Source organism: Lemur catta, chromosome 6 (genome assembly GCF_020740605.2).
Source record: "Lemur catta isolate mLemCat1 chromosome 6, mLemCat1.pri, whole genome shotgun sequence".
NCBI lineage: Eukaryota > Metazoa > Chordata > Mammalia > Primates > Lemuridae > Lemur > Lemur catta.
Genome location: NC_059133.1, coordinates 56,137,224 through 56,207,540, shown reverse-complemented (window position 1 = coordinate 56,207,540; position 70,317 = coordinate 56,137,224). Strand labels below are relative to the sequence as shown.

Here is a 70,317-nt window from a genome sequence, read left to right as displayed (position 1 = left end):
GGAGAGAAACCTCAGACTCAGAGTTCCCCAGCTGGAGGGGACTTGAGTCTCCCCCCTCCCTTATGGAGAGAGCTGTGGAGGCCAGGGTCAGGAGGGGAGGAGAGTGTGTGCGGTGGGCCCTGCATGTGAGGAAGAGATACTGTCTGGTTTTGGAGGAGTTCCCTGGAGGGTGGGGGTGACTGGCACATCCCAGGCTGTGGTCCAAGGTGGGAGCAGTAGGCTCACCTTGGGCACTAGTACTGGGGCGGTGGGTGGGGAGGGAGAGATGGGCAGAACCCAGGTGGCCCCCGTAGGAGGGCAGCCACGAGGCAGGCCTGGGAGGTTGGAACGGGTAGGGCCTGCGTGGGGGCTCCCTGGTGGGAAGAGGGAGGCACATGTGTCTGGCTGCACTGAGGCGAAGGCCTGGGATGAGAGAGTGGGGTGGGAGCAGAGAGAGCACCCTGAGGACCGAGCTCCGGGCCCAGCTGAGGCTTTGCCTGTAAATCAGGAGGCAACGGGAGCCCCTAAGCTCCAGCAGGATGCAGATGGCTCCTTGCCCCTGGGGTTGCCAGCCAGGTCTCCCGTGCTGGCTTCCAGAAGCTGCAGCCTGTCCAGTCAGGGCTCAGTGGAGGGGTCGCTTGACCCCAGTGGTGGATTTTGAAGTGGGCGGAGGGATTACTTGGAAACGGGCATCCAGGAGTTGGCTGGCGAAGGAGAGGCTGAGGGTAACCTTTGGGCATGCTCTGACACTGGAACAGAGGGTTTGTGGTCACTTTATAACTGGCATTTAGGGGTGTGCCTGCAGCAGCCCCAGGAATGACAGCAACTGGCCGTCTGTCTCCTGCCCAGCAAACTCTCTGTGCTTTACAACAAGAGTGTCCTGTTCAAGGTCAGCAGAAAGAGATGCAAAGGAGAGACTGACCCCTGGGATGGGAGAGAGTCTCTCCGGCCCTCACCCATTGCCTTTTGGGGAAAGGGGGCAGCAGAGGGAGCCTACTGGGGGGCATGAAGGGGCCTGGGAGGAGGAGCAGAGACAGTGAGTCACTAGCTAAAGGCCATGCAAGGAGGCCAGGGGGACCTTGTATCTGAGCCCCATGGGATGGCTCTGTTGTTGGCTCTCAACAGCCTTCCTCTCTTCTTGTCCTTGGGCTCCGTGCCCAGGCCCCACTGTCAGTACCTGCTCCCTGAGCCAGCGCCTGGCAAACGCAGCCATGAGCTCATGGGGTGGGGTAAATTGGCAGGCCCCCGATCTCCCCTGGAGCAGCGGCAGGTGCATGTCGGAGCCCTGGGCCCGGCGCCTCCATAATCTCCCTCCTGGCCCCATCTGCTTGCAGGGAGGTGGCTCCTCCAACCAGCCGGTTCAGCCTCCTCCACCTTGGTCCCCAGACTCCAACAGAGGTGGAACATTGGCTCATGCCATGGCATGAAGGCTTGAGATTAGACTCCAAGAAGGATTTCCTACTCAAAAGATGGGATGATGGGATAAGGGGAGGGGGAGTTAAAATGAAGGACAAATATTAATAATAAGTGTATCACTCATCATTAAGGGCTTATTCTGTGTCCTGCTCTGCGTTAAGTGCTTTGCAGGCAGTTCTCATGTAATCTTCTCCGTGACCTGGGGAACACGGAAACTCAGGCCAAGCCTTCACGCCAGTAAGTGGAGGCTGCGGGATCTTGAGGGTCCAGTGAGGCTGGCCACCGAGAGCGTGCACCCATCCCTTCATCTGGTGACAGTGTTAATGAGACAGGCTTCTGGGGTCAAACAGGTGGGAAAGGTAAGCGCTGAGTTGATGCTGCAGAGGGTGCAAGCCAGCCACGCAGGGGCGGGTGGGCCTCCCTGACTGGTAGCTCCTGGGTCAGAAAGGAAGCAGGCACATCAGCTCTGCCCCAAGAGGGAGCAAGGGGTGAGACGGCGAGATGCCTGACCCCCAGGGCTGCATGTCATCGGCAGGTGAAGGTGTGTTTCCTGGAGAGGGAGAGCGGCTTCAAGGGCTCAGTCAGGCCGTGGGGGGATGGACGGCCCAAGTCGGGGTCTTTGTTCAGGACACGCACATGTGTCCACAGTCTCCAGGGAAGCACTTTCTGCCCCTGCTGGCCCTGGGCTCTCCAGCAGCGTCTGTTGTTGTACCACAGCCCCTGAGGGAGGACCGCCGCCTTGGCTGGTGGTCTGGAATGTACTTTATATTTGGGTGCAGTGCTGTCTGGATTGGGGACCATTCTTGTTCCCCAGATGTCCTTCAATATGACAGACCACTTATTCTAGTCCTGAAACCCCCACCGTTACTTCCAGGAAGTTTTCTCTGCCCCTTCTCCAAGGACCTCCACTGCCTTCTCCCTTCCCTGAGGGTGAACTGGGGTCCAGGATTTTAGCTAGTGGGGGCATATCCCATTGCTTCCCCCTGAGCCTGCACTTCCACCTTGGCTCATTCACCCCAAGTTCCACCCTCCACAGGCTTGAATCCACTGTGGCGAGTCTACACACGCTTACAGCGCAGATGTATGGGGAGGAGGGATGTGTGGACGATTCCTGGTGTGTAACTGGGGACCAGCCCTCAGGTGTTCTTGCCAGGTGTCATGATGGCTGCTGGCCCCTATCTGTCCTTGGTGCCCAAGCCTGTACCCCACGACAGGGGTCTGGGGTCACACTCTGTGTTTCAAGGTCCAGTGTCAATGCACACAGAGTGTATTGACCTTGGGTGTGGCCTTGGATGTGAGGGCCAGGTGGGACCCCAGAGACCGTCTAGGCTCATATATCCTTCATTTACAGACAAGACATCCCCCAGAGAGGGAAAGGCCTTCCCCGGGACCACACAGCAAGTTGGGGGGACACAGCTGGTCTCTTGACCCCATGTCACAGGTCTGTCCACCATGTCACATCCTCTCCCTAATTTTGATAAACCTCTCTCTCCCTTCCTGTCTTTTCTCCTGTCTCTGCACTTTTCTCATGCTTTCCCCTCCACGCAGACCCTGCCCACTTCTCAGGGCCTAGCCTGGCCCGCTCCACTCAGGAGCCTTGCTGATTTTTCTCTCTCAACTTCTGCTGCGCCATTAGCAGCTCATCCTGCTAATTCTCATTCCCTAATTGTCTGTAACACAAATTAATTACTTGATGCTCTAATGACCTGGGTTCTAACCAGGCTCAATTGCTTCCTAGCTGCGTGACCTTGGGCTAGTTACTTAACATTCTTAATCCTCTGTTTTCTCATCTGTAAAGTGGGGCTGGCTTTTGAGCCCGAGTGAACAGCAGAAGCCAAGGCTTGGGGTAAACTTGGGAAATGGCAATGTGGAAATCTCCGTGCATCGGGAGTGGGTGGGGCTGATGTAAGAAAGGCAGGTGGGGCCGGTTGGGGGAGCCCCAGCTGGGAAGGGATGCATTATTGGTAATGGGGAGCCCATGAGGGTTTTGGGGAAGGGAGGTAGCAAACCACCACCTAGAGTTTGGGGTGGCCATGAAATGGGGTGGAAAAGCCACGGGCATTGGAGTTGGCAGATCTGGATTTAAACTCCAGCTCTACCAGTGATTAGCTGTGTGACGCTGCACAAATGGCTAGATCTCTCTGAGCCTCCTTTTTCAATCTGTAAAATAAGGCTTATACCTACCCCATAGAATTATGGTGAGGATTAAGTGAGAAAGCATGTATAAATTGCTTAGCTTGGAGTCTTGCGCTTAGTGAGTGTTTAACAAGGAGTAGCCGTGATTGCTGTTGCTGTCATCCAGCAGCGCGTGTCTGCCTTCTGGCCTGGCTTTGTCCCTGGGTCTTTCTGGTCCTGGGTGTCAGGCTCATTGCTCGTTTCCCAACCTGGAAGCCTCCCAAGGGCAGGGCTCACATGCATCATCTTCCCGCCCTAGCTGTTTTAGGAAGAGATGGGAGCCGGGCAAGCTGTTGAGAAGAGGTGATGTCACTCTCTGGGGCCTCTGGGTGGCTCTGCAGAGGCCCCAGAGACCTGCAGGCAGGCAGGGTGAGAATAGGGTGTCTTGGGCCCTTTGGCAGCCCATTGGCCTTGTAGATTCTGAGGGGAGTAAGAAGCCCAGGGAGCTTGGTGTCAACACGATGTCTATCCAGCTTTCCCGGGGATAGTCCCCAGGCACTGCCGTGGGCCCACCCTGGCTGGTGAACCCACAAGGGGCAGGCCCAGCCCCTGGAGAGGGAGCATGGGAGTGCTGAGGGGAAACGGACTGCGAGCTACCCCCACCCCTGAGTGAGGGGGCCAGACACATACCATCAATAATTAGTCTAACAATTACTAGACAATATTTATAAAGTACCTACTAGGTGTCGAGTGGTGTGCTGGGTGCTGAGGATAACCATCTGGCAGAGGGGGACTGGGACCCTGTGTGCAGAGAGGGTATTTAGAGGGGGCTTCAGACAAGCATCCCCAGGGGTGCACGTAGCTGGGCCCTGCAGGTTGGCCGGGAGCCTGCCAGAGGTGTCCTGTGTGCAGTGGGAGAGTAGACCAGGGTGTCAGGGGTGCTGGGTGGAGGGGTGGGGACAGTGGCTGGAGACGAAGCCAGAAGTGTACTCAGGGGTCTAGAATGCCGCACTCTCAAGGGGAGCTGGGAGGTGTGGAGGGGGGTTTTAGGCAGGCAGGGATGTGGTCAGGTGCAGAGCTGCCATGCTGTGGGAATGGGAAGATCGGGCTGGCCTGCTTCCGGGTTTCGTGGGGGAGGGGAGTGATGAGGAGGGGTGCGCTCCTGGGGAGGGCAGGGGTGGGTGGGCTAGATGGCTGCAGAGAGGGCATGCTGGTCTGGAGCAGGTAGGCTGAGGTGGGCCTGCAGGGGGAGGCTGTGACTCCACTGGGCTGGGGTGTGGAGCGAGAGCAGGCCAGGGGCCCACCCTGGCCTTGGCCCCACCTGCTCCCCCCTCAGGCCTCCGAGGTGGGTCTGCTCCACAGGCCGCCAGACAAGACTGCCCTCTCGGAACCTCAGTGCTCTCATCTGAAGAATGGAGCGGGCAGTGCCTTTCTCCCTGTCCCCTTAGTGTCTGATTAGCAAAGTCACTGTGTCTCCATCTGAGCACTGAGTTCTGGGACGCAGAAACTGGGAAAGGCCGGGCCCACGGCCCACCAGGCCCCCACTGGCCACGACATGGCCTGAGGAGGGCTCTGGTGTGTTGACCAGCTCTTGGAGCACTTTGGAAGGGGGCTGGAGGGCTGGGGGTCCTGGGGGTGTGTCCACCACAGGACCAAGGCCTCTCTCTCTCCTCTGTGGCGTGAAGTGCTCTCTCAGACTCTTCCAGCTCATTAGGCCTTGAGCCACCCAACCCTGCGAGAGTGGGACCAGGTCCCCCAGGGCCTGGAGGACAAGGAAGATGGGGTCACAGCTTAGGCATAAAAGGGTAAGAACACTGGGACTCATCCAGTTCTGAAAGTTGCCAAATCTTTGCATTCTTATGTTCATCTTGTCACTTCCTAGAGCCCCGAATGGGAGGAAGCAGGTTCCACACGAGCAGGGCAGGAGAGATTTAGGCAACAAGAACGTCCAGCTCTGCCCCAAGGTGCCCAGCTTTCTCCACACCCTGGGGAGCCACTGGGCCAGTGGGGTACCAGAGGTGGACATTCCCCAGTGCCTCTCAGCTGCCCCCTGTCTGCCCTCCTAGGCACTTTTGCCTGCCACCTGGGTCTTGCCGGAAGCTGTCCTTGCTTGTGTGTCAGGCTGGTGGCAGGTCGGCTGCCACGGTGCTGCGGCAGAGTATGGCACCCCCACCCGACTGGGACTGCTGTGGGGGGCAGGGAGGGTGGTCCTGCCAGCCCCAGCAGAGGAGAAAATGAGCCCCCGGTCACCCTGGTGGGAGGCAGGGGTCCCTGCTCCCAGGCAAGGTACCCTAGTGGGCTCACCTGCACTGTCTCCATGCACGCTGCCTTCTGTGTGGGTAGGTTGAGCCCTGCCTGCTGGGTCTCAAGGTCCAGGGGCGCTTAGACCCTGTGTCTGGAGAAGAGGCAGGCACAGGGCAGCAGAGCCCTGGTGGGGTCTGTCCTGACGGGGTGATGGGCCAGCAGGACAGGGGAGGCTGGGAGGCCTGTGTGCAGTGTGTGCTGACAGCTGCCGGGGGGCTCTGCCCTTCACTGTGCCCCCTTCCCATGGCCACCCCACTGCCCTGTCCCTGTCTGGCCCCTTTTCCCTCCCCTACTTTCCCTTTTCTTCTTCCTTCTCATCTCTCTCCCCCCCTGGCATCTCCCCTCCATCCCCCTCCCCCCAGTCCTTCCATTGGTCTCCCCTGTTTCCTCCCAGTTAGCCCTCCTGTCCCTTTCCCGTCCCCTCCTGTCCCCTTCAGTCCTCTTCCACTCACTTGCCCCAACTCAGACTCTCCCCTCCCTGAGTTCAAGCTGCTCATCCTTCCCTCTTGGAGCCCCTGCCCATGTGGGCAGGAGTTCATCCCACAGCCTGCAGGAGTCCAGGGCAACCGGCATGTCCCTCTCCTCCCTCCACAAGCCTGGCTGGGTCCCGGCCCGTGCCACGTGCTGCTCAGGCCAGCAGGACGACTGTGCCTCAGGCTGGCTCCGGCCCTTCAGAGCCTGGGCTTGGGCTGCGGACCCGACAGTGGCCCCTAGAGGTGAGGCTGGGGATTGCAGCTTCCTGCAATAGGGTGTCATTCATGCATGCACACGTGTGTCAGGTGTGGGTGTGTGATTTTAGTGTGTATGTCCTGCATGACACCTGTGCCTGTGACGGTGTGACTGTGTGCATGTGTAGAATGGGATTCAGGCTCCTGCAGACTATGTATACCTGGGAGCATGCGCACTTGGGAGCACCTGGAGCACATAGGCACATGGTTTTGCGGGTACTCGGAGGAGCTGGAAGGCCCTGCCAAGTGTGAGCTAAGCTGTGCCTGGGACACCAGTGAGTATGGGAACAGCATGAAGACACACGGGTGTGCGTGTGGGTAAGGGGGCTGTGAGTGCTTGCATAGGGGTGCTCAGAGCACGCACCTGTGTGCCCAAGAGGGCCTGGCGGCCTGTGTGAATTAGGTTGATGTGCACACATGTGTTCTCACCACACGTGTGAGGGATATGAGACCCCTCAGGAGGATCCGTGGTGCACACAGGCATGTGTGAGCGGTGAGGTGGGCTGAGGGAAGCTGTCCGTGAGTACCTGTGGATTTGCATCCTCCTAGGCTGTGGGCAGGGCTGGGCTGAAAGGGGAAGTATTTAGGGATTTATAAGCTTTTAAGGAAATGCCTCAGCCCCCAGTCAGGCCCCAGACACAGCAAGTCCCCTGTGTCACTCAGGCATGACATCAGCGAGGCACCTGGAACCACAAGAATGAGAGGTGGTCACATTGCCCCCACCACCTCACCTGCCCACCCACTGCCAGGGCTGAGGCCAGGGACTTGCACCTGCTAGGTGCAGAGCAGGCTGCTAAACACATGCCCCTGTCCCAACCAGAGACCCTTCTCCAGCCACCAAGGCAGTGTCAGCCCCACCTCTTGGCTGAAATATGGTGGCAGGGAATAGGGACACCCGTCTGCAGCTTGTTGGGCCTGGGGTCCAGGTGCCCCCCTTCCCAGACAAGCCTGGCTCCTTCAGGCTGTTCTCTGGGACGGACTGGCCGAGAAGCAGAGGGGAGGAAGCCCTCGGTAAATGTTGATAGGAGGAATGAATGAACAAACAGTGGTTCCCAGGGGTGGTGCTGGCTGGCCCCAGGGAGTGCACCCAGGGTATGTGGATGGCTGTGCTTAGTGCTGGGAGATTGGCCTCTGAATTCACCTCTGGCTGATCCTCTCTGAAACTCACTTTTCCTCCTTTCTAGGAGAGGGTAGAAATCCTCCACAGGGTCATTATGCCAATGAAATGCAGCAGTGTGCCTGGTGCCTGGCACATGGAAGGTGCTCAGAAAATAACAGAGAGCTGACAGCAGCCCTGAGCCCCTTCCATAGCAACCCCTGGACCAGCCATGAGTCAGCCACGGCTGGGCAGCTGGGATCCTCAAGTTCCAACTCTAGAAACATGAGTCAGGCCTGGGTCGAGGAGGGAAGAGGTCACACAGGGGTCAGATGCTGGACCCAGGCAGGAGCAGACACGCGCCTGGTTGCCACCTTATCACGATTCCCATTGCGGGTAAGTGGATCTCAGGATCTGGGAAGGCAAGGCCCTGGGGCTGAGCTGAACACCCAGTTCTGTGGGCTGAGAGTGTTGTTGACATGGGCTCTACTATGTGTAGATGTTTTTCAGATAGAACAGCCCGAAAAGGGCACTGGCCAGCCCCAAAGGCCTCGCTTTCACAGCTGCTGGTGCCGCCGCTGATCCTGGGGAGCCTGTGTATTCGTTACATCTGGGCCGTCTGCAGGCAGGACCCAGATGCCCTTCCTACCAGGCTTTGGTGAACATCTGTGGAGTGGAAGTTCCTACTGGAACCCTTTTTCCTACACCCCTGACTCTGAGTGGCAGTCTGTCATTCCTCCATCGCTGCAAACTGTGACCGTTCAGGACAGCGGACAGTGCCGTGAACAGAGTAGGGTGGGGTGGGGTGGACGAGTGTCCTGCCACACTGTACATGTCCCCAGTGGGTGGCTTCTTAGCTTTAGGAGCCATTGTTTCTCTGGATCCAAGACCTTGTTGATTTCCTATGACACGTAACTATGACTTATCCATCTCTCAGTAACCAAGCATGCCACTCTAGAAATTCACAAACAATGACTCTTTAGGATGAGATGCCTCAGAGAGAGCCTTTGCAGGCTGAGCCAAGGAGGGGAGTGGGCACAGTAATGGGGCTTATCTCTTTGCCTCCCAGATATGCAGAAACAAGCAACCCAAACACTTGTGCACACACATCCTCACATGCAGAAACAAAGCATTCATTGAACACCTCCTGTGGACCCGCCCTTATTTGGCACTGGGAGGGAGTGGGGAAAAAAGTGACTTTGCACAGCCCTCGCCTTGCAGCAGCTCAGGGTTGCATGGAGAAGACATGTGTCAATAAACATTTATTTTATTTCCATTCTTGAAATTTGCAGGACTGTCCCAGGGAAAACATCAAGCCTGTTGAAATATGCAAAAAGGGAGGCAGCAGCTTTGCTGGAGGGAAAAACAAACCTCACACACCCTTAGTGACTGGCCACTGAAGCCGGTTCCTGAGGCAGCCCTCTCCTGGTTCCACCGGCCATTGCACCTGCCAGGCCTCTGCCCTCCCTGGGGGGGGCAATGCTGGGGAAATGGACTAGAGGGCCAAGGACGACAGGGTTTGGTGATGTAAATAAAATAAATACATATTTATTTTATGTATAATATGACAATACTAGAAATCTCTCCCCTTCCCTCCCTGGGCTCCTCCTTCTCTGAGCCTTCAAGGCCTGATAGGAAGGTCTTGGTCCTAGTGGCAGGGGTGGGTGGGGGGAGGGGCAGTGTGGGAAGAGTCCTGTTTGCTTCTTCTCCTTCCCCAAGCCCCAGAGGCCACAGGCTTTTGACCCACTCCTTGAGTGCTTAGTGCCAAGGTGGCTTGCTTAAGCCTTGGCCCGTAGCCGTCAGTCCAGCCCTCCTCTGGCCTAGGGTCTGAACCCGGGACAGAGAGGTGTTTGCCCAGCCCACGCCTGGCACTCTGTCCCAGACAGTCAGGACGAACAGGTTTGGCCGCTTGAACTGGCTGCAACCCTTGCCTTTTGTGAGATAAAGAAAGGAAGAGTCAGAACTTTTGGCCACAGCCAAAATAAACTTTTTGGATTACTTTTTTTCCTTTTGAAATCATTTCTAACTTACGAAAAAGTTGCAAGAATAATAGAAAAAAAATTTTTTTCTGTACCATTTGAGAGTAAGTTGCTGACCTGATGTCCCCTCACCACCAAATACTTTAACATGTATTTCCTATAAACAAGAACATTCTCTCTCTCACATAACCACGATACAGCCGTTAACGTGAGGAATTTACTATCAATATGTTACTGCCATCTAATCGTTCAAGTTTACCAGCCATCTCGGTGATGTTCTTCCGAGCAAAAGGACCCAGTTCAGAGTCACATGCTGTTGCTTCGGGCTTCTGTGTCTTGTTAGTCTTTAATCTGGAACAGTTCCTCAGTCTTGATTTCCATGACCTTGACGCTTTGGAGGATAATAAGCCAGTTATTTTGCAGAATGTGCCTCAATTTGGGTTTGTCTGATGTTTCTTCATGGTTAGATTCTGACTATGCATTTTTGGGGGGAAATGACAGAAGCGACGCTGTGTGCCTTCGGCGGCATCCGGCAGGCCGTGCACACTTTCAGTTTGTTCCATGACTGGTGATGTGAACTCTGATCGCTTGATTAACATAGTGTCTGCCAGGTTTCTCCACTGTAAATGACTTTCTTCCTCTTGGTAATTAAAAGCACTTTGTGGAGAGATACTTTAGGACGATGTAAATATCCTGATCCTCATCAAACTTCCTCCCACTAGTTTCAGCAGCATTGATGTTTCTTGGTCTAATTATCACTATGATAGTTGCCAAGTCCATTATTACGTTAACATTTATTAGTTGGCATCTTCTGTATAGAAAAAAAAACCTTTCTCTTCTCTATACTTATTTATTCTTCTGTTTATTAACATTACTATAGATGCAGGAATTCCTATTTTACTCATTATTTATTTCTGTTTTATTCATTATTTATTTTGATACCCAAATTCTCCTAGCTTTGGCCAGGGGGACGCCCTTCCAGTGGGCTTCTGTGTCCTTTTGAACCAGCCCATCCATTGGTTAAGCTCTTCCTCACTTTCTGGAACAAGGTGTTCCCGGTTCATCTCATGCTTTTCCTGTCCCAGCCCTGGAATTAGCAATTTCTCCAAGGAATGGTAGTTTCTTTTAGTGGCGAATGGTATTTAGAAACCAAGATCTGAGCACTAGCTCTGCTCGTTGCTTTTGGGGGTTTGTCAGTGATTCTTGGACTCTTGAGTCAGGGGAAGGATGTAGCCTTCAAGCTTTAACATTCTACAACCTGTTCAGGTGGTGGGTAACATGGAAATAATGAGATCTTTAACAGAAAAATATGATATATTGATTGAATAATATTTGATAGGAAATAAACTCATCAGTGGAGAGAGTTAGGGAATATATGTATATGTACGTATGTGTATATGTATGTATATGTGATTATGTTTATACACATATACACAATTTAACTCTGTATATATTTTTAATCTGTTTGTCTGCCTCTCTATCTTGAAGGCCATGAGATACCTCCAATACCAAACCCAATATCACCTGGTTCATTCAATTCCCCCCTTTTCATACTTGTAAATCCTTCTCCTGCAGTGAGGACCCTGTCTTCCTTCGTACTTGTGTGTGGAACCAGTCTCTCCTTGCAGCCACCGCTGCTGGTACAGATGCCCTCCTCCTTGTGGGGACAAACAAGCTCCCCTACTGCTGCCCTGGCATGGTGCCTGCCTTCCGGGCCCCATCTAACAGCTTGGGGACTGAATGATTCAGGAGGGCAAGCAGGCAGGCAGGCAGCTAGGCAGGCAACATTTTGGACTTTTTTTCTGACCAACGAATCATTACTTTTCCTGATCTTTGGAATGTTTTGCTCAAAACTTGTTCTTAAAAATGATAAATGTTTTGCCATTATTAAAGTACCAGACTCCATGATTAATATTTGTAAAGGAAAACTGTTTCTCTACTCAACACTTCTGACAGCAAATGTGTGGGTTTTCTACGTGAAATAATTCTCTGACTCTCTGTGGATACTGACTGGTGTCTGCAATTTAATTCAATTCTGATATGAACTTCCTGGAGTTAGTGGAGAGCCTGCAGGTGAGGGCTCCACCCCCACTTCAGAGGCCAATCGCAGGTATTAGGCACCCAGGGTACCCACATTTCCGTCCGACTTGGCTACAAATTGGGGGTTCCCATGACCCCCTCCTCAGGTTCGATAATGTACTCTAATGGCTCACAGAACTCAGAGACACTTTACCTGTGTTTACTCATTTACCAAAAAGGATATTACAAAAGATATAAATGAGCAGCCAGATGAAGAGGCAATAGGGCCACCCTCCTGGCAGGGGGCTGCGGTCACTAACCTGGAGTTCTCCTGACCCCGTAGTTTAGGGATGTTTATGGAGGCTTCATCGTGTAGGCATGATCAATTATTAACTCAATCTGTAGCTCCTTCCTCCTCCCTGGAGGATGGGGATGGGGCTAAAAGTTTCCAAGCTTCTAATCAAAACTAAGTCTTTCTGGTGACCAGCCCCCACCCCGAAGCTACCCAGGAGCCCATCAGCCATCACCTCATTAGAACAAAAGATGCTCCTGTCCTCCGGGAAATCCCAAGGGACTTATGAGCTCTGTGTCAGGAACTGCAGTCAGAGACTAAATATTAGAACAAAAGATGCTCCTAACACCCCTATCACTCAGGAAATTACAAGAGTTTAGGAGCTCTGTGTCAGGAACTGGGGGCAGAGACCAAATATATACATTAAATTATGTCTCAATCTGGAAACAGAGAAAGGGAAAAATTACCCATAATTCCACCCCTATTGTATTCAACCATTGTTTAGTATTTAAGTGTTTCCTTTCAGTGTTTTCCTCTAGTGTGTGCATCTGTTTTTCTTTTAAGCATAATTTTAAGTGTAATGTTGCTACATCTTTTCATTCTGTACATCTTCTTAAGAAAATAAAACATTCACTACTTAGGAAATACCTAGTATGTGCCGGGCTCTGTACAGATTGTTTTCTCTTTCTCATTTAATCTTTAACATAATCCTGCTAAGTAGGCATTTTCCTGATATTAGAGATGAAGAAACCAAGGCTCAGGGAGTCTTGGCTGCACTTCTAATAAACAGTAGAGCTATGATTGGAACCCAGGTATCTCTGACTTGGAAATCCGTGCTCTATCCATTCTGGTATCCAGACTTCCCAAAGCATAAGTCTTTTCTTTTTTTCATAGGACCATCCTATTCCCATAACTCTGATTTTAAGTACAGACATATACTACTGAGAGACTGTTTCATAACTTACTCAACGACTCTCCTATTGTAGAGCACACTACATAAATAATGTAGTGTGTCTCACTACATAAATAATGACATGATGAACATCTTCATGGATTTTTTTAAACAAATTATTTTTCTAAAGGGTTGCCCTAACTTACATGCCAGACTTAAACCACAGTATCATATTATAATTTTAAAAAATAGTTTGAGACTAGCCTGGGCAGCATGGCGAGACCCCATCTTTACAAAAAATAAAAAAACTAGCTGAGTGTGGTGGTGTACACCTGTAGCCCAGCTTCGTGGGAGGCTGAGTGAGGCGGGATGGTCGTTTGAGGCTGCAGTGGTCTATGATTGTGTCACTGCACTCCAGCCCGGGCGACAGGGAGACCTGGTCTCTAAAACAAAACAAAACAAGATAAAACAAAACAGTTGACACTTTTAAAGGCAAAAAGTATCTTGACTTAATCAGCACATATTTGGCTACAGGTCTGGTTTCATTTAAGAAACATTTAAGGGGTGCCTGCTGTGTACCAGGAATGATGGCAAGAATGGAAGATACAAAAATATTTTTATAGTACAACTCAGCCAGAAAACCAAAACCAATACATCTCAATCAATTCAACCCATGACTAAGCTGATTGTTCCAGGGGCTGTTCAGGAGGACCCCTCTTTAAAAATGCCTGAGGGGTGACATGGGTGCAAATGCCATAACAAAGGGACCATTCAGGCAGCTCAGGAAAAACGTGATGTGGAGCAGATGGGATCCATCAGCCACAAGCGTGACAGCTACTAAGTTACTGTCTCTTAGCTCCAAGACGCAGTACCCCTTAGACGCTCTGACACACTCTGCCTTGTGGTGCTGGAGTGGGACTCGATCTCGTGCACTTCTGCCTTGCCTGCTGGCGCCCTGTTGACCTGCAGATGTGGGCGCCAGAGGGAGCCTGCAAGGCATTCTGCTCGCTGTTCTTGTGAGCTTTGCCCCAGCAGTGTGTCTTCCCCCAGTGGCAGTTTTCCCAACACTTGGAGAATCAGCTTTGCCGTGCCCTCCCATTCAGAGATGCCAGAGCCCGCCCGCAGTGCCCCTGCCTCCGAGGTGGGGTCCCAGGCCCCCAGGAACGGGCTGCTGAGCACTAGCCAAGCTGCACCTCCTCCTTAGAAGCTTGAGTTTCAGGGGATCCTCTTCCAGGTGTCAAGATTTAATAGCCCCCCACATTTTCCCTTGTTCCTTCAGTGCTACACAGAGGCGTGAGGAGCAGCGAGCTCCCTGGCCAGTGGGGCTGTGGCAGCTGCGTTGTTGGCAGAGAGAAAGCAGCTGGCCCAGAGCATTCTGGATCTCTCTTGCCAGGTCTCGAATAGGAAGTGTCCAGCCGGGATGGGGACTCGCTGACTGGAGAAATCCCAGCCAGAATGTCGGGCAGCTGCGTGCTACGTTAAGTCAAGGGCATCTCCTGGAGGTGGGAGTCCATTTAAAATAGTCTGCCTTGATAAATTCACGGAAGTATGTTGTCTGTTTTATGCATTAAATGGCCATGGAAAACCTTCATTTCAACCCTATTCAACAAACATTAGTGAGCACTTAAGCAGGGTCAGTTGCTGCACTAGAGAGAGGGGACATGGAGCTGGAGTTACCAGTTCTTACCCCAGACGACCCCTCTGCCTACTTGGGAGAGACACCCAGGTAAAGAAATAAATGATGGCTTCTAGTTAAATATGGCAGATTTAACGCAAATATTTAACCCTGTTCCTTTTTGAAACCCACTAAAACTGCAGCAACGTTTGTTTATTTATTTATTTAGATATGAATACAGTCAGTTGTTTGTTTTGAAAATGGGAATTCATTTCAACACAATTGATATATTATGGAATAATTTGAGCATAATGTGAATTTCATGTTTGCTTATGAACAATTTCGTAAATGAGAAACATCAGAATGAATGCAGAAAACTACGCTCAGCATAACTCAGGCGGATGGGAGGGAACACACTAAACACAGCCCCCACCCCCAGCGTCTACCAGCCACCTCAGCTCCCTGCCCACACCCATCCACCTCGGATGTTACCACCCTCCCTCAGATTTCAGGTGACCCTCCTCCCACCGCTTCTCAACAAGATGCACGCTGCACCTTTTCTGTTGGTGTCCCCTTCCATGAGCATTTCTTTTCAAGGTAAAATGCCGTGTTTATTGTAGTAGTTATGTATTAAGTTATGTATCCTGTATTAAGATCAAACGGGTTCTTTGAATGCCTAGCAATATTAATAAAAATAAGACACATGCCTAATCATATGCTGGTGAAATTTCTGAACTTCAAAGAAAAAGTGAAAATCCTAAAAAATTCCAGATGTAAAAACAACCAACAACAAAACTGGTTACCTGAAAAGGAAAGAGAATCAGGGTGGCACTGACGCTATGTTCTGTAACTTGGAAAGCCCAAGGACCATGGAACAATATTCACAATTTCAGGGGGAAAGTACTCAGATCCAAGAATCTTGGCCCAAATATTATTAAATGTGAGGGCAGAAGACAGACATTTTCAGATATACAAAGATATCCCTATGAACTATTTCTAAGGAAACTATTCAAGAAGGTAGTCTAGGCAAATGAAAATCAAATTTGAAAAACAAACAACCCGGCAAACAAAATAATCCAAAACTCATTATAGGGAAGACAAATAACACAAGAAACAGTGGAAAGAAATAAATGTAGTAAAATTTATAGCAAGTAAATGGACGCTGATAAAGTGATTTAAGGTATTATAAAGTAGAAAGAATTTTTGAAATAGAAGACAATGAAGAAAAACCCTTAGTAATAGGTTGAAACTAAAATTACAGATTATTTCAACCTAATTTAGGATTTGGGATAGAGGGGTTTATGGGGATGAGAATAGGGAACTAAAAATGCTATAGGTCTGGTCTAAGTTGAGGGGGGTCATATTACTATATGCTTTTGGTATATTGACAGTGAAATATGGATTCAAATATAACCTGAAAAATCAGAGTAACTATTAGTAAACTTGAGATAGAGAGAAAAACTTCCAAATACCAAGGTACCAAGGAGGGGAAACATGAGTAGTTACCTACAGGATCAGGTAAGGGGAGAGGGTTTAAGGAAGTAAAGGGAGAATTTTCATTTTTTTCCCCTCTATGTTCTTTAATTTTTGAATTCTTAACAATGAGGCTGCATTGATTAATTGCTTTTATAAATAAAAACAATGAAGTAAGAAACATGGAAAAGTTAGTGTTCAAAGATGCAAGGTGGAGCCATAAACAGTGTCTTTGGAGAACTACTTTCCTCTCTTTCTTCCCTACATGCTTCCCCCCACCCCCCGCCCCCGAAACAATGAATAATGACTGTCACTAGGGGAAAGGGCTTGAAAATGGTATGTAAATAACTCTGTGAGGCCCCAAAGTAAAAACTAGAGAATGTATGACAGAAATAAGGATGACTATCTGTGTACTTACCAGTTCTTATCTGTTGGAGAAAGGAGAAGTTCTGGCATGCCCTATAAGGGATTCATTATTTTCATCTTTAGAAAATTAGACTCTGTGTTGGGATTTAGAAGACACTAGGTTGGAAGCCACCAATGGAGTGGCATGGGAAGATCTTTGGCCCAGAAATTAAGGTACCTGAGTTTTAGTTGTGTCTCTGCTATTTTTGTGACCCATGTGTCCTTGTGCAATTCATTTAAACTCTGAGATTCATATTCTCACCCCGGAAATACTGCATTGCTGCACATAGTCAGCAATCTCTAAATGTCTATCGAATAAATAATGAATAAATGAATGAGCAGAGTGGTTTGCCTAAGGTCACCCTCAGTGTGAGCCGTACCTGAGCCCACAGGTGTCCTGATGCTCTGTCCAGCTTAGTGCACAGTAAAGATGGGTCTCTCCCACCTCCCCCCACTGCACTCAGGTGGTGATGAACTTGAAGTTGACCCTGGTGCCACAGCCCACCTCCAGCAGGGAGAGCTTCCCAGAGGGGCCCACAAACTCCTGCAGGTTGCTGAAGAGCTCCCTCTTCTTGCCATCTGTTCGTTGTACATCACAGTGAACCTCCTCAAGAAGTAGGGGAACCTTTTCGTATATCTGCAAGAAGTAGGGGAACCTTTTCGCATATCCTGCTCTGTAAGCCCAGAAAATTCAGCAGGAACACAGGAGATGCCAGGATGCAGACGGCCAGAAGGAGAAGGCAAACAAGGACTGCCACTACATGGGGAGGAGCACCCATGACCATGGAGACGGGGGGGAGGGGAGTGGGTGGAGAGACTCTCAGAGCCTTAGAGTCCCTACCGCACATACCGCATAGTGCTCAAATGAGGGACAAATTAAGGGAGGTGGTTTCCTGAGTTCCAGTCTTCTTGAGCTCTCACCAGAAAAGGGAGGATAGGAATGGCCATGAACATGGCAGGTCTTCCGATGGTTGTCTGCCGTAACAACTGTGACAACAGAGACAGCTCCCATTTATTGAGTCTTCTTGATGTGTTCAGACCTCTAAGTATGCTATATATCTATTATCTTCTTCAATACTTAAACCCCATGAGATAGACACATTGATCCCCATTTTATAGATGATGAAACTGAGTCTCACAGAGATCAGCTACAAGGTCACGTAGCTCGGAAGAGGTAGTCTGAGTCAAAGCAGAGCCCACACCTTCTACCATGGCACTGAATGGTTTTCCCCAAGACTGCTGATCTTGTTTATGGAGAGTAACTGAGAGTGACTGAGATCAGAGACAGTACATGCGCAGGATGACCAGGTGTAGAGAACTGGGGCAGAACAGACCCACTAAATGTTATTTACATCTCCCCTGGAAGCAGAAATAGCCATTCTCTTAGAGTCTGTGGAACTTTCTCTGAACTCCTCTGCCCGCCTGTGAATATCTATGTCCTTGTCCACCCTCAGCTCCTTTCTTCTGCCATAAACATCGCGGTGCTTCTCCTGGGCATAACCACTGGCCCCACCTGAACTCTTCAACCCGCCCTCAACCTGGACCTTCCTCCATTAACTAGGTCCTCTCTCTGTCATATTTGGGATCTCTAAGATATGTCTCTGTCTCCTCCTCTGCCAGTCCACATCTCCTCCAACCTAAAATAATCTTTTCCTTGACTTGCTTTGCATTCAAGCTAACTTCCCATCTCACTTTTCCTTCCTTCTAAACCTCATTAGAAATTGTCCTCCGCACTCACTGTTTCCATTTCCTCATCCCACTCAAGCCTCAGCCCTTAGGTCTGACCTCCTCCCCCACAGCATGGGGGCGACTGATGGAATAAGACCTCCGAGGAGGTGGGGAGGATGGTGCCTGGAGCACAGGTGGAGGAGAGTCTGTCCCTAGAGCTTGGAGGGAGGGAGGGAGGGTGGGGAGGGGCGCAAGTGTGGGTGGGGAAGGAAAGGCAAAGGAGTTTTTACTAGATTTATTTCATTTTACTGGATTATTTGATTTTCTTGGTGAAGAACGCATGATTCTTTGTTGGGGGCGGGGAGGGTAGAGGATGGGGGGTAGGAGGAGAGTGGAGCAGCTTTGCAGGAGCAGCCAGGAGGCCTGGGAGAGGATGCTGAACAAAGGCAGAGAGAGAAGTGCCCAGGAGCAAAGAGGAAGGGCTGAGCTGGGGACTGTGCTCTGTAGCTGTGACACCAGGTCTTGAGGATATGGTTTTTTCCACTGGTGCTCTGCAGCTTGGAGTTGGAGGAGAGAAGCCCAGTGCTGGGGCTGAGGAGGGCTGGACGTCCATCCGGGTGGAGACTGAGGGGCCAGGGGTCAGAGAGTGAGGGTAATGATCGGGGGTGCAGAAGAGAACCAGGATCCAGGGGCCAGAGCCCTGGCGAGCACGCAGGGAGAGGTGATTAGCTGGCTGAGGGCCAGTGGGGATCGGGGCGGCAGGTAGACGTGGTGTAGCTGGATGGCACGCGCCCGTGGGGTTTTCAGAATTACAGTGATTTGTGCAATCACTATATAAAGCTTAAAAAGGCAATCAGTATGTAAAGGATTCTATTCCTTTCCACAAATAACATTCCACTGAGTGTATATAGCTCAATTCATGTAATCACTTCCCTATCAATAGGGATTTATGAGGTTTCCAATTTTTCAGGAATATACAACAGTGCAGCAGAAACCACAGGCAAGCGCGCACGTTTGTTGAGAACATCTGTAGGTGAAGATCCTGGCGGTGGAATTACTTGGTCAAATGACTGGTATATTCATTTTATTTGTTTTATTTGTTGATGTAAGGGCAAATGTCTTTTTGATTTTGAAAGCTTTTGCCAACTTGCCCTCCGAAGAGGACGTACCCATCAATCATCCCACCGACAAAGGCCAAAGTTTTCTGTTAGCCACACACCTGCCGGCACGGGATGCTCTTATCAAACATTTGCCTTTGACAGTTTGACAGGTAAAATGGCTTTTCATTACCATTCTTGTTGTATTTCTTTAATTTGAGTGAGGTTGAGCATTTCTTTTTACATTTGCTAATTGATATTCTTTCTTTTCTTTTCTGTAAATAATCTACTGGTTCCAACTGCCAAGGTTCAAATCCTGGCTTTTCTATATCCTAGCTGTGTGAGCTTGGGCAATTGGCTTAAATTCTTTACACCTCAATTTTCTTTCTTAAAAGGGGGATAGTAACACATACCTGCACTGCGGGGTTATTGTGGGAATTAAATGGCTTAATAGAGGCCAAGAACTTCGAACAGTGCCGGGCACTGCATAGCAAGCACTGGTTCATATCACTCATGCCTGTCACCCACTTTTGTGTAGAGTGGTTTGTCTTTTCCTCACCAGGTCACATATTCAGGAAAGCAGCCTGTTGGCTGTCATGTGTTGCTTCCTTATCCTTTATCATCTGACTTTTTAGGAAAGTATTACATTCCAAACAGACATGTCAAGTGGCTCATGTTATGATTACAAGCACTTGTATTCCAAGATAATGAAAAAAAATTATTTTTTTCCTTTAAGAATCAGAGGACATGTTTTTCGGGGATGGACAATGAGTAATGGCTCTGAAAGTGCGGCAGAGGGCCGCAAAGAACATCTCCCCCACCTCCCTGGGAGAGGAGCAGCAAGTCCACCTGCATGGCTGCAGGGCTGTAGGGCAGGCTAGGCGGAGCCCTGCCAGGCTGGGAACCCGGGGCTGCCTGCTGTTCTCAGCTGGGTTCCGGAGGGCACAGTGGGTCAGCGAGGCGGGTGATGGGAAGAGTGAGTTGTGTGTGCGACAGAGACAGGAGCCTGCCTTTGGGCTGGGTAGACGACCACTGGGGAAAGGCTTGGGGGATTAACTCGTCTCAACATTCTACCCAGGATCTCGTAAGGTGATCTTTGTGAGGCCAGCAGAGGTCTGGGTGGGTGAGGCTGGGCAGACTGCGGGGCTGTGAACTCTTGTGGGCAGGAGTTTGGTCCACAGAGCCTTGGGAATCCCTCCAGAGGATGTTTGTGTGCGCTGCCTGGCACCGCGGGGCTCCCAGCACGGGCCTGTGAGTGTAGCCGCAGGAGGAGACTGGCCAGGGCTGGGGCAGCCAGGAATGCTTTGGGGAGGGGCGGAAGGGCCGAGGGGTGGATGTGGGCCAGGCCCTGGAATGGGGAAATGTTGCTCAAGGCGGGCTGAGGCCTGGGCCTGAAAAGCCCAGAGACCTTTTCTCCTTTGCACTGTCCTCCCTCAGCTCCCTCTAGGTGTGGAACCTGGGGGTTTCATCGCTGGTAAGAAACTGTGACCTAGAGAGGGGCAGTGACTTGTCCAGGGCCACAAGGCAGCCGCAGTGCCCTGCCAGAGATTTCTCAGTCAGGCTCTAGGGGAGATGTGGATAGGAGCCCAGACTCTGGGCTGGGTGGCTCCAGAGTGCAGATCTTATGGGGAGTTGGAGGTAAGGAGGGTGACAGGGCCAGCAGCAGAACAGGGTGGGGTGGAGGGGTGAGGGATGAAAAAAAAAGTGAAAAAAAAAAAAAGAGTGGAGGATAAGCCCTGAGGGGTGAGGAAGTTGGAGTGTGTGTGTCAATTAAATAATCTGTCTCTTTGGCCTGTTTGGGCATTGGGGAAGGGGGCAGTAGGAGTCCCATGACTGCAAATGTCACAGGGCCAGGGAACTGTGTGCTTTTCAAGCTACAGCCAGGTACAGTTTGAGGTTAAATCTCTCTCTCTCTCTCTCACACACACACAGACATAGACACACACACACACACACAGACTCCACAGAACACACCACTGAAGGTCTCCATGGTCCTCCCTCTCCCTCTGGCCTGAGCTGTCCCAACAGCAAAGGAGAGGGGAGGGAGGGGAGGGACGGGGGTCATGGGCCTCCTCCCACTAAGATCACTGAGGAGGGGTTACCTTTTTTAGCCTCACTGGAAGTCCGTGTGCTCTAATGGAAATGACAAACCAGGAAGGACATTCCATCCCCACCCTCCTCCACCTAGGACTCCCCCAAGGGCTTGGTCTGAGGTGACAACGTGGCCAGCTCATTAGGCGACGCTCCAGGTGGGCTAAGGGCAGACGGAGCCAGGTCCGGGAAAATGGGGGCAGGGCGGGGTGGCTGGAGCTACCAGAAAGTGAGGCCAGCACCTGGGCGGCTGACTCCGTCCGGCACCCCCTGTTCGGCACAATGCTTACGCCCTCTTGACTGGGTCTGAAGCTGCTGGGAATTGTTTGGTAGTGGCTTCAGGTGAGCGAGATGGTGAGCGCTGGGGACTTTTAAATAGGAGAATAGCAGGGATGGGAGTGGGGAGGAGTATCTGAGTGCCAATAGAAGCACATGCACACAGATAGGCATACAAATGTGTACAATTGTGTATCCACAGACCACCCCCACACAGACTCCCACTCGTGTAAGCAGACTCATAGACATGCTTGTGCATATGTCTAGGGGTGAGGGCACAGTGAAGCCCAGAGGCCTGCAGGTGTGTGCACACAGAAGTGTACACACATCCACAAAGTGTCCCAAATACACACAGGTATACCCTTCCTATACAGGCACCCATAAAATAAGTGGGTGGGAATAGGAGTGGGGGCTGGGGAAATGCAGGCCCTGGGACCTCTGGGTGTCACATGCCCATTGGAGTGGGGAGTGGAGAGGCTAGAAGTGGGGTCATGCCCCACTCGGCATAGGTTCTGTGTGGAAATGAGGTGTGGGGATGCAGCCACGGAAACTAGCTAGGCCAGGCCCAGAGCGGGGCCCGACTACTCAAGAACTGAACTGAGGCTGAGAGGCCGAGGCTGGAGGATTGGTTGAGGCCAGGAGTTTGAGACTGGCCTGGGTAACATAACAAGACCCCATCTCTAAAAAAAAAGAAAAAAACCAGAAAAATCAGCGGGGTGCAGTGGTTCACACCTGTAGTCCCACCTGTTAGAGAGGCTGGAGGCTGAGGCAGAGGGATCGCTTGAGGCCAGGAATTTGAGGTTGCAGAGAGCTATGACGAGGCCACTGCCCTCTAGCCTGGGCGACAGAGCGAGACCCTGTCTAAAACAAAACAAAGCAAAACAATTTCTGAAGGCAGCCCCGGACTTGGGGAGAGGGAGTGTCAGGCAATGCCTGTATGGCTTTTACCCTGGGGAATATGGAAGTCAGGGCGCTGACTCTTGGACTGGAACATTGTTGTCCACCTCTTCCCCCAGGCTCTGACCGCTTGATCTCTCCGCTGGGCCTCAGGAATCTGTCTGCTCTTCCCTTTCCCCAAGCCTCCTCCTCCGGGAAGCCTTCCCGATTGCTGTTCCCTACTGTTCTCTGCGGCAGCCTGCATGGGGATGTGGGGTTGTCTGTGGATGGCGCTCCTGCCCACGCTGGGCCATTCCTGCTGGACTGAAAGCCGAGGCCGGGGCCGGGGCCGGGGCGGGGTGGGCGGCGCGGAGGGCGGAAGCGCGGCTGCCGGGAGGCGCCCGGCGGCGGAGAAAGGTGGCCCGAGGCCAGCCCCGCCCCTACCTGTGGGAGCCCCGCCGCGGGCTCCCGGGGGATAAAAGGCGCGGTTCTCCCCGAGGTCAGCGAGTTGGCGCTCTCCTCGCCCGCCCGCCGCTTAGGTCCAGCCCGGCCCGGCCACCATGTCCATGCACTTCAGCTCGCGGGTGTTCAGCTCGCGCTCCGCCTCCGGCCCGGGCCGCGGCGCCCAGGTGCGCCTGAACTCGGGGCGCCGGGGCGGCTTCGGCAGCAGCAGCCTGTACGGCCTGGGCGCCTCGCGGCCGCGCGTGGCAGCGCACTCCGCCTATGCGGGCCCGCTGGGTGCGGGCATCCGCGAGGTCACCATCAATCAGAGCCTGCTGGCCCCGCTGCAGGTGGACATCGACCCCTCCATCCAGCAGGTGCGCCAGGAGGAGCGCGAGCAGATCAAGACCCTCAACGACAAGTTCGCCTCCTTCATCGACAAGGTTAGCCGGACAGAACCTTGCCTCCAGCCTTGCTCAGGCCACACCAGCCACGCTGACTAGCCCTACCTGCACGCAGGCCAGGCGCTGGGAGGACTGGCACTCTTCTCCCTTTCTGCCAGTGTCGTGGGACGCTACCTCCGAGGCCTTTCTCCTCCCCATTAACCCCTTGCATTCCATCCCCCTATGTCTCCAAGCCCTCCCTTCCAGCAAGCTGCCTGTCGCCCCTCCCTTTCCTCCGGGAATGCGTGCCTGAGCTCTGCGGGGCTGTGCTAGCTGGCTGTTCGTGAGTCCTCCCCGGCTCTTGGGCCAGTTTTGTCACCGGTGTCAGGCTGGTAGTTACAGAGGCCAAGGCCAGGGGTTCTTCTCTCTCTGGGTCCCTGTCCCTGAGAAGGAGCTGTGTGGAGTCTAGGATGAGGTGACCCCAGTTCCTCCAGACGCTGTAGATGTTGAAGCAGAGGCTGGACATAGAGGGCTGGAGGAGGCCCCACCTGCTGGGTCCTCCACCTCCCTTTGGCGGTAGGAGGAGAGGTCATGCCTGCCCTTGGAGATAGCCCAGCAGGGGGCAGGATGTGGCACCGTGGGGCCCTGGGAAGGGGTAATTTGGGACACATTTTTCCTGGCTGTCAACTTCTGCCACACGTGTCCCTCCAGGGAGGGGAGGGGCAGACTTGACTGGTGGGTCTGGGAGGAGTGGGGGCAAAGTGGGGCTAGACCCCAGGAACGAGGGCTAGCCCTGCTGGGGTCCCTCTGGCCAGGGCCTCTCCCTCAGGCTTAGACCAAGTTTGCCACCTGCTGCCCCCCCACGTTGTCCTCTCCTTTGCCATTCAGCCAGATGTGTCCTTTGGATTCCTCGGGGGCCTCCCCAGGCTGCCCCAGGCCCAGGCTCCTCCCCGCTGCTGAGCTGCACACCTTACTGTCTGCAGCCTCCACGTCCTGGTGCCCTCAACTGCTTGCCTCCCACCCTCAGTCGTACTAGGTGCTCCTTAAGGGCTTTCCTAGGGCAGGACGCACAGTAGGTGCTCATTTTACCTTGGATTGACTGTAGCACCCTGACCCAAGGTCTTGCTAGAGGAAAGGGAAGAAGAGAGAGATTGCTGAGGAAGGAAGAGGAGAGGTCCTAGCCTAAAAGGTGGGGAGGGCCCCATCAGCCCCAGGATCCAGCAACAGGAAGGGGCAGCCTTTCAGAAACAGATTGAGGGGAGGAGACCCTAGAGCATGTGCGTCAAGAGCAAGCACCAGTGAGCCAGGCAGACACTGACACAGAGTCTGAGGGGAGGGGCTGGGGGCCCCAGTCAGGGAACAGCCGGTGGGCACTTGGGCACTGCCGGGTGGCTCGAGACCCTCCTCAGTCCTGCTGTGGGTGGCACAGTCTGGTCCCTCATGAGTTCCCCCCACCCCAACCCCTTCCAGGTGCGGTTCCTGGAGCAGCAGAACAAGCTGCTGGAGACCAAGTGGGCACTGCTGCAGGAGCAGAAGTCCGCTAAGAGCAGCCGCCTCCCGGGCATCTTTGAGGCCCAGATTTCTGGCCTGCGGGGGCAGCTCGAGGGGCTGCAGGTGGATGGCGGCCGCCTGGAGGTGGAGCTGCGGAGCATGCAGGATGTTGTGGAAGACTTCAAGAATAAGTAACGCCCCCCAGTGCGACCCGCCAGGACCCCTGTCCCTGGGCCAGCATGCCCCTCATCAGCTGGCCCTCTGCAAGTGCCCTGGCTCCAGGGCTCAGAGTGTGCTGCTGCTCAGAACCAACACAGTTCCTGTCTCTCTCCCCAGTTTGTGCCTTGGGGTGGTTTCCGCCATTCTGGTCTTTTCTCCTGACTCAGTCCCAGTGTGATATCTCAGCCTGCCCCTGACCTGCACTGCTTCCTTTGAGTGCCTGACCCAAGCCCCGAGGGAGGGTGGGGCAGCAGGTATCTCATGACAGGAGTGCTTCAGAACGTGTGTGATCCTCACAGATCATTCTAGAACAGCTCCCTTTTGTTCAGGTGAGGAATTGGAGACCAGAGAGGTTCAGGGACCTGGTTGAGATCACACAGCAGGTCACTGTGAGAGCTAGGACTTGAATTTTAATCCCTGACTCTCAGGAGGAGAAGGAAAGAAGCGAGGAGGGAAGTGATGGCTGTCAGCAATGGGAAGGCGTTATATAAGGGCTGCGGGGTGGCGGGGTTGGGGCAGGAGCTGGAAAGGAGGCTGTGAGGAGGGGCCAGGAAGCCTGGGGCTTTGAGGACAGGCCTCTGAGGTACGTGCTGAGCTCTCTTTTCCCATTGAATAGAAGCCAAAGGCCGGAGCTTGGGCCGGGCCCCACCCTGGCACACCTGCCCAGTGGGCACCGGGGGTGGGGGGAGCAAGAGAGTTCTGTCCTTTGCCGGTGGCTGCGTGACGGAGCAGGAGCAGGAACACTGGCTCTGGCTGGAGGAGAGCAAACAGGCCTGCGGAGCATCCCCCCAGGGCAAAAGTCAACAGGATTAATCCCACAGCAGGTGGGACCAGACAAATGCAGGGCAGGGCAGGCCTGGGGCACCAGCCAGCCCTGTTGTCAGGGACTTCACGTGTGTGCACGCATATGTGTACACCCCCCATCCTCCCCCAACCCCAGAGTGCTCAAGCATCTTCCTGTGAAGCCCGGCTGAGCTCCAGGCGGGGCTGAGGGACAAGCCGGCAGGGGCCCAGGGAGGGCCTGTGGCGGGGCCTGTGCTCAGCTGCTCAGGGAGCTCCAGTCGGGGCTGCTTGGGGCCCAGCAGTGCAGCACCGAGGCCGGGGTAGGCAGGCGGCCTCGCAGATATTTCCACAGCTTCTACAGGATGTGAGGGAGTGCGGCTTTGTGGATGTGGCCATCTCCCACCCTGAGTCTGGGCTCCTGGAGGGGCTCAGTCTGCCTGGGCATCCTGCTACCTGGCAGTGCTGTCCCCAGCTGTTCCCGCTGCTCCCAGCAGCTCTCGGGCACTGCTGAGCTCTTGTTCCTGACATTCCTTTTTTGAGTCCCCAAATAAATCCGAGGCTAGGCTCTTCCTCTGTGCCGTCCTAAGGGTAGGGAGGGGGACTGGGCTGTGTAGCTGGGGCCTGGTTCTTCCAGGATTTTATGTGTCCCCTGATTCCACAGTGTTCCTTCTCTTCAAACCCCTTCCTCACACCTCAGGGGTGGGATTAGGTTGCGGGTAAGGCACAAACTGAAGTCAGCTGCCAGGGTTCAAGTCTGGGCTTTGCCACTGAGCAGCCCAGTCACTTGGGCAGATTACCCAGCCTCCCTGTGACCCTGTTCCCTCTCAGGTGCTATCATTATAGAGTTGTCACAAGGATGAGATGACTTAGTGACTGAAGCACATAACAGTGCAGGCCCCACAGAAAGCAGTCCATACACGGGGCTATTATTATCTGCTGTCTTCCCTCTGGTACATGCAGCCTTTGTGGTTTAATTGACATACTTCCTGCATGTCCAGCCAACCCCTTACCCTCCCCTGCCCGTGCCAAGACTCAAGCTCCAGGAACAGCCAGGTGGAAGTCAGGGAAATTTGGTTCTGTAGCTCTGACACCTGTTTTTTTCAGGTGTGTCATTAAGGAGGGGGTGGAGGGGAGGCAGGGCAGATTTCCCACCTGTGTGTGAGGGGCATGGAGGCAAAGCTGCACCAACGCCACCCCCCCTCTGCTGCAGGTACGAAGATGAAATTAACCATCGCACGGCTGCGGAGAATGAATTTGTGGTGCTGAAGAAGGTGAGGGGCAGACAGGCTGGAGGGGGCTGGTCTGAAAACATATGGGACAGGGGACCATAGGGCCTCTCACCTGAGCAGCAGGTGGGGACCTGTGGCTACGGTCTGGCCTGGGCTGTGCAAGAGGGGAGAGATGGGCATGAGGAGGGAGAGGTCTGGAAGCCAGGCCCTTACCACACAGCCTGTCGTGTGTGTGCATGCACGTGTGTGTGCATGTGTGTGTGTGTGTGTGTGTGTGTGTGTGTGTGTGTGTGTCTGGTGAGTGGCTAGACTTGTTTCTGGGCCTCTAGGGGTTAGACGCAAGACCAAAGGATAAAGTTAGAGAGGGAGATTTCCCAAATAAGGAAGTGCTCTCTCGACATCATCACAGACAAAGGTGGCAGTGGCCCGCCTGAAATGTTTGCTGAATGAATGTGACGAATCTCTGTCCCTGGAGATTTACAAGTGGAGGTTGGAAGGCCTTAGGAGTATCTTAGGGGGCTTTGAGCTACGTGCTCTTTAAGACTTTGATTCCACACACACTCACCTGGTAGCTCGGTGTTCCAGGCCCATGCACAGAAGTGCAGCCTGCCCCAGAGGGCTCGGCCCGTGCTCTTGGAGATTCAGGATTGAGTAAAAGTGAGCCCTACCACACAGGCGTTTCACCCCAGGAGAGCGTGGCTGGAAGAGAGGCTTAGACATCATTTCCACCTGGGGTGGCAGGACTCTGACCTGCATCAGAGTCACCCATGCGGCAAAATAAACATGTGGGCTGGAGATTTTCCATCTCTAGGAGGGCGTGTGGGAATCTGAATGACTTTATGCTCTTCTCCCACTGATTGATGGGAAGTTGAGGCTCAGAGATGAAGTAATTTGTTCCAGGTCACGTGGTTTGTTGGTGTGCTCAAACCATCTAAGTCTTTAGGAACTGGTTGAGTGCTAGGTTGGGACTCTGGGACCCCAGCACCTCTGGCCCTGGGGACGAGTGGAGATGATGCCCCCCATGCAGCCTGGGGGGTCGGCGGTGGAAGCTTCCTGCCGTGGTGTCAGGCAGCCTGGAGAAACCGTGTTTCTTGGTGGGGCAGTGGTGTTTGGACCTGTGGGCTGGACAGGGCTGGTCTGCTCCCACCCCTACTAAATGTCCCCTGTACTGAGGACATGGTATCCCTCTGCCCTGTCCTCCTCTTGTCCCCAGGATGTGGATGCTGCCTACATGAACAAGGTGGAGTTGGAGGCCAAGGTGGACGCCCTGAATGATGAGATCAACTTCCTGAAGAGCCTCCATGAGACAGTGAGGACCTTGGGGGTGGGGACGTGTCTCATCCTACCTGTCCTAACCAGGGAGCCATCTGGTTCAGCCCCTTGCCTCAGGGCCAGTCTGAGTGTGTGTGGGGTGTGGGGGCGTTTATCCTGCTCTTCATCCTTTCTGCACACAGGAATTCATGGTGGGCCAGGGGTTCAGGGAGAGCTGGGGGTGGGGTCAGTCAGCATTGGCCTTGGAGAGACATGGGATGGCTGCAGTGTTTCTAAGGAAGGGGGATTGGGGGGGACAGAAAGGAACCAGGAGGAGTTCTGGGGACCCCAGGCTGTGATGGGGCTCAAGGGTGGGCTAGGTGGGGCATGCAGGGGGGCCCATGTCAGGAGAGGCCAGAGTGCCTTTTACACCCAGAGGTACTGAATGGGCAGCCACCCACCAACCCGCCACGTCTCTGTCTACCCTTCTTCTCATTCTCTCCATTGCACCTTGCCCTGCTGGGCTCCCAGCTCTCTAGCCTCACAGGGGTTTAAAAACCCCTCTATTTTCATCATTGGGACTGTCTGGCCTTAGGCAGAAGATAGGCTGGCTAATCCTGACAGAGGCCGGGCTGGGGTGTAATTAGTGCGAGAGGCTAATTACAGACCAGTTCTCGGTTCTGCTCAGCGGAGGCTTTGCTTGGACGTCCAGCCTCCATTGGCCCCTCAGAGCCAATTCCACGTGGATGTCAGTTTCAGGGGCTTCAAGCACTTTCAACCTCTGTCTCGTCTTCCCTTGTCTACCACACACTTTATATATGTGCACATAGACACACACATATACACTTATATGTGTTGTGTATAATATACATATATAAAATTTCTTCTCATTGTGAAAGTAATACATACTCCTTGCAAAAAACCCAGAAAATTAAGTAAATTGTAAAGTTGAAAATAGATCACTTAAACCTACTGTTACCATCTTTGTATTAACATCTACCTTTCCAGACTTTTTCTGTGCATATGTATGTATATATGTGGATATAGAAATATATATTTTTAATACAGATAGAATCGTACCTTTTGTCATGCAACAGTATACATTGTAGACATACTTCCCTGTCAGTCAGTACAGCCGGGTCTTCAGTGCAAAGGCTGCAGAGTGTTCCACTCCAGGGTGGAATATGATTATTTCACCTGTCCTCGGTCGGCCCCCTTCACAAGAGAGCTCAGGCCCCAACGGCACCTCCCGGTGAGGAGCCATCACGGCTCACCACACTGTCACTTTCTTTACCCCTTAAATCCTACCAGCCTCCGCTGTTTGAGACACTGCTAGTGGGCTCTTCAGGGAGCCGGGGTGGGCAGAAAGAATCGTGTAACGTGTGCTGGGTCTGGGTCCCCTCACTGCCTGGCGAGTCCGCCACTCCAGACTCTCCTTTCTTTCTGTTTCCCATGTGTATGGGGGATCCAGGGTGGGCATGGGCACAGGGGTGGGTCATGCCCAAGTCTTGACGTTCTGTCTGGTTTTTGCAGGAGTTGACAGAGCTGCAGTCGCAGACTTCGGACACGTCTGTGGTGCTGTCCATGGACAACAGCCGCTCCCTGGACCTGGACGGCATCATCGCTGAGGTCAAGGCCCAGTATGAGGAGATGGCCCAGCGCAGCCGGGCTGAGGCTGAGGCCTGGTACCAGACCAAGGTATGCAGCCAATGGGGACATATTTCCTCCCCTGTCAGGGTCCTTCCCTTACTCCTCAACTTGTCTCCAGCCTTTAGGGCCTGGGGCCCTACTGTTCTGGCAGGTACCAGTGGTTAAGTCTGTGGTGCTCTGGGAAGAAGAGGATGTGAAGGCCACATCCCTGCCCCAGGGGAGATCCCAGCCTGATGGGAGGATGGCAGAGGAAATAGACATGGATTAATATTACTAATTATAATAGCTAAAATTTGGCAAGTCCTTACATAGTGCTAGGCAATTTTCAAATGTTTTACTTGTATTGACTCATGTAATCCACAGAAAAGGCCTATTAGTTAGGCACCATTATACCCATTTTAAAGATGAGGAAACTGAGACATAGAGAGGTTAAGCAACTTACCTAACTCCACACAGCTAATAGATGGAAGAGCAGGAACTAGAGCCTGATCTTAGCACCCCAAACCTGGGAGGCTAAATCGTTACACAAACTTTATGGAGGCAGGACAGCCTCAGGTGCTGAGGGAGCAGGAGGGGAGCTGGGGTAAACCAGCATTCCCGGATGAGGGAGCCGGAGGGACGGATTAAAGCAGCATGGAGGCAGGGAGTCATCCATGGTGCAGGGGTGAGAACACAGGTGTGCCAACAAGGAGACCTGGGTTGGGGCCCTCGTTCTGCCGTTGACTTGCTGTGTGATCCCCGGGTGATGCTTGCCCTTCTCTGGGACTCGCCGTCCTCATCTGTGAAACGGGTGGTGCTGGTTGTTGAGTAGGTGAGGGTCGCAGACTTTCAGTGACTCTCCAGGGAGTAGGAAGAGCCCCAGGGTCCTTGGGGTTGGGCCTGGGGAGCCTTCCCTGTCCTCCCTGTCCTGGCTTGGAGGACACTAAACCCCTTCCTTACCCTGCTGCTCAGCAGTCTGGCCCGTGGCCTAGGCAAGGATTGCTGGGAGTCAGACTGTCCTTCTCTAGAAATGTAAGCGGGGAGGGGCCTTCCTTGGATCTGGAGAGGGACGAGTAGCCTATAATCATCACCCACCCTCTGCCATACCTTTTCTATATGGCCCCTCCAGTTTGAGACCCTCCAGGCCCAGGCTGGGAAGCATGGGGACGACCTCCGGAACACCCAGAAGGAGATTGCGGAGATGAACCGGGCCATCCAGAGGCTGCAGGCTGAGATCGACAACATCAAGAACCAGGTGGGGACCGGCCCTCCTCCCAGCTCCTCCTGCTCCTTGGGGCACAGGAAGGATGGCCAGCCGAGGCCCAGCTCAGGAGGAGGAGTGGGAGGCTGGAGGGGAGGGCATCAGTCCTGCCCTCCCTGGGTGCAGCTCACGTCTCAGGCCCACTTGTGAGAGCTCCAGGACGGAATGTTCTTGAGCAGGTCCCAGCACAGGCCGAGGGGGGGAGAAGAGTCCGGATGGGCGTGGAGTGTGTGGAGGGAGCCTCAGGCCGGCCGGCCAGAAGAGAACCACCATCAGTTACCACACTGGTTCTGAGCCCTGCCTGCACCTGGCTCTAGTCGCCATGTGCTGTGCCCGGCAGCTCATAGTTCACAGGGGACACAGAGGCCAGCAGAAGCCCGTACTATGGCTCCCATGGCCCCTTCCCACCCCCCCTCACTTCCCACGATTCCCCTCACTCTGCTCGGGCCATACTAGCCTGCTTTCCGTACCTGGCATTTGCCAACACGGTCACGCTTCAGGGCCTTTGCACTTGGTGTTCCCTCCACTTGGAATGTGGTTCTCCCAGCTCAGTCCTTGGCTGTCCCTTTCTCATCCCTGGGGTTGAGGACAAAAGACCCCTTCCCAGAGATGGCTTCCTCAAACACCCAGCTACCGTATCAGCAGCCTAGCTGAAGTCCTTTGAAGCAGCTATTATGCTCTGAAAGTTTCTGTCTTATTAATTCAGTTATTGACTGTCCCTGCCCCCGCTGGAGTATGACAGATGCCTGAGAGCGGGGACCTTGGCTGTCTGGTTCACTGCTCCTCTCTCCCAGCGCTGGGCACATGGCGGGGCACCGGTCTCAGAGGAGAGACTGAGTGGGAGGACATGCTTTGCTGGAAGCTGGGCTTGGAGGTGTTCCTAAGGGAGGGTCCCCAAGCCCTGGCTGAGGTCCGGGTGTGGATGGGCAGCTCAGCCTGAGCAGGTGTCTGCAGTGGCAAGGGAGGGAAGGTGACACGTGCAGCAGCTTCAGAAAGCTGATTTCCAGATTAGCTAGGGCAGGGAGATGTGGGGGTGATTTACCCAGAAATGTACCCCCCCATTGGAGCCCTGCAGGCCCATTTATAGGAGGGCAGAGGTGGCCTCCTGGCACAGATGCAGGGCTGTGAATCACCTCGGAAAGTGGGCCAGCTTCTGGGCCAGGAGGGAGGCACAGGATAGTGAATGGTGGTTTCCCAAACCCGACAGCCTCCACCGCATCTGCTTCTCCTCTCACACCAGGGCAGGTCCCTAGAGTCTGCCACCACCGAGAGGTCTCCAGAGGCAGTGGGGATGGCCTTGGCCCAGGTGGCACCAGTGTGGCAGGGCAAGGCCCCAGCAGTGGCCAAGGGCAGAGTCTCAGGGCCTGCTGGGAGGACAGGCAGAGAGGCAGGGGTTTCAGCTGAGGGCAGAGGATCCGAGCACAGAGAAGTCGGTGAAAAGGGAGCAGGAGGAGCCCTGGCTGAGGCCTGGGCTGGCACCCTCTGAGCCAAACACCATGAGGCCTGGGACTGGACAGACTCCTGGCGGTGTGGGAGGAGCCCAAAGCAGAGGGAACACTAAGGCCAGGCAGGAAGTGGCAGCTGCAGGCCCATCAGGACCAGACTGTCCCTGACCAAACCCATGGGCTGTGGATCATACATTCCAGGGCATCTGGGGGTACTTAGTAGTGTCTCTCTGCTCCAAGCTCCCCTGTTCTGTGCCTGTCCCCAACTGGTTCCTGTTTTAAAGGTGGTTTCTGGTCCTTGTCAGCTGCTGGACATTTGGGGACTCAGTTAAGATCCCATAGTCTTGGAGCTCCTCCAGCTAAGGGCTGGGAGGACGGGGGATTTGAAAATCATAATAGCATTTATTAATAATCATCACAATAGCATTTATTAAGTACTTGCTACGTGCTAGACATTGTGCCAAGGACCTCTTGTGTATTATTTCCTCCTCTAAATATCCCTAAGAGGTAGATAATGTGATTATTGCTCTTTTAGAAAAGAGGAGACTTTGGCTTAGAAGGATTGATTCATCCAAGGTCACAAAGCTATTAAGTGGCAGGTCCAGAATTGGAAGCTAGCAGCATTGGCTACACAAACTCATGTGTTTAACTCTCGGATTCCCTGGTGCTTCGGGGAGTAGGCGCTACTGGTGAAGCCACCTGAAGCAAGTTGCCCAGGGGCTCGCTGTGGGATGGGTAGGCAGGAAGGCAGTGACTGGTGAGCCCTGTCCCCCAGCTCACAGCTCCACTGCTGCCCACAGCGTGCCAGGTTGGAGGCTGCCATTGCCGAAGCTGAGCAGCATGGGGAGCTGGCCCTCAAGGACGCTCGTGCCAAGCAGGAGGAGCTGGAGGCCGCCCTGCAGCGAGCCAAGCAGGACATGGCGCGGCAGCTGCGCGAGTACCAGGAGCTCATGAACGTCAAGCTGGCCCTGGACATCGAGATCGCCACCTACCGCAAGCTGCTGGAGGGCGAGGAGAGCCGGTGAGGGGCGGGGAAGCTGGGAAAGGGATCCTCCTGGGGCTTGACCTTCGTCCATTTGCAAACATTGTGTCCCTCCTCTACAGGGCACTGGGGCTGGGGCTGCCGGGACGCAGGGCTGATGCTTGCTTCTCTGCCCTCAGTGAAGGCCCCATGTAGTGTAAAGCTCATGGGGAAGCTGAAGTGCAACAGCCCCTTTGTGAGTGTGGCTATTAGCAGGGTTGTCCTATCAGTCCTCAGAATACGTTCAAATCATCAGGTCAGATACCGGTTCCCTAGTCTGTGGAGGGGAACGCTGTGGTTTGGTTTCCTTAACTGGGGGAACGGGACAAGTGTGCAGTCAAGGTATGCTGATGCCTGGTCCAAGTGTCTTGCGTGACACCAGGCAGTGACACTTCTCACTACATAACTAAGTGCTATTGACCGAATGTGGTAGAGGAGGGTAATGTCTGTCCCCAGAGAGTTCTTTAGGCATTGTACCAGAAATTCTCAGAGTTGCTGCCTAATTGCAACCTGGCTACTCCTCCCCACCCACAGGTGCCAGCAACTCCCAGCACTTGCAGGGATCATTTGAACAAGGTCCCTGGAAGCTTCTAGCAAACCCTTCTTTTGCCCTTGGCCTTTGCTCTGTTCCCTTCTGGGCTTGGGGCTGCAGAGACCGGCTAGGAGCCCTCTACTCCCTCCACCAAAGTGAGGTACCCCTCCTTTCTGCAAAGCAAACTGATCCCCAAGGCCAAGGGCTTGGTGACAATGGGGCTGTGAGTCACAAAACAAACATACCCAGCTGTCTCAGATAGATTTTTAATTTCCACTGCAAGACCTGTTTCAGCCCCGCCCCCTGCCCTCACCCCCATTCAATCAGTCAACAATTCACTAATTATTTCAACACACACTAAGCAATTATTAATACTTTGCTAGGCCTCATGCTAGGGGCTAGAGATAAAAGTATCAATAGGCTACAGACACTTTCAGGATTTTATGACCTGGTGAGGGAAGGCAGCCGTCTACATAAATAATAAGTGCAGTTCCCGTCCACGGAATCCTGGGCGCCCAGGGCTTTAGGCAGATTATGTCATCTAACCCTCACAAACAAGCCTATGACCTTGGCCCTGTGGTTAGGCCCAATTTATAGGTGGGAAACGGAGGCTCTGAGACATTGCCCGAGTCATGTGGCCAGTAGGTAGAAGGGCCAAGGTACACCGTCCCTTCCCTCACTCCTGCTCACGAGGCGGAAGGGCTGGAAGTTGGGGTCCTGCTTGGGGCCTGGAATGAGGGCGCTGGGGGAAGAGCTGCTCTCACAGGTTTGTCCTCTGCCCCCAGGTTGGCTGGAGATGGCGTGGGAGCCGTGAACATCTGTAAGTCCTTGCTACAGCCCACAGGAAGCGTCCGTCCCCTGTGCTGTCCAGAAAGGGCTGGGTCTGAGGAGCGGCAGACGGGGCCCAGGGTCCTGCTGGTGGAGGCCAGGGCCTCCTGCCCCCCCATAGCTTCCCCTGGAGCACACATCTAGCCAGGCTCCATGGCCCAGGGAGGCAGTGCAGGAGGGCGGGGTGGGGCGGGGAGCACCTGTGGAGCGGCCCCTACCACTGTCAGAGGCTCCTTTTGGGTTGGCCTGCGGAGGGAGGCAGGGGGAGGGAGGGGAGTCGCAGGGGCAGGAGGGTGGGGGTGGAGTGAAGGGGTGGGGTCCCTGGTGGGGGGCCTCCTACTGACGGGAGCCCTCCTCCCTTCTCTCTCAGCCGTGGTGAATTCTACTGGTGGCGGTGGCAGCGGGCTGTCCTTCGGGGGAACCATGGGCAGCAATGCCCTGCGCTTCTCCAGCAGTGCGGGGCCCGGGGCCCTGCAGGCCTATTCCATCCGGACCGCTTCCACCAGCCGCAGGAGTGCCCGCAACTGAGTCCCATTCCCCTGCCCACTGTCCATGCCTCTTTTCCTGGTCCTAAGATAATCTGAAAAATGGTATTGGAATAGCTTCCAATAAAGCAGCCTCTTTGAGACCTGGGTGATCCCTATGCCTGGTGCCTGGTCTCCTGGCTTCGTTGGGCTGGCAGGGAAGGTGGTGGGGAGACAGGGACTAGAGAACAGGGCCTGGCCTGGTGGCCGGGAAGCCCGTGTGCAGGAGGCTGAGAAAGCACGTGGCGATGGGGCTGCAGCTCTTTATCCAGCATGAGGCTCGGACTCCTCCCAGTGCTGCTCCTGAGGAAGCCCAGAAAGGCCACAGGGAAGTTCAGGCTCTGCCAGCAAGTGGGCATTGGAGTACCCCCCTGCCAAGGGGCGGGGGGTGGTGGGAAGACTGTTTGCACCCCTCCCCCGTGTCCTGTGCTGCCAGAGTGCATTCCTCTTGTGGTGAGAGGGCCAGAGTGTTCAGCTGCCCCAGGCCTGAGTTTCGGGTGGCCCAGCCAACTTTCATGCCAGCTGCCCGCAGCCCTTCCTGGTGCCGGGCCTGCCAGGCTCACGGTCAGGCCAGGCCCTGGGGGGGCTCTCTGCATCTTGGATTCTGTGGGGGTGGTGGTGGTGGGAGGCGGTCTGTGTGTGTTTGGGAGGGGGGTCCTGGAGTCTCGGTCCCTGGTGTGGGGTCTGTGCCTGGTCTTTGGCAGAGGGGTAGGTGTGTATCTGGACCCATGGGAGTGGGGGAGAGGGGGAGGAGGACCTCTGTGAGTTAAGTCCATACTTGAGAGGGGCCTCTAGACGTCAGGGTCTCTGACACGGACGTGTGTGTGCGTGTGCATGCGTGTGAGTGTATCGGGTGTTGTCAGGGCCTGTGCACGAGGCTACCTGTCCCCGATGGGCAGCAGCGCAGGGACGGGTACTCGGGAGGAGGGGCAGTCTCTGCGTTGGGGCTGCCGGCCCATCCCCTGTGCCCCTCAGGATGCAGTGTGTGGGGGGTGGGGCTAGGGCACCTGGAGACAGCCCTCTCTCCCTCTGTGGCTGACAAGGGGAAAGTTGGGTGGGAAGGCGAAGTGGAAAGAACAAAGGAGACATTCTCAGGTCTCATTACATAAATGACCATGGGCTTTAGTGTAAACAGGGAGACCCAGCGGAGTGGGGGAGCCGAGGCAGCTGTGAGGCTGCCCAGGGGGAGATGCGGCCTGTCCCCACTGGGGTGTAGAAGGCAGGGGAGGCCCAGCCCAGCACGTCCACACTGAGGGGCCCTGGGGCCCATCTGTCCCTCAGACGCCACAGGCATCCAGGCCTCCAGAGCAGGCCTAGCGGGGGTTGGGTCTTTGCCCTGGGGCTGTGAGGACACCAGCGGATTAGATACTTGGGGGAGGGGAGAGCTGCGTGTGAGCAGCCTGACCCCGCTGGAGAAGTGGAGAGACAAGCCGGGAGAGGGGTGCAAGACGGTAAGGCTCGCAGCAGCGCGGGCGGGCCGGGCAGCTGGTTCCTGGAGTCCTTCCTCTCCCGTTTGGGGACAGCTCGCGAGGGCGTCTTTTCACAGCAGGGGCGCTACACGAAGCGCACGGAGCGGCCACTACCGCAGCTCTGGCTGCACGGCGCGCACAGCCTGGTGCTCACCGCCAGGTTCCCAGTGCACGGGGCGCTGCAGACGCTGCCGGTCACAGGCCGGGAGCCCGACACGCAGAGGTCTCCGCACACGACCCCACCCGGGAGCTGCTGACACCTGCGGGAGGAGGACAGGGCTCAGTCCTGGGCAAGGTCGTGTCCGTGGCCCCTACCTGCTGGCCAGAGCCCGCTTCTCTTGCTCAGAGCTTCTCCGCTCGGTTTCCGTCTGCTCCCTGCTCCAACACCCTCACACCAGGGTACTCCTCCCTGCAGTCTAACCTCAAGCATCCTTGACACACTGTTGGCCCAGGCCCTCTCTGTAGGCAGAAATACAGTCATGCACCTCTCCACGATGGGACATGTTAGGAGATTTCATCGTTGTGTGAACCTCGGGTGCACCTACACAGACCCGGGTGGTGGAGCCCACCACATACCCAGGCTGTGTGGTATGGCCTCTGCTCCTAGGCTGCAAACCCCTACGGCACGTTACTTGCTGTACTGACCACTGTAGGCCACTGTAACACAACGGTGAGTATTCATGTATCTAGACACAGCTAAACACAGAAAAGGCACAGTAAAAACTTGCTATTATAATCTTATGGAACCACTGTCCTATATTCAGTCAATTGCTGTCCTAAGCGTCCTTATGCGGCCCATGACTATAGCTACTTAAGTTACCATAATCATTAACTGCCCTACCGCCTCTTTCCATTTAGGGTCTGCAAACTATGGCCACATGCTGGCTTCCTGTTTTGTAAATAAAGTTTTATTGGAACCCAGCCATGCCTATTTGTTTAAGGGTTGCCTACAGCTGCAGCTGCTTTCACATTGCACAGCAGAGCTGAGTAGTTGCCACAGAGCCTGCATGGCCCACGAGCCTAAAATATTTACTGTCTGATACTTTAAGAAGAAATTTGTCTGCCTGGACCCCACACCCTTATTTCTGAGCCCCCAATACAGATACTTACAGACATTTACAGCACTAACGGCTTCACACAACCTTGTGGGAGAGCAAAGAGACAAAAATTAGTTGTGGGGAGCAAAGCTGATGAAATCTGTTAATTTATTCAATTCCTTCCTCCAAGTAGTGTTGCTGTGCATTAGAGGTAAAGAGCGTGCAGACAGGCTATGCTCCTGGCTCCTGCAGCACCCGCACTGCAGCACTACCCTGGGGAGGCGGGGGAGATCCCCCCCCACCATGTGGTCCTCACCTGTGCTCCTCACCCTCCAGCAGGCGCCTGTAGGTGGCGATCTCGATGTCCAGGCCCAGCTTGGAGTTCATCACCTCCTGGTACTCCTTGAGCAGGCAGGCCATGTCCTGCTTGGCCTTCTGCAGGGCGGCCTCCAGCTCAGCCAGCTTGCAGCGGGCGTCGCTGAGGGCAGCCTCGCCCTGCTGCTCAGACTGGGTCACTGCAGCCTCCAGCTTGGAGTTCTGGGAGGCAGGGGAGGGTTATTAAGGTTCTGAATTCAGGGTCAGAGGCCAGGTTTCCACTGACCACTGGCTGGCAGAGGAAGAAGTGGCCTCATCCATTTGTTAGGTCAGGGGTTGCAAATTAGTGCTCCCAGGGAATGTTGGCACAGTGTCTTCAATTCTGGAAATTTAACATAAAAATCCAGATTCATGGCTTCTTTTAAAAAATCAGAGCATCTGGCCCACACTGGATCTGCATTTCTACACAGCCTGCCTCAGCTGGATCCGCTTAGCTCTGCCCTTTGTGTTTTCCAGTTTGCCACAGTCCCTATCACCCCCTAGTGCCTTGGGTACAGCCTGCCTCACATTGGCAAGGTGTCTAACTTAAATCCCTCTGCTGTAGGCTTAACACCATTCTGTTCCTACACTGAGAGGGGGGCCGGGCTCCTGTACCTGGCACTTGGCGTTCTCCACCTCGGCCGTCAGCCTCTGGATCATGCAGTTCAGCTCGTTGATCTCCTCCTTGGTGCGGTGCAGGGTCTCCCCGTGCCTGATCACCGTGGCCTTCATCTCCTCGCACTGGGGAAGCAGAGATGCTCGTGAGAATCAGGACGGGACATGTCATCCATTCAGGACATCAGAGATGATTGTGCAGGTTGTGCAGTGCTCAGCCTGTGCAACCACACATGGCAGTCCTGCCCTGCCGCCCCAACCTCAGAGAGGCAGCTCTTCCCTTATCATACTTAGGGATCAGAATCCCCAGACTAGAGAAGCCTTTACTCATAGATACTTCCCTCCCACTGCCGTGTCTAGGAGGCAGGTGTCCCGTGCCACTGACCTTGCTGCGGTACCAGGACTTGGCCTCTGCCCAGCTGCGGCTGGCAGTGTCATCATACTGAGCTTAAATCCCGGCAATGATGCAGTCCATGTCAAGTTCGTGGCTGTTGTCCATCTTGACAACCACCGAGGTGTCTGAGATGTGGGCATTGAGGACGCAGATCTCCTGCAGGAGGTGGGGGAGTGGTAAGAGCTTCTTAGACCAGGGCCCCCCTCTCAGCAGCCCACCCTCCCACCGTCATTCCCTATCCCCTGCCCCTACTGCCTCCAACAGCCCCGCTGTCTGAAGCGCCCCCCTCCAAGTTGCCATCTTCCCCAGCGGCCCTCTCCGTGCTTCTGAGGTCAGGGGCTGGAGGCTGGGAGGGGGAGGTAGAGTCCACATCTGAGGCCCCAACTGGAACCTTTGGGCGTAGGACCAGAGTTCACCAGCTTGTGATAATTGTCACCATAGTGGGTGTGGCAGGTGAGAGGTCCAGCTACTCTTCATATTCTCACAGTAAACCTGCCTTGGATCTCTCAACTCTGCTCTGTATTCCCCCCACCCCACCATGGGCTTCAGAAGCTGAAATGGTGACAGGTCCTTTCCAGTGTCTAACTCACATCCTCCTTGCTGCCCCACTGCTCTGGGGCCCCTCACCTCCTCGTACAGTCACCTTAAGAAGTCGATCTCCTGGGTCAGGGCCTCCACGTTGGCCTCCAAGTCGGAGTTGTGTAGGTAGGCACAGTCCACGTCCTGAAGGGGGGAAGATGGCACAGAGTCTCACTGGGGGACAACACAGAGCTTTCGGTTTTTCCCTCCTAGGGAGGCGCACCCCGTCAGGCTGAGCAGATTCCCTGGAAACCCTCTTAGACGCTCATCCCAGCACCTGGTGTCATGGTGTGGTGAAGCATTCCATGCCCAGGTTTGGGTAAAGAAGGGGGACCCCAAGGTTTCTAGGCACTTCCTCTGTACCCACTGAGATGAGTCCTCTAGAATCCACTTCTTGCAGCTATCGCCAAAACTTAGGATCTAGTGTAAAATGGGTCAGTTCTAATGATGTCCCATCCCTCTCTGCTCTCATGGAAGGAAAGCTAGATCTGTGGTCAGAAAAAGAGGGTGCAGGGATCAACTCTGTCCCTTCTAAGCCAGTGTGACGCAGAGCAAGCACCTTAACCTCTGAGCCTCATTTCCTGCCAGTAACCCCTGCTGTCCTCACACTGAGGTGCTGGAAGGGCCCAGCGAGAGTCCCTGTGACGGCCCTCGTGCAGAGCCAAGTTTGGGAAGGGAGGAGTAATGTTCATACCAGTGTCTCCTAGCTGCTGCTGGCCTGAGATGTGGCCATTCTCTAGCATTCACAGGTATTTATTGGATGTCCCCTCTATGCAGACACAGGGACGAAGGAAGTGGGAAGCCAGTGGCCAGATGGGAGCAAACTCGGATGGGGCAGAGTATTGCCCTGCTTGAAGCAGGCAGCGTGCGGTGCTGTCAGAGGCTGCCCAGGGAGCGCTGGAGTGTTTGGGAAGGAGAGAGAAGTTGGGCCATGTGACTTTAGGGAGTCGCTCAGCCTCTCAGAATTACAGAGATCTCCCTTCTACCGCTGCCTTTGGTTCTGAGTTAGGGGACAAGTATTCTGGGGTCACTTACCTTCTTCAGGACCACAAATTCATTCTCAGCAGTGGCCCTTAGTGCCACCTCCTCTTTGTACCTGAGGACAAAGCACACAAGTCTCAGATTTGGGGAGAAGAAAAGAGAATGAACGCCCAGACAAGAATATTCCAGGAGCTGGATCTTTTGGAGGTGGTCATAGAAACAAAAAAGTGTGGGACTAGAAGGGACCGTGTCCCTCCCTTTCTTCCAGGCATTCAAACCAACCTGTATCACCCAAAGCTCTTCCTGTTTCAGGGACTTGCCTTCGTGATGTCAGTCGGCGGGGTGGGTGGTGACTGGCACATGTTCAAAGGCTTCCTCTTTGCTTTTGGACTGCAACTCCCTGGTGGACAGGAACCCTGCCCTAGTTCTGGTACCCTTTCCCCTCCTCCTTACTTTCTTACTCCTTCCCCACTCAGGGCCTAACACAGCATCTGGAATGTCCAGTAGAGCCTCAAAAAGTCTTTGATGAATTAATGAAATAAATGCATAATGATGAGGTAGCTGGAGCAGCTCAGAATCTCTCCAGTGTTCAAACTCCCAGTCCAGAGAAGAAAATTTCCGCCCCCAACAGGTTTATTGTCATTGCCTTCTTCCTATTGGGAAGTTCCTTTTGTGGTCTAACCTAAATCTATCTTGCTTTGAATCAATATCATTAAGTTTCTCCAGATCTTCCTTCCACTGCACTCACTTCTTCTTGTAGCCCTCCAGCACCTCCTGCACGTGGTTGAGCTCTGAGGCCAGCCTCCCGCTGTCGGCCTCCACACACTCTGCCTCCCACCTCAGCGTCTCGATGTAGCCATTGAACAGTGGCTCCAGGTTGCTCTCGCAGCACTGGCGGTTCTGGTAGAACTGCCACTTGGTCTCCAGCAGCTTGTTCTGCTGCTCCAGGAAGCGCACCTGGGGTGGAGGTGGGAGAAAAGTCGGCGGGAGGAGCCAATATCCCTGGCCTTCCTTGGAGAACAGCCAGAGTCAGGACAGAACTGGCAGTGAGATGTGCAGACCGAAATGGCCCCTGCTGGCCTCTCCCGCCTGAGGATGCACCTGGAGCATCCTTGTGTCATGATTGCTTATTCAGGCCAGAGTGAAGGTCTGTCCAGGTGGGCCTGGATGGGATGAGCGAGAAACTGAGAGGCATGTGGGCTATGCTGGGCTAGGGGGGACAGGTCGGCGTAGGGGATAGTGACAATCAGGGAAGGCTTCCTGGAGGAAAGGAATGTAGAGCAGTGTTGGGAGGAATAGAGTAGGAAGAAAGCCTCTCACTCTGAGCTCCCTCAGGGCAGGGCCTATGGCTTGTTAATTGATGTCCCCAGTGGCCAGCCCAGGGCTTGGTGAGCAGTTGGTTGGGTGGATGGTCAGGGTGGGAAGGGCTGCTTAGCTGGGCAGATCAAGGAGGTTGGGCTCTCACCAACAGGGCGCCTGGGGCCTGGGCAGGCATGGGGGAAGGTGGGGTGTGGTCCTGGGTGGCCTAAACTCATATGTTGGATGCTATGTCATATGTGTCTGGAGGCCAGGCAGGCAATGTGAACAGGGGAAGCTTTTGGGACACAGGGAAGGTGAGGACTGTAGGGAAGTGAAGCATGCATGATTTTCCTGGGAATTACTCAAACTGGAGAGAGACAATGGCCAGAAAGGATATCAGCAAACAAAACTAGGTCCCTTAGCCTCGAGTTTTCCATTTCTCCTACATTTTAGTTAGAGATGAGATGTCTCCCTGCTTTTACCCCTGGGATACTTTTCATCCAACTCCATGAGTGCAGCAGGGAATTCCCAGATGGGAACTTCCAGAAATGGGGGATGGAGACTGCTGATATTATATGGGATAATTTCAGGTGGCTTTGGCTCACAGGGTCTCATGGCTGCCTTGGACCCCATCTTCCCTTTCAAAGTCACAGCCAGCTCACACAGTGCACCACACAGAGCACTGGTGGGGAGAACACTGGGGTGCAGAGGGGAAGTCACTGCCCAGTGGAGGAACTGGGTGCAGAGCCCAGGCCACCTGCTCCTGGGCCAGGGACCATTCCATATTGCTCTCCTTGGCCACCTTTCCAGGGTGCAGTGCCTACCGAGGCGGACCAGACCCTGCTGGAGGCAGTGGGACAACTGGGGACCCAAGCTTTGGACTTTCTAGGAGCCCAGGGCTGGAGAGCTGGAGAGGGCCTGGGCTTGGAGTCCTGCTCTGCTCTGGCACCCACTCTGCATGGGCGCTTGGGCGGGCCTGGCCCTAGCCCTGCCTCTTTTCTCTCTGTGCATACTCAAAGCACTGGGCTGGCAGTGGCACCCATTCCCAAATGTAAACCCTTCACAGGCTGACTTTAGGATTCTGCCATCCCATATACTATTTTATGCATGATTTATCTATAAATGGATTCCCCTAATATTTACATTTCTGGGGTAAAAGGAGTAACTTCATGTTACCACCAGAGTTGTAAAACCAATATGACTGGGCACACATAGAAGGAAATTACGGAACATTAAATTCTAGGTGAAACTGTTGTCCCAGACAGCTCTGAACCTGAGGCTTGCTCTGTTTATTAAAGGTGGGAGGGAACCAAGTATTAGAGAGATGCTAAAGACATTAGCACCCAATGAGATTTTCTTCACCTAATCTTAAGAATTGAAACAGGCATGAAAGAAGAAGAAATTTCTCATCAGGTATTTCAATGATATTTACTGCTAGGGGTCCGTACCACCTAAAATTATCATATAAAATGTCAGCGGTCCTCATTCTTCATTTCTAGGGAGACTGGCCTGGGAATTCCATCTCCTCCCAGGATCTCTAGGTTCAGGAAGGGTGTGATCCAGGACACCCACCTTGTCGATGAAGGCAGCGAACCTGCTGTTGAGGCTCTTGATCTGCTCCTTCTCCTCGTGCTTGACGCACTGCGCGTTGGGGTCGATCTCCAGGTTGAGGGGCGTCAGGAGGCTCTCGTTGACCGACACGGTGGTGATGCAGGGGGGGCTGGGCACCTACACGCCCCCGGAGCGGTAGCAGGAGATGCCGGGTAGGGGGCGGCGGTGATGCAGCAGCGGCCGGGCCGGGCCCGCAGGCCGAGGCGCAGCTGAAGGCTCGGACCCCGCAGGGGGTGCGGGGGCGGGAGGACAGGCAGGACATGGTGCGGCGGCGTGGGCCGTGGCGGGCGGCTGCACCCAAGGCCGCGCTGCACCTTATACGCCCACCCGCGGGCCCAGGGAGGGAGCTCGCGGCCCGGCGTGTACGAGCTTGGAGGGCTCGGCCCTCGCACCTCGAGAGCGGGGACTCGAACTGGGCCTGGCCGCCCGGCCCCCTCCATGAAACGGCGGCGTTGGCCTCCCGCCAGCGCTTCATGGGCCGGGAAGCGCGGGGTCGGCTCAGCGCGCGGTGTGCCGCGGGCGGAGCCCCTACGCCCCTCTGCCGGGACTGCCCGGGAGCGCTGGGTCCCTGGCTCCGTCCCCAGGACGGGCGGCGGGGGACACTCGGCCACCACGTGGATGCAGCCCCGCGCCCCGCCCTGCCGGCGGGGAAGCCTTGGCCTCAGTTAGTTGCGCAGCGCCCGCACGGTGTGGGGGGCGAGGGTGCACGTGCGTGTGGACGGAGGGGCCTCTGAAGTCACTCCTGCGGCATGACCTTGGACAGGTGAATAACCTTTCTGAGACTCAGTTTCCTCACATGCAAAATAGGGGTGACAATAGTAATCATCTGAGAGTTGCTGGGAGGATCTAATGAGATAATGGACCAGAAGCACTTAGGGCCCTACCTAGCACTTAATATGAGCCCCATAAATGTTTGTTTATTTTTTTGTTCTATTTATTCTATTGTTATTAATTTGTCATTCATTCTGTGTCCCTTTGGGCAAAAGCTTTCTCTCCTTTTTTCTCTTTCTCAGAACTCAGCTCATATCTCCCCTCTTCTAGTAAGCACCCCCCAACCCAAGCAAGCAATTATTCCTGCACCCCTCTCTGCTCGGCTTGGGGCCGGCAAGGGAGCTGTGTTTACGGAGTGCTCACAATGTACCAAGTACTGTGCTGAAGGCTTTGTATACTATACGATTTCATCTAACACCCAGAGCATCCTTCTGAGGTTGGCATTATTGTGCCTGTTTACCTGCTGATTAGGAAGGTGAGCTCAGAACAGTCCAGTAATTTGTCTAAGATCATACACAGAAGGTTCCACGGAGGGGTGGAGTTAGAATTTGGGGAGACTCCCCAGCCCTCTTCCACACTGGCCTCTCCTAGGGTCTGAGTCTTTGAGGGCTGATCAAGGGTTGAGTTGGAGGCAGGAGCATCAACTGCTGGGCTCTGGACTCCTAGAGAAATGGGTCTGATTCAAAGCCTCTCTGTCAACTGATGCTTGGTCATGGCCACCGACTCTAGAAGACCATAACCCACCACAAAGGAGGTTAATTATGTGTGCAATTATTGGCAGAGGAAACCAGAGTGTACACTCAGCAGCCATCATTAAAGAGAAGCATGCAGACCACCCTTAGCTTCCTTTGCTTTTAAATATGAGTTATTATTGTGCAAACGATAATTATATCTTGGAACTCCAGAGGTCATCACAGCCATCCCTGTCTTTGGGCTGCCCAGCATCTCATTTCCAGGGAATGCCCCATTGTCCCCTTTGCTGTCCTTTCCACACTCTTATGGGCTTGAATTCCTTTGGTCCAGCCTTGCTTTGCTTGCAGCAGTTTAAGGCCAGCCTTAGTTCCATTCCCTGTAGAAGATAGAGCCCAACTCCACAGTGTCTTGTGCATCTACCCCCAGCTTGAGCAGGAGTCACCAGCTGTGTGACTAGTGCTTGGCTTCAGGATTAGGTATTTCTACTCCAATTTTCTTTCAGGAATAGGAATATCAGAGAGGTCTTCCCTTGGTGTCTCCTTCACAAGAGGAAATAGACTCACCCTGAAGTGTGGATGATTTAAATTAGACTTACGGAGGTACTCACATGATTCTTCTTGCTTGGACCCCTTTCTGAATTTTGATGGGTGGATGGAGCAGACTTTCTGTGCTATCAAAATCAGTGAGGATGTTAATAATCAGCCCTTATCCACACATACAATTAAATGCATTTAAAATCCAGAGAGACATGAGAGCTGCAGGCTGAGTTGTACTTGCTAAGAACACAACCTGAAGGGATGGAATTGAAAGGTTTCACATCTAGACCACAGTAGTCCTGCAAACTGTTAATACTAATCCCTGGCCCAGCCTTGGGGAAACATGCTCCCTGGTGGTCTATTTATTATTCTTGGAAATCAGGGTGGGGTAGTGGTGGGGTGGTGGTGGGAAGAGCAATGAGGCATGGGAAATTTCAGACATAATCAAGGACATACTCCTGCATAGACCTCTATATGAGACGAGGAAACCTCCATTCATAGCCAGATCTTCTAGAAATTATCCCCCTGCCCCTTTTATTTCTAACACACCAGTCTGTTGATAAAAAACTAATGTCTTGGTTGTCATGCCTCTTCTTTCCCTCCCAGTGAGTCCTGGGAGCCAGTGTAAGGCAGGGCGCAAACTTGTGTTGAGTACCCATCAGGAGCCAGGCTCAGAGCATGAAGGAGGAGACTGCGGTCCTCAAGCAGGGCAGGCATCACATGGAAGACCTTAATGCAAAGCTGCAGGACACCTGGCTGTCATGGAGCAACACCCTGCCATGGGGACTTGGCAGAAGAGTGAGCCTGCAGTATAGGGACCTGGGGCCAGGGGTCAGGGGAGAGTCCCTGGGGGAGATGACCCTTTGGTTGGGTGGGAAGAATGTGAGGACTTGGAAGAGCTGAGATAAAAAGGGGAGGAGGACTGAGGCAGAGGGAATGGTGCAAGCAAAGGCACAAAGCAGGGGAGGACAGAGGATATGAGGGGAGTGGTAGGCAGTTCACTTTGGCTGAAAAATAGGACATGGTTGAGGCCAGGGGGAAGGATTCTGTAGGTAATCTAGAGAAATTCTATTATCTAGTATGACTTTAGCAAGAGAATTTGAAGAAGTCTGTTGTGTAACCATAGCCTTTGCAGTAGAATCTGGTATAGATCCTATTATGAGGGGTAAATGTCTAATCATTGCCTCATTTATATACACTCCAAGACATGGAAAAAGGGACCTCACAAATGATGCTCATCCAGAAGGGTTAAAGTCTCTTGGCAATGTTCTCTTTAACCTATGAGTAGCAGACCAACGTTCTGTTTCTGACTGATCATGGGGCAACCAAGGTACCATCAAAACTCCTAACCCACATTGGCCTTTTGCTTTCCATCCATTAAGGCATGAGGTTGCCCATGTATAAGATTGGCCATGAAATCCTCCACAAATAAAAGGATACCCAATGGGTACACACAAGGCCCCTTTTCTAGTTCTATTGTTCATGGATACATTACTTGGAATGATGGAATTAGCAGTTTTGGGCCAAGGATCTGAGGTGAAGTCATTAATATTACAAGTTAAAAGAGCACTATTATACCCTGGCACATCAGTCAGTTTGCAAGAAGATCCATTTAGGCTTTTGGTGCAACTCTGTCTTGTGATACACTCATTGGTCCTGGTTCTTGTATCCCACGACTGGGTTGAAATAAAACTGGTAGTGAGAACAAGTGAGTCTAGAAGTCTAACTTCCTAAGAGGGACCACTAGTATAATTTGAACAAACAGATGCGTTAGGGATGTTGCTAAAATTATCCAGTGGGTGGATTTTTTAGGTAAAGATTTAGGTTTGACATGACAGATCCAACACTCTGCCAAGTTACCCTCAGAAGTTGCTGATTGTGAAATTCTAATTATACCATTATCCTGTCAGGTGAAAGAGGCAGGCCGAGCAAGGAAAAATTAAGAGAGGTAAGAGTTTCCTGATGGCAGAGAAATCTTGATCTGTGATCTTGGGAAAGCTGTCCACATCTAGAGTACTGTCTGCCTCTGTGGAGAAACTTCGCTGGTTAGCTTTACCATAAGGTCTGCCATGGGTGCACCATTCCAAGAGTCTGAAGGGGCCCTTTTGAGTTGTGAGATGTGGACCCAAGGTTCAAGGCCCCAAAGTTTTGCTGCAGTGTGGGTGGTGAGAATAATTTGGTGTGGTCTCTTCCAATGGGGTTCAAGGGCAATCTTTCTTTGATGTCTTTTCCAAAACACCCAGCTGTCCTCAACTGGTGGATCATGAAAAGCTTCCTTTACCTGGCAAAAATACACTTTGGCATGATGCATTAAAGCCTTGAAGCATTTAGCCATACAAGAGTTCAGGAGAGTGGGAGATACATGAGGTTCTATTATTAGGGGCATTGACCTTGCAGTAACTATTTCATAAGGAGTCAATCTGTGTTTCATAGAGGGAGTGGCTCTGATTGCCATCAATCTGCAGTACCTTTGACTAAGGCAATCCCGTCAATTCAGTTAGCTTTGCCTAATGCTTTTGTTTTTGTAATACCTTATTTAACTGTTTCACAACTTGTACAGTGAAACAAGTACCTCTATGCTGGACACTGCCAGGAATGCCTCAAGAGGGAAACATTTTCTAATAACCTTTAAGTTATTATTATTTAACATTGGTCTTTTTTCATGGGAAAACTTCTATATAACCAGAAAACATGCATTGAAAATGGCAATCAAATGAAATCCCTCTATAAATGTTTAAATGACTTATCAAGTAGCAGAAATGTACCTGAAGTTTTGATTGTCTTCTCTGGGTTATGGGTTTGACAAATCAAACATTGGTCATAAACCATTTTAGCAATTTTAGAACAGTAACTACACCAGTATTTTTTCATAATTTGGATCTTTTTATCTCTTCTATGATGAGTCATGGATATAGAACTTTTAATAATGGAAACTTTAAGGACTCAGGAATGACCAGGTATCTGTCCAAGCTCTCCATGAGTCCGTATTTAACATTTACATCCTCTTAAATACCAATTTTGTTCCCCTAATTCAAGGGCATAGGTTTTCATAGGTAATTTGACTTGGATCAGGGGGTTCATTCAAATTGCATTAGCAATTTCAGTGCTGGCTGACTTAGCATGAAAATATGCCAAACTATTTCCCTGGTATTTAATTAATTTTTATACTGTTTGATGTTGGGTAGCAGTTTTATAAACCAGTCTGTCTCTTCATTAGAGTTCTGGGAGTTCTTATCTAGTCCAATGGTATCATCTTAAGGTTATCAGAAACCTGTACTTGCCAGAGTCCTTTCTATTCTTTCCATGAATCTCCTTGAAAAAGGAACAATTTATGGAGGTAGCTGATTGCAAATGCTTTTTGAGAAGAATCAACACCACTGTTTGTAGATGACAAAGACTTAGAATGGCCACAGTTAAAAAAAATCTGATGAGAGTTCATTTTAACCAGCAATTGACAAGGAAATTGGTTGTTTCTGTGGTAAACAATTTAGATAATAACTAGCATTATCACTGATAGCTTTATACCTGAACAATTATATTTCTATAAATTTCATACAATTTCTGAAACAAATATTAATAACACTGTCATATAAATATAACTGAAGAAGGTTGAGCATTGCTTACTATTTGACAATGCTTCCTATATAATTTAGCATATCAAATAAGCCTAATTAGTTCATATCTCTGTTTTAAAAGGTGAAAGAAACATTCTTTTTGATGTCCCAGGGGCCCAATTGCAAAATCTCCAAATTTGTTCAAGTTCAAGAAAAATATTTAATTTAGAATTTGATTTTTGGAAGTTTGTCAAAAATATCAAAGGTTTAAAACACTTGTTCAAAATAGAATCACAGGTTACTGTGAAATAACAGTCATTCATTTAATCAGAATTATAAAAAACTTTAAAAGACAAACAGAAAGTTAAATACTTGTAGAAAAAACATTAACTCTTTAATAGGACTCAGTTTTCTTAAGTTATCAAAGACTTAATAAAGACAATGTGAAGCACAAGGAATGATCTTGAAACAACACAGAATCTTTGTTTCCTATGCCAATTCCCTAAAAGTAAAGAAAGACTTCTCACTATTTCCTGTTAAGAGCAGATCAATATTCCAAGAAAAATCTTATTGTAACAGAGAGGACCAAATTCTAGTTTTTCATCAGTGTACTTTTGTCATTAGAGCTCAATTTTTAGAAAAACTTACAAATAATTCCCTTCTAATTTTAGCCAGATTGATCACATAAAAAATTCCTTTTAAGATTCATCTTCCACAAATCTTCTAGAATCTTTTCTTTTCCAATTTTGGAACAACCAATCATTCTACTTTAGGACAAAAATTTCTGTTTTTTTTTTTTTTTTCCTTACTGACAACATATCTTTTATGTGAGCTTCACTTAACCAAAACAAGTCTTATTTTCCTTGCATATGGAATTGTTTTAATTAGTATATGTTTATAAACTAAAAATAAAATACTAAGCCTCCCCTGCTGACTGAATGGATTTCCTTTTGGCTCACATCTCTGATACCTCAGTCATCATCAAGATGGACAACAGCCAGGACCTTAACATGGACTGCATGTGGCTGAGATCAAGGCTCAGCATGACGATATTGCTAGCTGTAGCTAGGCCAAGGCTGAGTCCTGGTACCACAGCAAGGTGGGTGGCACAGAACATCTGCCTCCTAGACATGGCAGTGGGAGGGAAGCAAGTTATCTATTAGAAAAGACTTCTTTTGTCTGGGGATTCTGATCCCTAAGGATGGTAAGAGAAGGAAGGGCTGCCTCTCTGATGCTGGGATGGCAGAGCAGGACTGTCATGTGTGGTTGCACAGGCTGAGCACTGCACAACCTACACAATCATCCCTGTTGTACTGAATGGTTGAAATATACCATCCTGAGCCTTATGAGCATCTCTGCTTTTCTCAGTGTGAGGAGATGAAGGCCACAGTGATTAGGCATAGGGAGACCGTACACCGTACTAATGAAGAGATCAACAAAATACTAGAAAACTGAATTCAACAGCACATGAAAAAGATAATTCACCATGATAAAGTTAGCTTCATCCCAGGGATGCAAGGATGGTTCAACATACATAAGTCAATAAATGTGATTCATCACATAAACAGAAGCAAAAGCAAAGACCATATGATCATCTCAACAGATGCAGAAAAAACATTTGATAAAAGCCAGCACCCTTTCATGAAAAAAAAAAAACCCTCAACAAACTAGGTATAGAAGGAATATATCTCAAAATTATAAAAGCCAAATATGGCAAACCCACAGCCAACATCATACTGAATAGAGAAAAGTTGAAAGCATTTCCCCCTAAGAACTGGAACAAGACAAGGGTGCCCACTGTCACCACTTCTATTCAACATAGTGCTGAAAATCCTAGCCAGAGAAATCAGGCAAGAGAAGGAAATAAAGGGGTATTGAAATTTGGAAAGAAGAGGTCAAACTATCACTTTTCACTGATGATATGATCTTGTCTAGAAAAATCCCAAAGACTCCACCAAAAGACTTGTAGAATTAATAAAAAAATTCAGCAAAGTCTCAGGTTATAAAATCAATGTACACAAATCAGTAACATTTCTGTATGCTAATACCAGTTAAGATGACAGTCAAATTAAGGACTCAATACTATTTACAATAGCTACAAAGAAAATAAAATACCTAGGAATATACTTAACCAAGGAGTTGAAATACCTCTACAAGGAAAAGTACAAAACACATGAATTCCAAAGAAGCTTTATTCATAATATTCCCAAACTGGAGACAACCCAAATGTTTATCAACAGATGAATGGATAAACTAACTGAGATATGGTCATACAATATAATATCACTCAGCAATAAAAAAGAATGAACTACTGATTCATGACACAACATAGATAAATCTCAAAAACATTATGCTAAGTGAAAAAAGTCAGACACAAAAGAATATATACTGTATACCTCCATTCATATGAAGTTCTAGAACTAGCAATACTGATCTACAGTGATAGAAATTAGATCATTTCCACCCTGGGATGGAGTGGAGGCTAATGGCAAAGAGGCATGAGGATATTTTCTGATTATGGAAATCTGTATTTTCATTCAGTGGTGATTATATTGGAACATACATTGGTCAAAATTTGTTGAACTGTATTTTTAAGATGTGTGCATTTTATTGTATACAAATTATATCTCAATAAAGTTGATAAAATAATGCTTTAAAACTCATAAGATACTTAGAAATAAACCTAAAAAATATGTGAAAGAACTATACCTAGAGAAATATAACATTATATGAAAAGTTATTGGAAATAAAATATAATAAAGAAGGCCTAAATAAATGAAGAGATATACCATGTTCATGGATAAGAAGCTTTAATATCATAAAGATGTTAATTCACCTTAAACTAATTTACAGAGTTGATGCAACTAAAATCAAATTCTGAAAAAGGATGTACATAAGTCTAAAGTTGATTCTAAGATTTATGGGGAAGAACAAAGGTCAAGAATAGCCAAGGAACTGATAAAAAAAATAAATGGGTACTCTCCTTTTCAGAGATTATAATTTGTTATAAAGCTATAGTAATTGAGGAAGTGCAGTACCCACACAAAAATAGACAAATTGATCAATGGAACAAAATAAATAGCCCTAAATTTATATGTAAATAAATACTTTTGATATAAACCAGAGGTGGTATGGCAGATCAGTAGTGAATGGAAGGACTATGCACTGGTTCCAAATAAAATTGGATCCTTGTTGTCTATCATACACAAAATCAGTTTAAAACAAATTTAAATCATAAATTTCAAAAGTAAAACCAAAACTTTTAGAAGAAAAAAGAAAGACGAAGAAGAGAAATTCTTACATATGTGCATGGGGGCATGTAGAAAAATGTTCATAATACAACCTTTGTAAGAGGAGTGAACAAAACAAAACAATAACTGAATTACATAAAGTGTGGTATAGTCACACAATAGCATACTACCTTATTGGAGGAATCTTAGTTACATAATGTTGAGTAAAAAGAGCAAGTCCCTGTGTGATACCTTTTTTATTAAAAAAAAACCAAGAGAAACTGAAACAAGTACTTTTAGGTTTATGCATGTATGGAATAAAACTGAAAAAAAAAAAGGAAGGGAATTATAACACAGCTTCGGGGAAGTGATTACCTCTGGGGTGATAAGCAGAGGCGAGGGTAGGACAGGAGCATGCAGGTGGATGTCAGTTACTAGTAATGTTTTAGTTTTTGGGTCAGTAGGTGGGTACATGGATATTTCACTTTCATTATATTACTAAATAAATAATAAAGGTTATATGCTATTTATAAGAAATGAACTTAAAACATAAGGAAAGACATAAATTGAAAGTAAAAGAACATGTTAAGGTGATTGGTTAGATCAGAGTGCATTATTCATAGCAGGGGTGACTAATTTTTCATGAAACTTATTTCAGTATATGTGTATTTGTATGTAGGTAGTGACTCATGATATAAAATATATTTCTTGTTTTGACTTGTGGTTAAAAAAAGAGTTTGACAGCTAGTATCCTAAAGAACTTCTTGCTGAAGTATGTCAGCAGATACGTGCAAAAAAGTTCACAGCAGTGTTGTTTGTTATGACAAAACAAAAAGCAAATGTGAACTACTCATAGGAAAATGGAGAACTATCCATACATTGGAATACTATACAGCACTGAAAAAAATGAACAGAGCTCCATGCCTCAAAACAGATGAATCTCAAAAATATTGAGGAAGAAAAAGCAAGTCATAGAAGCATACAGACAGTGTAATTCTATTTATATGAAACTTAAAGGTAGGCAAAAGTAAATCATAGCTTAGGGATACACCCATAAAGTAATAGAGAAAAGCAAGGGGATGATTAAGATAAAAACCCAGGACTGTGGTTACTTTGGGGATTGGATGGGGTTAGGGATGGACAGTGCTGGGACCAGCATGGGTCCACAGGAGGCTTTGAAGGACTGACTGGTGGGGACACAAGGATTTGTTTTATTATTGTTGCTATTTAAATCATTAAATGCATGTTGTACATATTCTTTTGCATGTTATGAGAACGTTATAAAACAAAAGGAAAATGCTGACAGCAGCTTGTGCACTCTAGTCCCTGCTCATTCTTCTGGTTTAGAGTCATTGCCTCACCAAGATTTCCTACTAAGTCTTGGGACTGGCATCCCCAGCCCCAGTTTCTCACCCTCCTGTCCTTCTTCGACATTGTTACCAGATAGGCCTTCCTGAATCACATCTCACATCAGGCCACTGTCCTGCTCAAGCACCTTCTGTGGCTCCCCATTGTCCACTCCATAAACCCCAACTCCTCAGCTCTACACATTTCCCACCAGAAGTAGCCTTCCTCTCCTCCACTTTCCTTCAAGGCCCACAGCAGCCCAGGAATTTCGATTTTCCCATCTGGGTTCACAGTATAGCTCCCTTTGACCCCCTGCCTCTGAGGCCCCCCAATCAGAACTCTGTGAGGTCACAAAGCCCCCTGGAATAAGAGGCCTAGTTCTCAGAGGCAAGGATTCCAGGAGCCTTGAGCTGGAGCCGGCTTCAGTGCTCAAGGGAGGCTTGGAGGAGACTACAGCTCCTTCATCATGGTGAGACTTGTCTGCACAGCTCATTGGTCCCACTGGGATGAGAGGCCTTGGACTCCACCCAGATCTGCTGCCCAGCCAGGCAGAAGTTGTGTGTACAGTTTTGGGGAATAGGAGAGGAAAGAGTGGGCGGTGGGAATACAGCAGAGACTGAGATGATGTTTTGCAGTCTGTCCCTGTCTGTCCCTCCACTCTCTGTCTGCCCTCGAAAGAAATTTGCACTGGGCTGGTTTGAACAGTTCCTCCTGTCTGGGTTGAGGGTGTGTGTGTGTGTGTGTGACTTTATCTGTACCTCAGGTGTACAGCAAAGAGCATGGGCTTAAAATGCAGTTTGTCCCAGCCAGTGACTGGCAGGGTCACACACTTCCCTCTGGTCCCTACTTCCTTGCACGCGGTGGATGTAACGAGCATCAACTTGCCCAAGGAAAGCAGTTGAGACGGTCACATCCACCCAGCCCGCTTCACAGGTGGTCCTGAGCCCCAGTGAGACAGTGACAGTACAAAGATTTGATGTGTCAGGCACTGTGCAAGTGAGTTACTGTCCGCAGGCTGCTTATGCATTGGCGTGTGGAGGCAAGGTGCAGGGAGGGACAGGGCCCGCTGATTTTATAGACAGCACTTCCCACAGTGGCCTTGGGTTTGGGGACGGAGCTGGAATCTAGATCCTAATTACTGGTTTTGATTAATAGCATTCACCAAGATAAGGAGGTCCCTTTATGGTCCTAGATTTTTAAAAGTATTTTTAAAATTAGGAATTACTATTGAATTTTATTAAATGCTTTTTGTGCTAATTTAGATGACCAGCTGTGGCAAATTAATCAATTTCCTGGAGTTCAGTTATCCCTATTTCTGGGGTGATCTCAGTCCAAAAGCCCCCCTCGACAGATTGCTACCCCGTGCTGCTGCCCGTCGTGCCTGACTTCAGGCTTCCCTTGGCATCTCTGGGCCTGGGGGGGCACCGGCCACTGTGCCAGCCAGTGCACTGCATCCTTTCACCACCCCGTGGGGATAGGAAGGACTCTCATTCCCACTGCAGATGGTGAAACGGGTGCCCCAGAGAGGTTAGATGACTTGCTGGTGACAGCAGGTGGACGGGTGGGTGCTGGAACCACTTTGCCCCCGTCTGCTGTCCTCTGCCACCCCACCCCACAGTGCGAGGAGATAAAGGCAACTGTGCAGAACCACGCGCAGAGCCTGAGGCACAGCAAGGAGGATCTGAACAAGCTGAACCAGGCCATCCAGCGGCTGGCGGTGCGGGTGGACGGCGCTGAGAGTCAGGTGAGGGTGGGAGTCGGGGCGGCACAGTGGTGATGGCTGGAGGGTGTCCACTATTTATGACAACTAGACTAGACACCTTACCCGCCAATCCTTGGAGTAGAGTTTCTCTTTGTGAATGTCTGAGCCAACAGCAGCGTGGCTGTATGTGTAGATCATGCTCGCCTTGGCCTAGGACTCTGAATTCTATGCCGGTAAGTAATGAACATGAAGGTTAATATGTAGGAATACCTATGCTTGTTTGTATATCGTTATCTTTTTATATGTGTGTGTACATTTTTATGTCTGTGTTTCGTTTTACTTACTTGGCATGAAATTTGAGCCCATCATCAGGAGTTGCAAGATATTACCCAGAAACCCAGTTTTCTGAGTTATCTTTTAAAATGTGAAGATCTGGCAATGTTAACTGTGACTCCAAATGGTAACATTTGGCTGGAGAAGACAGGCCTCTATCTTCTCTCTCTTCTTCACATGTGGTATATGCTCCCTGGTACCACAGTCCCCACCACTCCCAATGGCTTCCCTTGGCTGCAAGGCAGGGGGTCCTTTGCCACTTATCACCACCCTGGCTGCACTGTTATGATCCTTGTAAGTAGAGAAAGGGTGCTGAACCTGTGTCTCTAAAGTAGAGCAATGAACAACTGAAAATACGCAAGAGGTCCCGGTGATTTCAGGAAAATGGGAGAGGGCATTTTTTTCTTGTGACACTGGATACTCTTGATATATGTTTAGCATGCGGCCTTCACCTTTTTGATGCTTCCAGCCAGGCCCCTGTAGAAATGCTTTCTTTCTCCCCGTCTCCTGGCCTCTTCTCTTTTGTCCCAGTTCCCTCTGTCAAGCCCCCCTGGCTCATGTCCCACCCCACAGAGAGGAGGGCTTCTGTTCCCTGTCTTTTCTCGCTGTCTGCAGATTAAGTGTCTCAGACTCAAAGGGCACTCATGGAGGATTTAATCTTTTCCCTTGTTCAGAAACTGATGACTCTGAGGAGGGCTGAGCTGCTCAGGTTTTGGGGGGTGGAGTGGGTGGGCCTGCTGGGGTTCAATCTCCCACCAGCCACAGCTACTCTGGTTTCCTAAGCAGAAAGCACACCTCAGCAAGACAGGCATTTGTCATTAATTTTTTTCTCTGAGACTAGAGGCTCCTATGGGGAATGGATACTCTTCCTGTTAGTTTTCCTTTTGAAACAATAACCCTAGCATCACCTGCTAAAGAGCATTTGATGCTTCCTGGATCCCAGCTCATATGAGAAGTGTCACCACACTACACATAAAAGGCTTTCTCACAGCCATCGCAAATGGTGGGTCCCAAATCTTCACTCTGAGAGCAGAAGGGTGGGCAGGTCCTTTTCATCCTGTGGTACTGACACACAGACACAAGTTTCATAACAGGCATGCTCACTCCTCACAATCACGGACACTCTTCAATGCCTCATTGTCACTCCAGCCTCTGAGAAAGGTCTGGTTCCGTGAAGGGGAGGAGTGAGGGCCAAAGATGTCCTTCTGTCCTTGGTCTGCCCTTTGCCTCCAGTCCTGTGAACTAGAGACAGCTAAGGAACGGCTGGAGGGTGCCTCAGGCAGTGCCAAAGGCAAGCTGGCCTGGCTGGAGGCCGCCCTGCAGCAGGCCAAGGAGGACATGGTGCGGCAGCTGCGGGAGTACCAGGAGCTGATGGTTGTGAAGCTGGGCCTGGACTTCGAGATCGCCACCTACCGCAAGCTGCTGCAGGGCGAGGAGCAACGGTGAGGGCTGGGAGTGCTTCACATGTGGGCCGTGGCGGGAAGTGGGGGGAGTGCAGGGGTGTAGGGCAGCCACCAACCTCATCAGCTGGGGAGGGGTGGGGAGAGATGACCTGGGTATCCAGGGATTTGTTCTCAGGGAGCCAGTTTTTTCCCACCATCTTACAAAAAGTCAAAGGAATGGGGTGACCCATCATGTCATTCACCCCAGTATCAGACAGCAAGGGCAAGTTTGTCTATGGAGACAGTGGCAGGAACTAAGGCCTACCCCATGGGAATATGGTCCCCAGTGTGATGTGCCTTCTTCTCCACACTGCCCTTCTCGCCTTCTCCCCAGGCCTGGGTAAGGCAGGGCTAAAGAACAGGTAGACCACAGAAGGAAAGGAGGATGGCCAGCAGGAGTTGGGTATGCCGGCTGCGGGGAGGAAGAGGGAACCGAAGCCTCACCATACAGCAGGCATATTGCGTGATCATCTCCTTTAAAGCCCACAGATACCCTGGCAGGGGAGGCACTATTATCCCCATATTACAGACAAGGAAACCAAGTCTCAGAGAGGCTAAATGACAACCTCAAGGACACACAGGTAGAGAGTGATTGGGTGAGGCTTGAACAATATTCAGATAATTGAGTTATCTCCTTCGTGGTCTCCTTTAAAGGTTTAAAATGCCTCCCTCATGGTCTCACCTTCCAAGATCAGGTTAGGCCAGAGAAAGCGTAGATCTTTTGCCTTCTCCCTCCTCCAAGAATCATCAGTGAAAGCGAGTTATTTGCATTTAAGGCAGGAGGGATTGAGTCCAAACGTCTGGAAGGAGTTTTGGCTCCAAGGACAGTGGGGATCAGAGAGTCAAGGCGGCGCTTGCGGCGTGGAAAGACCGCTGGTCTGGCAGGGTCAGGAGTGTCTGCCTTGGAGAAGTGAGGGTGTCAGGTCTGGCAGACTGATCCATGCACTCACCTGCTCCCGTCTTCTCCCCGCAGGCTTGGCCTGGGATTTGGGGCCGCGAGCGTGCGTAAGTAGACAGCAGGCGTGGCTGGTCACAGTGGTCGCTCTACCTTTTCTTCCCGGGCCCCTCCCCCGCCCGCCCCCCTGTGTGCGCAGCCTCTTCGGACCGGAGACGCGGAGCGTTTCTGTCCTGTCTGGACGCCTCCCTTTTTCTCCTCTCGCGGGTGATTCTGTGTGTTCGTGTGTGTTGGGGGAGGGGGGCCTGGGGTCTGTTCTTTGGGGGAGGGGTCTGTGCATCTGCCCACTGGAGGCGAGGTCCGCACGTCTGCCCTCTGGGGCGGGCCGCGGGCTCGGCAGGGCCTTCCTCCTTCCGACCGCCGCTCTCCGCTCAGCCCCGGGCAGCGCTCCCGACTCGGGCCCCGCCCGCCCGCTCCCGTCCGGGGCCGGCCCCGGCGCCCAGGAGACGAGCGCCCCTGGCGGCGGCTGCGCGCTCTGCGGCTCCCCCGGCTGTGCCGGCGACTTCAGCTGCAGCGGCTCCCGCGGATGTTGAACCCTCCCGCTCCGGGGAAGACAAGCAACCCCAGCTGCTGCCCCCAAAGACTTGGCCTTTTTGTCTCAGAAGCCCCCTCCCATGGAGCTGGTCCCCACCTCACCTCTCCCTCTTGCCCCCGACCCCGGAGCTCAAGGTGTTGGAGCGCAGCTTACAGACCCCTGACAGCCCCGTCCCCACTGCGGAGATAGCCTGGACGCTGGTGCCACCGGGTTGGCCTGTGGTTTACCTGGACCTAGCATCCTCCCCCTATGCACTGCCCCAGCCTTCTTTTCCAAGGACCCCTTCTCTGCAGTAAAAAGTTCTGCAGGGGACTGAGCTGCCAGCTGTCTGAACCTGGATTCCCCTGGCCGTGCGTTCCCAGAGCACAGACAGACTTGGCCTGGTTGGGGGGCGACAGGGGGAACAGTACTGGGAAGCAACTCTCCCCTTGTGGCATGTGGGTCCTAGAAACTCAAGTTTATGGTGATTTGATATTACAATACCAGGATCTTTAGGATGGGGAGGAGGAGTGAGAGGGCCCTGAGGAAAGTGAGAGGAGGTAATTCATGCAGGAGGGTCTAGCCGGGGTCAGCTCTTCTGGACAGAGGAGATGAGAATTGCATTCACTCATCCATTCATTTGCTCTACAAATCCTCACTGAATGGCCTCGAAGTTCTTGGCACTGGGGCCGCCAGGGTGAGCAAGACACCCTCTGGGCCTGGTTCCCTGTGGATGAGTTGCTGGGTGGGAGAAAGGCCATACACGGGCAAACAGAGCAGCAGGAGAACAGGGCACTGGAGGACGGGCTCGGGGACAGATGGGGTTGGGGACATATGAACACACTTGGGTGGCCCAGGCTTGGCTTCTAGTTTAACAAGTGACCCGATGGTGGGCAGGGGAACAACATACTTGGGTAACCGACGGTGTGGGCTTTGGAATCAGAAGGGGGCTTCAGCTCGCCTCTACGTCCATATGTGTGGTGTAGTTTGGTCTGAGTTTTCACAAGGCAACTGGACTTTGGAGGGCAGAGATAGGCCAGTTTGGGGGGTAGGGTGGCCAGAGAAAGGCTGGGTTTCTGGGCTCTTTTCTTGCCACATAGGCCTGAGAGAAGCTTCTGTTCAGTGAGTTCACATTCTTTTCTATTGCACAAAGGATTACATCATCAATGCATCTTAGGAACAATAGTTCCTGCTTTCTATGTCCCTGGGTGGGGCTAAGGTGCGTCATTGGCCAGAGGCCTTGGCTTTACCTTTTAAGGAACTCTAGTGCCAGAGTGTCTGCAGTGTTTCTCCTGGGTCCCTGCCCGGGGAACAGGTATCCAAAACGCCCTCTTCCTGGATAAACAGAACAGTCTCATGTGAGAGGAATGGGATGGAAACTTGGCTGGCAGGCTGCTACCCACCTGAAGGGTAGGGGTAGGGCTCCCACATCGGTCCCAGTGGATCAGCACTGACCTACTCCAATTGTATAAATATTCTTGAAAGCAAAACAGCTGCCTGAAAGCAGAGCTGCCCCTCTGCAAGATTCTGTAGTCGTGCTCTCTGTTCCTTGCATTTTGCTATGATATCATGAAATTCTACGATTTTCAAGGCCAGTTTTCTCTAGCCCCTACTGTGATGATCATGTCAACAAGGGAGCTTTGTCACCAAGGACTTGTAGCCAGTATGTACTTTCTGCCACCTGCGTCACCGGGCACTGGCAGCCCATATATTTTTCCCTCTTCAACCCCCAAGCCTGGACTTGCCTGATGTCAGTCCAGGAGATCCCAAGGACTTTGGGGTCAGCTTTGAGTCCCTTCCTAGGCCAGGGCCATGTGGGCCACCAGCGGTGTTTGTGGTTTGGGGACCGATTCTCTGAGAGGCTCCTCTGGCCATGGGCCACATTCCAGCCTAGGGTGGGAGACAACTGCCTGGTGCTTTTATGGAGAGTCATTCACTAGCCCATTTATAAGCTTTGTGATTCAGGGTGACTTCTGAAGGGAACTGGCTGTCACCAGTTCAGTCATTGCTTCTCCATAGAGGGAGACCATAAGGGGTCAGTCCTCTGGGCTCCCCATGCCTGCCTCATACTTCATAGCACTGAAACATGTCAGATGCAAACTTAGCTGTGTTCACACCATTCTGAGCCCCTCAAGGGCAATGACTGTCTCATCCATCTGTCGCCAGGGCTTGCCACACAGTAGATGTGAACAGGTTGAGGCTCTATGGTCCCGGTTGGTCTGTCCTGTCCTGGAGTATATTTGGCTCTGTTTTTCCACCATTAGTATGTCTCATCCTACGTAATCCCTTGGAAGTCTCTTGTGGAGTCTAAATGCAGTCTTTCCTGCTGCCATTCCAGCTGCAAGATGTCAACCTAACCACCCTGGAGTAGGGACTGAATGGCTTGGATTCTGTTCCCACTCTTGCTCTTACCTTGACCAAACTCTTCACCTGTTTCTGGGCTTTAGTCCTGCTCTTCCCCAGATCTAAATGGTGAAATAATAAGTATTTTCCTCTCTGCTTAGCCTCTCTGAGCCAAAATTTGTTGGTAAAATAGAATAGTGCCTATCACAAAGTTGCTTGAAAATTAAAGATACTGCTGTGTGTAAAGTGCTTAAAACATAGTAAGAGTCATATTTTTGTAATTAGGATTCTACTTACTGGAGTTCTTTGGAAAGGTTTTGAACACCTTTAAAGAAGACTCTGCAAAGCCTAGGGCCAGCCTACCTCCCTCTGCCCCAGCTGCGGCGAGAGTGACCGTAGGGCAGGAGGTGTAGGTTGGCAAGCCCAGGGGCTGCAGCCAGGGCTCCCTAGCCAGAGGGCACCTGCCCACAATGATACCCGGTGGCACCTGCCCACCACTACTCTCACCTTAGCCCAGTTCTCCATCTGTGACCTCTGCCTCAGCAGCACATGTGGGTCTACTCATGTATGCACCTGCACTCATATCCACATGTACCCACACACCTCCCTCTTCAGCATGTAGACACATATCCACACATTCACACATATAGAAACCCTCACATTCACATACACACAGATGCCTGGAGATGTGCTTGTACCTGGATGTGATCATATTGTGCCACTCTCAGACAGCCGCCTGAAGACCCTGGGCGATGCAGAATGAATGTACAGACAGCGTGTACATACACCACGCAGCTGCACAGAGCCTGGACGCCCCGTTCCCTCCAGCTCCTACTCCTGCCCCGCCTCTCCTAAGGAATAACAGAGCTTCCAGTTGGTAAGGGACATTAGCAGCCATCTAGGCCAAACATTTTATTTCATTTATGAATACACTGAGGCCCAGAGACGGGAGGTGACCTGCTAATGGTCACAGAGTGAGGTGTTCCACTTTCTTCACCGTTCTGCACCAGGGTCATTACGTATTTGATTCATCCCCCCTTGCTCCTCTGCCTGAGCCTGTCCAGGAGGGGAACCTAAATGGAGGTGAGGCTTGTGGAGTCGCAGCGGAAAGGAGCTAGAGAGCGGGTGAGAGGGTAGAGTACGGCAGGTCCCCAAGGCCCAGCGGGGCCGATGAGGCTAGTGAGATGGGAAGGGAGGGGCTTTTGGCAGAGACGGGAAGTCCATGAGGACTGCAGCTGCAGTTGGCCTCTGAACTGGGGAGGGCTGGAGGGCTCGAGCTGGCACCTGGGTCTCAGGTCTGGACCTCTGACAGCACCTGCTTCTGAGCTGTGCGGGGTCACAGCAGAGAGGGCTGGTTGGAACGACTGCACACTCGGGAACTCTCCAGGGTTCTGTCCTGCTCTGAATTCCAGCAGTGACAGCCAGGAGACCTTGGCTTGATCCTATCCCTTACACAAACCTTTGTCTTTTCAGACCACCCACACCTCTGGTCTCTCAATACTCTTAATTATTTCTATTGCCGTGAGTGGTATGGGTGGGGGACTTCCCTTTCTGCTACATTCTCTGGGCCTCGGACTGGACGTTTAGAAATTCACTTGCTGCAAAGATTCATGTTCAGTGACTCATCTTGGCCCATGATGCAGCTGGGCTGCCATCTCCCCACCTCCACCCACTACCCGTAAGATTCTCAGTGGCAGGTGAACATTTCCCTGCATGAAGGAGCACAACCGCCCTGGCAGACGTGATTTGTCTTCGTCTTTGCGATCTCTGATCACAGATATAAGTGCAATAAGAGGCTGGCCATAGCCTGATCCTGGAGGGACCTCTGCTTTACATTCTGCCAAAGAATAATAGCAGTGGTAAACACACGTAGCAGGCACTGCCTAAGCATTTTATGTATGTGAAATTGCTTAATGAGTTAGGTGCTCTTTTCATCATCCTCATTTGAGAGATGTGCAATGTGTCTGCACAGAGAGGGCAGATACATTGCCCAAGGCCACTCAGCCAGGAAGGAACAGAGCCCAGCTTTGGACCCAGGGAGTCTGGCTGTCACCTTGATGCCACATCATCTTCTTGCTATGTGCTGTGTCTGTCTTTGAGGAAATGTATCAGCTATGGCAGGTCTCCAAACCCCAGAGTGACTCCATTAAAAAAAAAAAAAAAAAAGGAATGCCATATTGAAGGCTTTTTGAAACTTTAAATGATATTCATGTATTCATCCCTTAAAGAATTCCAATAAATTACTCATGCATGAGTTTTCCCCACCAAAGCAATGAGTGTTGTTTCCTTAAGCCCTGAGTGACTGGTGAATCTCACTTTCCTAATCCTCAGTTTACAGATGTGCATGGGATGTTTTCTGGGAGGCAGCTGTGGTTTAGTGAAATGAGCACTGGAGACACGAGGTTCAAACCTCAGCTGATCCACCGAAATAAATGGGAGACGCTGCCCCAGTTACTGAGTGTCTCTGAGTTCTGGTTTCTTCATCTGCAAGATGTATCATTAAGGTGGTATGGATAAAGCCACGTCACATAGGGGCCTGGCACAATTCTTTGCTAAATCTAAGACTGCTCTAAGCCAAGGGATAGGACTATACTGGAGATTCTGGGCCTGGGCCTTTCTCTGCTCCATGTGACTTTGGGGACCCTCCCAAGCCCCAGCCCTTGAGGAGGTTAACAGAGATGCAGACAAGGCCCAGGGATGGCTACATTGATTTACTGGAAACACAGATCAAGACAGATAAACAGGACAGAGGAGGAAGGAGAGAGGCTGGGGGGCTCTGGCCACTGGCCCCATGGCAGCCCAGGGTAAGGTCCTGGTCCTGGCCCTCCCTACCTCTGAGCCCCCTTCCTGTGGCCACCAAGGGAACTTCTTTCTGGGGTAGCCTTTCCCAGTGTGTGGCAGCAGACTCAGGGAGGAGGGGCTCGCACAGAGAGATGAGAGGCCTTTCAAAGTGCACGAGAGGGAGCTGAGAGCTTGCTCCAGGTGCCTGGCCTGGATGGGCTTAGACGGGCAGGGTGGGAGAGATACCCGGGGCTAGGGCTTGAGCTGGGGAGCCTACAATTTCGGGCAGCTGCTGCCGCAGGAGCCCACGCCTAAGGAGCTGCTGCCGCAGGAGCCCACACCGCAGGTGCCCAGGCCGCAAGATGTGACTGAATCACAGGGCGCACACAGCTCGGTGCTCACCGCCAGGTTCCCGCTGCAGGGGGCGCTGCAGACGCTGCCGGTCACAGGCCGGGAGCCTGACACACAGAAGTCCCCGCACACGACCCGCCCCGGGAGCTGCTGACACCTGTGAATCCCAAGGCTGAGTCAGAACTCTGGGGGGCGAGCTGTCTCACCTCCCTGACCACCACCCCTGCCCAAGCCCTGAGCTCCAGGTGTTAAGAGTCAGGAGCATGTTTAGTGGACAATTTTAGGTCCATCTAGTCTGAAAGCTGTGGTCTTTCCTGCTGTCTGACCCCTAATCCCTCCTGCTGTGCTGCCAGCCTGTACTTTTGTATCAGCTCTCGGTGAAACTCTCCTTCCAGACGGTGCCCTCCCTCACAGGGAGGCAGCAAATCCTTCCAAATACTGGGCCCCAGATACTCACAGACATTCACAGCCCCAACGCCTTCACACAGTCTGAGGGCAAAGGAGGAAAAGGCAACATTAGTAACTGGGCCAAAGTGGCTGACAGAGCTCCCCACAGTCTTAAAGTGGGGTCCACAATTGGTCAAGGAATTAGGGGCAGCGGGGTCTGATGGAGCACCTGCATCTATAGCCTCTCACCCCAAAAGTGGTAGAAGACAGGTTTTTTCCAACAGATCCCAGGCCACCGCTCAGCCAAGGGCAAGTTAGGGCTTGTGCAAGGGGCAGGGATGCGTGGCTCTGGCCCAGGGTGGGGGGTGTCGGGGCTGAGGGGCAGGATGAGAAGGCCTGGAGGCTGCAGAGGCTTCCTGCCCCAGGGCAGAGGGAGGAGAAGGCTGAAGTAGGGCAGACATAGCTCAAGGGGAGCCAGGGCCCTACCCTCGGGCAGGCATCTGGGCAGGGACCGCACAAGGAAGAGCTCCTGCAATGCTCGGTCAAGCTGGTGCTGGTCATGGCCACTCTCCCCAGCTGGAAGTTCTTCCTATTGTCTAATCCGTTGTGCCTGACCTAGGCCAGTTCCTGTGCCCAGCAGTGCTCCTGGCCACACTCACCTCTTCTTGTAGCCCTCCAGCACCTCCTGCACGTGGTTGAGCTCCGAGGCCAGCCTCCCGCTGTCGGCCTCCACGCACTCGGCCTCCCGCCTCAGCGTCTCGATGTAGCCCTCGAATAGCGGCTCCAGGTTGCTCCCGCGGCACTCGCGGTTCTGGTAGAACTGCCACTTGGTCTCCAGCAGCTTGTTCTGCTGCTCCAGGAAGCGCACCTGCCATTCAGGGTGGGGAGGGGGGTCAGATGGCTCCTGCCTCCCCAAAATCAGCTCTGGCGGGTGATTGCTTTCAGGGGGGCTCCCAAACCTAGAGCCCAGCAGAGTGGGCAGGGGATCTCAGGCAGGCAGGGGTTTTTCTGCGTCTGATTCTCCCCTCCCCACGGTGCCCAGCCCTGGCTGTGCCCATGGGTGGGGGTTCAGGAAGGGTGTGATCCAGGACATCCACCTTGTCAATGAAGGCAGCGAACCTGCTGTTGAGTCTCTTGATCTGCTCCTTCTCCTCGTGCTTGACGCACTGCGCGTTGGGGTCGATCTCCAGGTTGAGGGGCGTCAGGAGGCTCTCATTGACCGACACGGTGGTGATGCAGGGGAGGGGCTGGGCCCGCACACGCCCCCAGAGCGGTAGCCAAAGCTGCGTCCGCAGGAGCCGGCGCGGAAGCCCCCGCAGACGCTGTGGCTGCCAAAGTTCCCGGGGAGGCCGCGGTAGCAGGAGATGCCACGGTAGGGGGCGGCGGTGATGCAGCAGCGGCCGGGTCGGGGCCCGCAGGCTGAGGCGCAGCTGAAGACGCGGCCCCTGAAGCCTGATCCGCAGGTCATGGTGCTTGTGGACGTGTGGATGGGAGGGGACAGGATAGGATATCTGGAGTCCGGGCGGAAACTCCAGTGTGCTGTTCAGGCACCTCAGTCCTATATATGTTCAGATTGTAAGGGACTGGGCTGTGCAGATGGGGTTGGGGCAATTTGCGCTTTATGGGCTTGGGTGGTTAGCCAGGTCCAGCGCCTCTCCAGAATATGCGTCAATGGAGATTGGACCGCACCTCTTTCTTTGTAAAGGATGCAGCCCCTGGGCAGTAGGTGGACTCAGCATGTTCCATCTTAGGACCTGCCAGCAGGCCCTGCGCCCATTTACTGGCATTGGGAGAGCCGGGCAGGGGAGGGCAGGGGAGGGGCGCAGAGTGGAATAGGGCTGGGGGAGGGGAGGGGGAGGGGACCTGTGTGTTAAGAGTGATGTGGGGGGGAAGGGACCCTGGACAGTCTGAGGTATTAGCAAATAATCTCTAGATATGTCCATTCCAGTAGTGGGTAATGTGTTCCTGAAACAAAAATCTGAATTTTGCCATCTCCAGATTCTTTTCCTTTTTTTCCTGCCATGGCAGCTGTCAGTAGATTATTAAACATTTGTCTTTTATGTCTTTTTTGGCTTTTATTATGAGAGTTTTGAAACACAGAGAAAAGTGGAAATAATGAAACAAAACCCCACAGATGTTCCACCTGTATAGACAACCTATATTCAACAGTTGCTAACATTATGCCGTATTTGTTTTCACATTTGCCTAATTATTTAACAGTTGCAGAAAGCATGGCATAGAACCCTTAAATACTTCAGCATGCATTTCTTAGGAATAAGGACAGCACCATTTCCACATGCAAGACAATTCACATTAATCCCAAAGAACCACTTACTGTCTAATCCAGATTCAATTTTTCTAATTGCCCTAACAATTTTTAAAATAGATTTTATGTCATTTAACTTGTGGCTCTAGGTTTTGTATTTTCTATAAACTAGAAGTTAAATCTAGAGCCCGGCTGTCCAATTCAGTAGATAATAGGCATATGTGGCTATTTAAATTTAAATTAGTTAAACTTAAATAAATTAAAATCTAGTTCTTCAGTTCGGCTATTCACATTTTAAGTTGTCAGTAGCTACACTTGACTAGTGCCAACTTTATTGGACAGCACAGGTAAAGAACATTTCCACTGTCACATAAAATTCCATCTGACAGCACTGGCCTAGAGGCATGATTAGGTATAGAGTAAACATTTTTGGGTAGAATACTTCACAGGGAATGCTATATAACTCTTATTGTATCTCCCCAGGATGTAAAAAATGTCAGATTGGTAATGTTAAATTGGATCACTTGAGCACATTTTCCCCTTCACAATTGGAAAGAACTCTGTAGGGAGACATAGGTCCTATTTTGATAAGGGAATATTTCCTTTTTATTGATCGTCTACTGTGTGATCATTGTTATATACCATAAATGGTCTCTAATTCTCACATCAATCATATGAAGTATGTATCCTTATCCCCATTTTACAGATGAGGAAACTGAGGCTCAGAGAGGTTAAATAATATCCCCAAAGTCTCCCAGTGGGTAAGTGGCGGAGCCAGGAGTTGTAATGCCTTCTCATCTATAAGCTGTGACAACCCCTGGATTTCCTAATCCCTGAATAAGTTCAGGAGGGTAGAGAAAGTTGTTAAGGAGGGGATATCTGTGGATTTAGGGAGTGGGAGAGTCAGTCTAAGGAAGATGGGGAGAGTCAGAGGGGGTTGCAATGGTTAGAAGCAGGAGGGGCCTATGTGTGGCACCAGGGCAACGTGAGGCTGTTTTGGAGCTGGTGAGGAGTGTGGGTGACAAGCGCAGCATCCTGTGCTTAAGCACTGAAGGAAGGGGATGGAGAGCAACAGTTTCAGTTACTTGTATACCTCTGGTATATGGCAATTACTTCTATAGATTGTGCTATGTTCTAGTTACCCAATGAACCACCCTGCTCCAATGGAGCAGGTGGTAGAAAAACTATCTCATAAAGTCCAGAGGTTTGCTTTAAATTGAGAAGAAAAGAGAAGTGAAATGACATGGCTCTCAGCACCATCCCATCCCCACCTCCCACTGCCACCGTAGAAGCTGTGCCTTAGGGTCAAAGGCAGGCAGAGCAGCCTTAGGGAGGGAGAAAAGGGGTGTGTTGATGGGAAAAGAGAGGGAAGGAAGAAAATAGAAGAGAGTGGGGCTCAGTATGTCTGTGAAAACATTCAGAGTGGGGCCTCGTAACAGGACAGATGTGGGGGGTGGGGGTCACAGACTGCATGAGCTATCTGGTCACCCCAGATGGGGGTGTGGCAGCTGCTGTCACTTTATGTGTTCAGGGCAGCTGGGCCAGCACTTCTGAAGCTCTTTGTACCCTCATCTGCAATTCCGGACACTGTTCACAATTGAGCAATTGTGTCCTCAGCTGGCTGGGTGTCCCGAGGAGTGCTGTGAGTCTAGGTGCATCTCACGTACACTTTACCTTCTCTTCCAGCGTAACTCCTTATAAAAATGACATGCACAAACACGAGCTAATTACTAATGGCTGGCCCTGGCTAAGCAATTTTAAAGACGGAAGCAGCAATTTAAAATAAGGTATAAAAAATTCGAATGTGAAACCATTTCATTAAACTTCAAGAATTATTAATTGCTGCTGATTTTTGAAGACCCAAAAGGACATTCATTTTGTTTTCTTCAGAGCAGAAAGACTTGCAGGCAGGAAAGGGGGAGAGGAGGTAGGAGGGTTGGCAGAGTCCCCACTCTGGGGTCTTGGCTGTGGCACTGTAAAGTTAGTACATTTTAATGTTATGGAAGTTAAAATTCTTTTTATTGTGAAAGATGTCAACATACAGAAGAATGCATGGTGGTGTACCTACTACCGATAGGAAGCAACAGAACATACATGTACCTTAGGAACTTCTGTACTCCATTCTGATTGTACCCTCCTCCTTCCTGGCCTAGGCAACCCCGCTCTTGCATTTTGTGTTTAATCATTCTCTTGCTTTACTTTACAGTTTTAGAACCTATGTGTGCATCCCTCAATGGTATACTACTTAGTTTTCCAGATTTTGAACTGCATATAAATGGAATCATGTTGTATGTATTCTTTTGTGTCTGGTTTCTCTTGCGCAGTGTTGCTGCCGGTAGCTGCACCGTGTTCATTTTCACTATGGATTTTACTCATTGTGTGACTGCACCTCAGTTTATTCACCTTTCTACCCTCACGGTCATTTCCAGACTTCTGCAGTATGAACAGAGAGCCACAAACATTCTTTTCCATGTCTTCTGGGGCATTTGTGCAAGAGTTTTTCTAGGGTATATGGTTATTTTTTAAAGTTATGCAAATAGTATATGTTTAGTATAGAAAACTATTTTATAAATAGTCTTCCACACTTAAGAAATAACAGCATCTTTTGATGTTCATCTTACACCATACTAGGTACTATTTTAGGAGCCCAACATGCATTAACTCATTTAATTTTTACAATTACCCTCTGAGGTTGGTGTTATTATTCTAGTTTTATAGAGGGGGACATTGAGGCCTGGAGAGGTTGAGAGACTTGCTCAGGCTGTGAGTTGTAGCAGAGCTGCCACTCAGAGCCTGCTGTGTTTGATCCCAGTGGAAAGGGTGAGTTTGTCTCATTGCACTCCTATCTGTCCGCCGTCTGCCATCAACAAAAGTATCACACAGTAGATGGTGTTTGCACATAACACATAAAGACAAACACTCACTTATCTCTCCCTCGTGCTCTCTTCAGGGCCCTGCAGGGTGTTCTCAGGGCTCAGGGCCAGAGGATGGAGGAGGGCTCACCCTTGTTCTTGGTCAGCTTCCAGTATTAAGACATGTGCCCAGATCATGAGCAAAAATGCAAACCCTGCAACACACCGATATGAACAAAGGTTTTGTTCATGGATATATTCCAAGGGCTTGGCACATAGTAGGTTCTTAATAAATATTTGTTGAATGAATGAAATGAATACCAGCTGCATATTAAGTGCTGCTGAGTAATGGAGCCATCAAAGCTTGGTGGTTTATTGTACAAAGCTTTGTGGCAGGATGGGGTGGGGACAAGATGAAACAGACCACAGGGTGGCCAGTCCCGGGAGTGGGGCTGGAGGGTGTGACATTCCTTGCTGGGGTCCAAAGGAGAAATGAAGTGAATGAGATGTGTCCTTGACCAAAGTGAAGTCCTTGGGTGGCAGGGAAAGTCAGCCAACAAGGC

The 70,317-nt window shown here is 51.5% G+C and overlaps 2 protein-coding genes across 2 annotated transcripts; one reads left to right on the top strand and one right to left on the bottom strand.

Moving 5' to 3' along the window:
• Positions 1-22,669: 22,669 nt before the first annotated feature.
• Positions 22,670-35,477, top strand: KRT7 (keratin 7). Its single transcript, XM_045553945.1, has 9 exons — positions 22,670-23,205; positions 24,616-24,827; positions 26,849-26,909; positions 28,081-28,176; positions 29,652-29,816; positions 30,877-31,002; positions 33,254-33,474; positions 34,792-34,826; positions 35,205-35,477. The coding sequence occupies exons 1-9, from the start codon at positions 22,882-22,884 to the stop codon at positions 35,360-35,362; spliced, it is 1,398 nt and encodes a 465-aa protein (XP_045409901.1). The 5' UTR covers positions 22,670-22,881; the 3' UTR covers positions 35,363-35,477.
• Positions 35,478-36,481: 1,004 nt separating this feature from the next.
• On the bottom strand, positions 36,482-66,104 carry LOC123639812 (keratin, type II cuticular Hb1-like). Its single transcript, XM_045553946.1, is given in 10 exon segments — positions 36,482-37,106; positions 37,938-37,969; positions 38,181-38,401; positions 38,834-38,959; positions 39,219-39,383; positions 39,855-39,950; positions 40,842-40,902; positions 41,536-41,744; positions 43,659-43,806; positions 65,863-66,104. Coding segments are annotated over 10 exon segments (1,494 nt in total). The 3' UTR covers positions 36,482-36,912.
• Between the last annotated feature and the right edge of the window lie 4,213 nt (positions 66,105-70,317).

Bases quoted from the DNA above. Each gene is read 5' to 3' on its own strand.
- KRT7 (XM_045553945.1), top strand. From the start codon at position 22,882: ATGTCCATGCACTTCAGCTCGCGGGTGTTCAGCTCGCGCTCCGCCTCC. The intron at 23,206-24,615 runs GTTAGCCGGACA...AACCCCTTCCAG, and splicing joins TCGCCTCCTTCATCGACAAG to GTGCGGTTCCTGGAGCAGCA. The intron at 29,817-30,876 runs GTATGCAGCCAA...TGGCCCCTCCAG, and splicing joins AGGCCTGGTACCAGACCAAG to TTTGAGACCCTCCAGGCCCA.